The sequence below is a fragment of the Pseudophryne corroboree genome, chromosome 1 (assembly GCF_028390025.1).
Source record: "Pseudophryne corroboree isolate aPseCor3 chromosome 1, aPseCor3.hap2, whole genome shotgun sequence".
In the NCBI taxonomy this organism is placed as follows: domain Eukaryota; kingdom Metazoa; phylum Chordata; class Amphibia; order Anura; family Myobatrachidae; genus Pseudophryne; species Pseudophryne corroboree.
The window spans coordinates 799,490,844-799,562,932 of NC_086444.1; the positions used below are offsets into that span (position 1 = coordinate 799,490,844).

The window sequence follows — 72,089 nt, forward strand, 5'->3', positions numbered from 1 at the left end:
AATGACCTTCAGGCTGTGTTTATAAGGTGTATATGAAACATAAATGAATTGTGTGAATGTACACACACTTTGTTTAATGTACAAAGTTATAAAAAAATATTGGCTAAAATGACCTTCAGGCTGTGTGTATAAGGTGTATATGTAACATAAATGCATTCTGTGCTTAGATTTAGGTCCCATCACCATGACATCTCCTTATGGTATCTAATTATTCCAAAATACGGATAAATCCGATATCCAAAATGCCTCTGGTCCCAAGCATTTTGGATAAGGGAGACTCAACCTGTATATATATATATGTATATATATATATATATATATCTATATACACACACACTCACACACACACACACACACACACACACGTATAGATCACTGCAAGAGAATGGATTTGGACACGAATCCAGTTTATACCACATTCATGCACTTACTGTAAGTTGAGAGCTTGTTGTTATTCAGTTACATTACACTTTATTAAGTAACACATATACTGCAGTCTGACTGGCAGTGTCACAGTACTTATGAAATTAAAATTAAAACAAACATTCTTTTTTTAATAAATATATTTTTAGACTTTTTGTTTGAAGCTTCATTTATTAAAATTTTACACTGGGGTGGAGCACCTGGATGGATGCACAGAGCCAGTGGCGTCACAAGGCGGGTGCGGGGGGTGCGGCCCGCACCCGGGTGTGACGCCTGGAGGAGGGTGATACCAAATGTCAGCTCCTCCGCACTGACAGGAACCAGGTGCTGCAGTGAGAAAGTCTCCTACAGCACCCGGCTCCTGTCACAGAAGAGGAGCCGACAGCGGACGGAGACTGGCTCTGGGGGAAGCCCAGCATCTCCGGAGATGCTGGGCACGCCCCCAGAGTGACGATTCCGGGATCCCTGCGAAGCCATGCCCCCAAGTACAAGGCCACGCCCCTTTTTTGTGCGATCGCGACAGGAGATCAGGGGCGCGCACCGGGTGTCACCACACCCGGTGACGCCTCTGCACAGAGCACACCTTTCAGTTACAGCATACAAAGCACCGCTTTTTCAGATACAGCAGACAGAGCACCTCACCTGGACTGATACAGCAGAGCACCGCTTTCAGATACAGCAGACAGAGCACCTCACCTGGACTGATACAGCAGAGCACCGCTTTCAGATACAGCAGACAGAGCACCTCACCTGGACTGATACAGCAGAGCACCGCTTTCAGATACAGCAGACAGAGCACCTCACCTGGACTGATACAGCAGAGCACCGCTTTCAGATACAGCAGACAGAGCACCTCACCTGGACTGATACAGCAGAGCACCGCTTTCAGATACAGCAGACAGAGCACCTCACCTGGACTGATACAGCAGAGCACCGCTTTCAGATACAGCAGACAGAGCACCTCACCTGGACTGATACAGCAGAGCACCGCTTTCAGATACAGCAGACAGAGCACCCACCCCACACCAGACTATACAGTACTGAGATGGACACGTTGGTCCAGTACACTCTCCACAGCCGGAGTGAAGATGTTGCCAATTACCGGGGACCTTTATAGAATCTAAAACCCGCAAGAATCCGACAGCGGGATGATGACGTTTTGCCTCATTTTGGGATCCGAGCAAGGTGGGAAGTCCTGAGCCGGACTGGGATCTGGACTCGGAATGTAAAGTTCCGGTTGTTCTCCAAGAATGAAACAGGTTATATCTTGTGGCAAAGGGCTTTCTATGGGATCAATTTTGTCATGCCCCTTCCCCACGAAGCATGCGCCTTATGTCCCTATTGGAAAAATGGGGAGCGCCAATTCTCTTTCTGTCACAGGGCACCAAAAAGTCAAGTTACAGCTCTGGGTTTACAAATCTTTCAGATTTGTTCCAAACAGCAAGTGAAATCATGTTTTTAGAAGTTTTCATATTGAGCAATGTATTAAAGCTGTAATGCACAAGATATTATAGATAATTAATCACCTCCTTATCTTTTCAGGGCTAGGCCTGATAACTAATGTTGTCTTTAGATGGTGTTAGCCATTGTAGTCTATATAGCGCAGCACATGTGTGTGTGCGTGTGTGTGTGTGTGTGTGTGTGAATGGGGGGTATGTGAATTAGGGGTGTGTGTATGCTATCCATTTTGTTAGGTATAGATATGGTGTGATGTGAAAATGACTCAGTGGAATATAAAGTAGAGATTATTAAAATGTATTTTAGTAAAATGATCTCTTCATTACATTTCATCTAATTTTCAAATCGTACCATATCTACATTATTTCTAGCAATAGGGATAGCATATGCACACCACTATTTTACATACCCCCCACCTCCACACCTGTGCTGCGCTGTATCAACCACCAAATTACTTACATATAGAGATGAACTTTGCCTGCCGAGTTTGGTTCCGAGCCCGGCTCGGGTTTTCCCGCCTGACTCGGAAACCCAAACGCGCCAAAACGTCATCATCCCGCTGTTGGATTCTCGCAGGATTTGGATTCCATATAAGGAGCCGTGCGTCGCGGCCATTTTCACTTCAGTCTCGGAGAGTGTAGTGAGAGGACGTGTCTCCGTCCTCCAGTGTCTGTGTGGAGGCGGGAAAGTGGGGTGGCAAGTCTAGTGCTGTGTTGTGCTGCTCAGTCCAGTCCAGTGTAGTCAGTGTATTGTGCTGCATCAGTCCAGCCAGTCACAGTGTTGGTGTCCTCTCCTGCCAGTGTAGCGGTATAAAGTGGTGCTGCTCAGTCCAGTGTAGTCAGTGTATTGTGCTGCATCAGTCCAGCCAGTCACAGTGTTGGTGTTCTCTGCTGCTGTATATACAGTGTAGCTGTATAAAGTGTTGTTGTGTTGTGCTGCATCAGACCAGTGTAGTGTCCTGTCTCATCAGTCATTCCAGTGACGATATACGCTGCTGCTATATGTCCACTGCTGCAGTATAATTATAATAACAACAACCACAAGTCCCTTACAGTGTTGCTGTGTTGTGCTGCATCAGACCAGTGTAGTGTCCTGTCTCATCAGTCATTCCAGTGACGATATATGCTGCTGCTATATGACCACTGCTGCCGTATAATGGGGGTAATTCCAAGTTGATCGCAGCATGATTTTTTTTAGCAGTTGGGCAAAACCATGTGCACTGCAGGGGAGGCAGATATAACATGTGCAGAGAGAGTTAGATTTGGGTGGGTTATTTTGTTTCTGTGCAGGGTAAATACTGGCTACTTTATTTTTACATCTGCATTTTTATAATCTGCAATTTAGATTGCAGATTGAACACACCCCACCCAAATCTAACTCTTTCTGCACATGTTATATCTGCCACCCCTGCAGTGCACATGGTTTTGCCCAACTGTTAAAAAAAATCCTGCTGCGATCAACTCAGAATTACCCCATAAATAATAACAACCACAAGTCCCTTACGGTATTGTTGTGTTGTGCTGCATCAGACCAGTTGTAGTGTCCTGTCTCATCAGTCATTCCAGGCATTCCTGTGCCGCATATTGGGGGTAATTCCGAGTTGTTCGCTCGTTGCCGATTTTCTCAACGTAGCGATTAAGGCAAAAATGCGCATACGCATGGTACGCAGTGCGCATGCGCTAAGTATTTTAGCACAAAACTTAGTAGATTTACTCACGTCCGAACGAAGAATTTTAATCGTTGAAGTGATCGGAGTGTGATTGACAGGAAGTGGGTGTTTCTGGGCGGAAACTGACCGTTTTCTGGGAGTGTGCGGAAAAACGCAGGCGTGCCAGGATAAAACGCGGCAGTGTCTGGAGTAACGGGGGAGTGGCTGGCCGAACGCAGGGCGTGTTTGTGACATCAAACCAGGAACGAAACGGGCTGAGCTGATCGCAGTGTAGGAGTAAGTCTCGAGCTACTCAGAAACTGCTAAGAATTTTCTATTCGCAATTCTGCTAATCTTTCGTTCGCTATTCTGCTAACCTAAGATACACTCCCAGAGGGCGGCGGCCTAGTGTGTGCAATGCTGCTAAAATCTGCTAGCGAGCGAACAACTCGGAATGACCCCAATTGTCTCATATAACTCCCAAAAAATTATGGAGAACAAAAATTTTGAGGATAAAATAGGGAAAGATCAAGAAGAACCACTTCCTCCTAGTGCTGAAGCTGCTGCCACTAGCCATGACATAGACGATGAAATGCCATCAACGTAGTCTGCCAAGGCCGATGCCCAATGTGATAGTAGAGGGCATTTACGACACGGAGTGGCAAGGAATGGCTGAGGCCCTGGCCTATGTTCATGGCTAGTGGTTCAGCTTCACATGACAATGGAAGTCCTCATCCTCCCACTAGAAAAATTAAAAGAGTTAAGCTGGAAAGAGTACAGAAAAGAACTGTGCGTTCTGAGATGGTATCACAAATCCCCAAGGAGAGTCCAAGTGTGTTGGCGGTTGCGATGCCTGACCTTCCCAACAATGGACGGGAAGAGGTGGCTCCTTCCACCATTTGCATGCCCCCTGCAAGTGCTGGAAGGAGCACCCACAGTCCAGTTCCTGATATTCAAATTGAAGATGTCACTGTTGAAGTAAACCAGGATGAGAATATGGGTGTTGCTGGCGCTGAGGAGGAAGTTGACGATGAGGATTCTGATGGTGATGTGGTTTGTTAAAGTCAGGCACCGGGGAGACACCTGTTGTCCTTGGGACGAAGAAGCCCATTGTGATACCTGGGCAAACTACCAAAAAAGCCACCTCTTCAGTGTGGAATTATTTCTCCACAAATCTGGACAACAGGTGTCAAGCCATATGTTGCCTCTGTCAATCTGTAATAAGTAGGGGTAAGGATGTTAACCACCTAAGAACATCCTCCCTTATACGTCACCTTCTGCGCATTCATCAGAAGTCAGTGCCAAGTTGTGAAACTTTGGGTAAGAGCGTAAGCAGTCCACTGACACTTAAATCCCTTCTTCCTCCTGTACCCAAGCTCCTGCAAGCCACACCACCAACTACCTCAACGTCAACTTCCTCCTCAGTCAGGAACGTCAGTAGTCCTGGCCATGTCACTGTTAAGACTGAGGAGTCCTCTCCTAGCCAGTATTCCTCCGTAGGATCCTTGAGTTGTACGCCTGCTGTTGCTGCCACTGCTGTTGTTGCTGCTGGGAGTCGATCATCCCAGAGGGGAAGTCGGAAGACCACTTGTACTACTTCCAGTAAGCAATTGACTGTCCAACAGTCCTTTGTGAGGAAGATGTAATATGACAGCAGTCATCCTTTTGCAAAGCGGATAACTGAGGCCTTGACAGCTATGTTGGTGTTAGACGTGCGTCTGGTATCCACCATTAGTTCAGTGGGAATTTTTTGAGGTACTGTGTCCACGGTATCAAATCCCATCTAGGTTCCACTTCTCTAGGCAGGCGATACCGAGAATGTAAGAAAGATATATTTGTATTAATTGCTTAATACAAGTTCTGGCGCTATGACTGTGCTGGTTCTCTAAGCTGCTGTTAAAGTGAGAGACAGTCAATCTCTCATAGACTAGAAATTACAACGTGTAGAAAATAAAAACAGCGCTAATAATAAATCTAAAAAACAGGTGTTTCCTTAAAAATAAATCACATACGTTTAATGTTACTCAACATACATATATAAAAAACAATTCTCACAAATGTGAACCATAATAAATAGAGCCTCTATAGCCAGTCTCTAACCACCGACAATTTGATGTAAATAAGCACACCTATTGGTATTAGTAATGTCCCTGTGACCGGTCACAATATCGACAGGATCCTTAGTTTTAAATATGCAGGTATGTCCAATCTTGTGGTATAATTACCAAATATTTAGTGGATTGGCCGGGTATCCCACCTAACGAGGGTCCAGAGGCTGTCTCAGATCCGACGCAGATGTTTGGTGGTTTTCCCTCTATTAATTTTCCACGTCCATAGATTGAAGAATGTCCAAGATGGTGATGACTGCAATGGTATCCTGAAGGTGGCTTTGAAGTGTCAGGGTCAGGGCTGGTTCCCTTACGCGTTTCGCTGGCGTTTGGCAGCTTTATCAAAGGTGCTCTTACTGGGCTCATATGGCTCTTATATAGGGATATCAATTATCCATACCTAGAAACACCTGTTCACATTTCATTATCACTGGTACCTGGTGACAGAACATATTCTGGATTCCCCCACAATGTAACTTTATATCTGTCACCTATATACATGATGTGGTCATTCACTGGTACCTGGTGACAGAACGTATACTGGATTCCCTCACAATGTAACGTTATATCTGTCACCTATATACATGATGTGGTCATTCACTGGTACCTGGTAACAGAACGTATACTGGATTCCCTCACAATATAACTTTATATCTGTCACCTTTATACATGATGTGGTCATTCACTGGTACCTGGTGACAGAACGTATACTGGATTCCCCCACAATGTAACGTTATATCTGTCACCTATATACATGATGTGGTCATTCACTGGTACCTGGTAACAGAACGTATACTGGATTCCCCCACAATGTAACGTTATATCTGTCACCTATATACATGATGTGGTCATTCACTGGTACCTGGTGACAGAACGTATACTGGATTCCCTCACAATATAACTTTATATCTGTCACCTATATACATGATGTGGTCATTCACTGGTACCTGGTGACAGAACGTATACTGGATTCCCCCACAATGTAACGTTATATCTGTCACCTATATACATGATGTGGTCATTCACTGGTACCTGGTGACAGAACGTATACAGGATTCCCCCACAATGTAACGTTATATCTGTCACCTATATACATGATGTGGTCATTCACTGGTACCTGGTGACAGAATGTATACTGGATTCCCCCACAATGTAACGTTATATCTGTCAGCTATATACATGATGTGGTCATTCACTGGTACCTGGTGACAGAACGTATACTGGATTCCCCCACAATGTAACTTTATATCTGTCACCTATATACATGATGTGGTCATTCACTGGTACCTGGTGACAGACCGTATACTGGATTCCCCCACAATGTAACTTTATATCTGTCACCTATATACATGATGTGGTCATTCACTGGTACCTGGTGACAGAACGTATACTGGATTCCCCCACAATGTGACGTTATATCTGTCACCTATAAACATGATGTCGTCATTCACTGGTACCTGGTGACAGAACGTATACTGGATTCCCACACAATGTAACTTTATATCTGTCACCTATATACATGATGTGGCCATTCACTGGTACCTGGTGACAGAACGTATACTGGATTCCCCCACAATGTAACGTTATATCTGCCATCTATATAATTAATAATTAGTAGTACAGTAGGCCATTGCTGTATCTTGCAGCTCTGTGTCACTGCAAGTATCCATTCCATATCTGTGCGGCATTTTTGTGAGCAATATATATAGTATTACAGTGCAGCATTTTGTTGACTAACAGTATATAGTTGTATAGTAGGCCATTGCTGTATCTTGCAGCTCTGTGTCACTGCAAGTATCCATCCATTCCATTTTCTTCCAGTGATTTGGACCAATAATACCATTGATTAGAACGAATAATTCCAGTGATTTTGTCATTTTCTTCCAGTGATTTGGACCAGTAACACCATTGATTAGAACCAATAATTCCAGTGATTTTGTCATTTTCTTTCAGTGATTGGACCAATAACACCATTGATTAGAACCAATAATTCCAGTGATTTTGTCATTTTCTTCCAGTGATTTGGACCAATAATACCATTGATTAGAACGAATAATTCCAGTGATTTTGTCATTTTCTTCCAGTGATTTGGACCAATAATACAATTGATTAGAACGAATAATTCCAGTGATTTTGTCATTTTCTTCCAGTGATTTGGACCAATAATACCATTGATTAGAACGAATAATCCCAGTGATTTTGTCATTTTCTTCCAGTGATTTGGACCAATAATACCATTGATTAGAACGAATAATTCCAGTGATATTGAGGTGTTTGTGTCGCTTAGCTTAGCCGTCCAGCGACCACAGTGCACCTCTTTTTCTCTTTTATTTGCATCATGTGCTGTTTGGGGCCAATTTTTTTAAGTGCCATCCTGTCTGACACTGCAGTGCCACTCCTAGATGTGCCAGGTGTTTGTTCCGCCCTCTGGGGTTGCTTTGCTTAGTCATCCAGCGACCTCGGTGCAAATTTTAGGACTAATAATAGTATTGTGAGGTGTGAGGTGTTCAGAATAGACTGGAAATGAGTGGAAATTGTGGTTATTGAGGTTAATTATACTATAGGATCAAAATTACCCCCAAATTCTATGATTTAAGATGTTGTTGAGGGGTTTTTGAAAAAAAAACACCCAAATCCAAAACACACCCGAATCCGACAAAAAATGTTCAGGGAGGTTTTGCCAAAACGCGTCCGAATCCAAAACACAGCCGCGGAACCGAATCCAAAACCAAAACACAAAACCCGAAAAATTTCCGGTGCACATCTCTACTGACAACCATTTACGGAAACTGAGGAACATCATCGCAGAATGGCTTACCCCAATTGGACTCCTGGGTATTTGTGATATCGGACAATGCCACCAATGTTGTGTGTGCATTACATCTGGGCAAATTCCAGCATGTCACATGTTTTGCACATACAATTAATTTGGTGGTGCAGAATTTTTTTAAAAATGACAGGGGTGTGCAGGAGATGCTGTCGGTGGTCTGAAAAAATTGCGGTCCACTTTCGGTATTCTGCCACTGCGTGCCAAAGACTGGAGCTCCAGCAAACACTCCTGAACCTGCCCCACCATCAACTGAAGCAAGAGGTGGTAACAAGGTGGAATTCAACACTCTATATGCTTCAGAGGATGGAGGAGCAGCAAAAGGCCATTCAAGCCTATACATACACCTACGATATAGGCAAAGGAGGGGTAATGCACCTGACTCAAGCATAGTGGAGAATGATTTCTGTCTTGTGCAAGGTTCTCCAACCCTTTCGAACTTACCACACGTGAAGTCAGTTCAGACACTGCCAGCTTGAGTCAGGTCATTCCCCTCAACAGGCTTTTGCAGAAGCAGCTGGATAAATTAAAGGAGGAGCTAAGACGGAGCGATTCCGCAAAGTATGTGGGACTTGTGGATAGAGCCCTTCATTCGCTTTGCCAGGATTCAAGGGTGGTCAATCTGTTGAAATCAAAGCACTACATTTTGGCCACCGTGCTCGATCCTAGGTTTAAAGCCTACAATGTATCTCTCCAGCAGACACAAGTGTGCAGAGGTGCAAAGACCTGATGGTTAGTAAATTGTCAACTCAAGCGGAACGTGACCCGTCAACAGCTCCTCCTTCAATTTATCCTGCCATTGGGGCTGCAAGGAAAAGGATAAGATTTCAGAGCCCACCCGCTCGCGGTGATGCAAGGCAGTCAGGAGCGAAAGCTGACATCTGGTCCGGACTGAAGGACCTTCCAACGATTACTGACATGTCTACTGTCACTGCATATGATTCTGTCACCATTGAAAGAATGGTGGAGGATTATATGCGTGACAGCATCCAAGTAGACATGTCAGACAGTCCGTACGTATACTGGCAGGAAAAAGAGGCAATTTGGAGGCCCTTGCACAAACTGGCTTTATTTTACCTAAGTTGCCCCCCCTCCAGTGTGTACTCCGAAAGAGTGTTTAGTGCAGCTGGTAACCTTGTCAGCGATCGGTGTAGGAGGTTACTTCCACTAAATGTGGAGAAGATGATGTTCATCAAAATGAATTATAAATTCCTCCGGGAAGACCTTTACCAGCAATTGCCTCCAGAAAGTACACAGGGACCTGTGATGGTGGATTCCAGTGGGGACGAATTAATACTCTGTGACGAGGAGGATGTACACAGTGAAAGGGGTGAGGAATCAGAGGATAAGGATGAGGTCGACATCTTGCCTCTGTAGAGCCAGTTTGTGCAAGGAGAGATTGATTGCTTCTTTTTTGGTTAGGGCCCAAACAAACCACTCATTTCAGCCACAGTCGTGTGGCAGACCCTGTCGCTGAAATTATTGGTTTGTTAAAGTGTGCATTTCCTGTTTATACAACATAAGGGTGGGTAGGAGGGTCTAAGGACAATTCCATCTTGCACCTCTTTTTCTTCTTTGCATCATGTGCTGTTTGTGGCCTAGTTTTCTTAAGTGCCATCATGTCTGCCATTGCAGTGCCACTCCTAGATGCACCAGGTGTTTGTGCCGCACACTTGTGTCACTTAGCTTAGCCATCCACTACCTCATTGCACCTCTTTTTCTTCTATGCATCATGTGCTGTTTGGGGCCTATTTTTTAAATCTGCCATCCTGTCTGCCTCTGCAGTGCCACTCCTCGATGGGCCAGGTGTTTGTGCAGCACACTTGTGTCGCTTAGCTTAGTCATCGAACCACCTGAGTGGAACCTTTTAGCCTAAATACAATATTGTGAGGTGTGAGGTGTTCAGAATAGACTGAAAATGAGTGGAAATTAATGTTATTGAGGTTAATAATACCGTAGGCTCAAAATTACCCACAAATTATGTGATTTTAGCTGTTTTTAGTTTTTTCCCAAAAATTATCCAGATCCAAAACCAAAACCAAAAACACGAAAGGGTGGTTTTGGCAAAACCAATCCAGATCCAAAAGACGAGCATGGAACCAGAACCAAAACCAAAACACAAAATACGAAAAGTGCCCACCGCACATCTCTAGTTTTGGCCCAGAGAGTCCTCTGCATGTGCAGAGGGATGCGGTGGGTGCTAGGAAGGATGCGGTAAGGACGACCATAGGCTTTTATAGGGTTCAGCAAGCAATGCTGATGTATCCCTCTGGGGTGTGGATTATTAGATCTACACTAAAAAGGTCTACAGTTAATAGGTCTACCACTAATGGTAGACATGCATTAGGTTGACAGGGTCAAAAGGATGACATAGAATAGGTAGAAAGTAGACAAAGTTGACAGGGTCAAAGGGTCAACATGGAAATGATCAACACAAAAATGGTAGACACAATTTTTTTTTTTTGGGGGTGTTTTGTCACTTTTCTGCCACAAACAAGCCCCATTAGTGTACAACGTCCCCTTGCATGGCTTGCTTCGCTTGCCATGGTTCAGGCAAGGTGCATTGCTCTGCTACCACTGTGCTCGGCACAGGTTACTATTCCCAATTGTGGTCCACATGGATGGTATGGTATGAAAAAGTTGAAAAAAGGGGTCAAAAATAGGGGGGGAAAACTTGTCTACAGTATGCATGTCGACCATTCTCTTGTTGACATTTTGACCCTGTTGACCTTATGAACTGTCTACCTTTTACACCTCAACCTTTTGACCCTGTTGTCCTAATGCATGTCTACCATTAGTGGGTGACTTATTGACTGTAGACCTTTTAAGTGAAGATCTATAGACCGGATACCGTCTAACCTTATATGTGGTTGCAGTGTGGGCTGTTTTGAACCATTGTGGCAAACAATCTTTAGACATATTGGATTGAAGAAGTGTCTCACGTTCATTCTGCTTCATCCAAAGGTGTTTTATTTGTAATTATAATAATACACTATGGTTGTTTTATTTTTGTAAGTATTTATGAAGAGCTGAAAGAAGGCTATTGCACACAGGCCCTCATTCCGAGTTGTTCGCTCGCTAGCTGCTTTTAGCAGCTGTGCAAACGCTAGGCCGCCGCCCTCTGGGAGTGTATCTTAGCTTAGCAGAAGTGCGAACGAAAGGTTAGCAGAACTGCTCGAAAAAATTTCATGCAGTTTCTGAGTAGCTGCAGACCTACTCCTACCTTGCGATCACTGCAGACTATTTAGTTCCTGTTTTGACGTCACATACACGCCCTGCATTCAGCCAGCCACTCCCCCGTTGACACGCCTGCGTTTTTTACGCATGTGCAGAACAGCCGATTTTTAGCCTGATCGCTGCGCTGCGAACAATGGCAGCTAGCGATCAACTCGGAATGACCCCCAGAGTGCTAAGTAAACATTATTTGAAATTATTTTATATTTTAGGGCATTTATAAAGTTCCTTGTTATTGGCTGCAGTCTTGAAGTGTGCTGAGTTTTTTTTTATTTATTCACAAAATAGAAGATACCGTAGAGTTACCAGTTTTGTAGGTATGGATTAGAGTTCTAAAAAAAAAAAAGAGATACTGTAGTGTTACTTGCATAGGAAATGGATGAGAATTTTATTGATTTTATTGTGGCTTTAATGGTTGCCCGATGGAGCAATTCAATTGTTTTTGGGTGCCCATTAGTTATTTCGCTTCTTGTACTCAAAAGCACTGGGTTTCCCTGCGCAAAGGGTCTAAACTCATATAAAGTCCTAACTACAGTGCCCAAAACAGGAACTATTTTCCAATTTCTGCTTGCTGCCTCCAAAGGGTGCGAGCAGAAATATGGGCGCCCACAGCATTCATGCCATATGGGACCAACAGCCGTATTGCTGATTTCCCAAATAGGCTTCAAAGCGGTCAAAGTATTAAATGGCATCTTATAAACAGTCACAAATATGAGGCTCTGTGCCTAGAAGATACTCCAAATATTGTATATATTGTATCCTTATATACAATATTCAGCAGTCCAACACCAAGTGCTAGAAACCGCAAATGGGGTAAATAATATGTATGGAAATAATTCTTAGGTCATAAATTTTCTCTTCATTAAAGAATACCAGTGCAACAATCTACTATCTAAAAGCGAAAATTTGTCCTTCTGTCTTTCTACACAAATCCGCAGTTTACAAGCTATGATCGTGAAATTTTACATACGAGTGTATTAAAACATGGCGGAGGCAACTAAACAATTAGAAATCCCTAGCACCCTTCGGGGGGGAGACAGCAGCATAGAGTACATCAGGATACAGCATAACTCCAGAATTGCTGGAGCAATGTACTCAAAAATTGGTACACATATGATTTACAATCTGGGAACAAACACTGTGGGGGGGGGGGGAGACACCCCTAGGGGTGAGACAGCAGCAATGAGTATTTCAGCAGACTGCATAACTCTGGAATGTCTATAGCAATTTACACCAAACATGGTACACATATGACTTACACTTTGGGAAGTGGGAACAAACACTGTGGGGGTAACACACCACTAGCACCCCTAGGGGTGGGCCAGCAGCACACACTATATCAGGACATGCATGATATGTCAGTGATGACAGGGCTGCATGTGACAGGGCCAGTGACATGATGTGAGGAGGGGAATGCAGGTAGCACAAACCCACACACTGAGAGTTATATAGTGGAAGTAGCACGGTCCCCCAGCAGCACAGAGTATATCAGGAGATACATAATGTGCTGCGCTATATAAGAAACTAAAAAAATCGATTATTTCACAGGGGCACTGACATGATGTGAGGAGGGGAATGGAGGCAGCAGGGAGCCACAAGACTGAGAGTTATATAGTGGGAAGAGCAGGGTCCCTTGAAGGACCAAAAAGGGGTCCGGTCACTACACATAGTGCGTCAGGAAAGCAAGATATGCCTGTATACTAGATCTCCAACCAACGGAAATTAACAAACAACTATCATTCTAATTCACCATCCTCATCCCGTAGCGAAGCACGGGTATTCAGCTGGGTGTAGTATGGTATGCCGGCGGCTGGGCTCCCGGAGACCAGTATACCAGCGCCGGGAGCCCGACCGCCGGCATACCGACAGCGTGGCAAGCGCAAATGAGCCACGCTGTGGGCACAGTGGCGCGTTACGTACACCACGCGCGCCACGCTAGTTTATTCTCCCTCCAGGGGGGTCGTGGACCCCCACGAGGGAGAAAAAGTGTCGGTATGCCGGCTGTCGGGATTCCGGCGCCGGTATACTGTGCGCCGGGATCCCGACAGTCGGCATACTGAAGACCACCCATTCAGCTATCTACAATGTTATTTATACTGTGTGTTTAACATTTACATTTATTTTTGTAAACAGACATTCTTAAAATCCCGGGCAACGCCGGGTACTCCAGCTAGTATATATATATATATATATATATATATATATATATATAGGAAAATACCAAAATATCTAGTGCATTATACTTAATAACAGGTGTGAGAATAACCTGTGAGCAGTAGGTATAGTCAGGGTACTGCGCAAATATAATGGTTACTTATGTGTAGTGGTATACAAGTTCATCCGATAAGAGTGGTGTCCACTTCAATGTTCTGTACCTGCAGGGTTCTCCTTGGGAGATGGATTACATATGAATAAAGAAAACAATCCAGTGCAATTTCTTCAAGGCACGTTGATTATATAAATACAAAGGCAAAATGCAGAGATATATTGAAATTTTTATTGGACACATTCTTATTTATTTATTTTTTTATTGCAAAGAAATATTATACATTTACAGTGTTACTTGTACAATATGAGTATCCTTTGCATTTTTTTCTTTACAACAATCAAACATATAAACTGCATACATTACAAGCGTACAATATGTTGTCACTTTAACATCAATTAGATGATTTAGTTTTACTTATACTAGAAATATTGGCCTAGATATGAGATAACTCACAATAATAATATAAACATAGATGCACTGTGGATCAGAACTACAAAATATATACATGTCATTACCTTCTCCATTTTACTTTTAATCACTGTGTATCTATCAAAGAATTCACTTAGAGATTATAAATTGTTTTATTAGGGAACAATAGTGGCCTGTAGATAATATCCTAATCCTGGAAACTTCAATAGTATATCTCCAGAGACTCGGGCCAACAATTCACAACACAATAACTAGTGGGGTAAGGATATAGGTAGAAATAAAGTGGAATAATTGGTCAGACAAAAAGAAAGGAAAGAGGAAGAGAAAGGGGAATAAGAAGGTAGAAAATAAATAAAAGAATAAGAACTAAAGAAAGAAGCCATGCATGTCCGGACAGACCAGCCCATTTCAAGTAAGTTGGATTTTACTTGCAAGAAGACCCTAGTCTCATATCAAAGAGTCATTCAAAAGCATGTATATATTTGTTGTAGAGTTTCAGTGTGCAATGTATCTAGAAAACTTTCCAAAACTTGAAAAAATGTTTATCTGATTGGTTTTCCTTATGAAGGGATGTCTCAATCCATTCAAGTTTAAATATCTGGAACAAGTTTTCTTTAAACATAGCAAATGATGGTGGGTTAGAAGAAATTCACTGTTGTGATGTGCATTTTTTTAGCAACTGAGGTTATAAACAATAGCAGTTTTCTACATCCCACCAAAACTTTAGGGGTGTTCGAAAGGTATATTGGACACATTCCTAACATAGACAGAACAAGAGTGCAGATATTCCTATCTTCCTGGGAGTGTGTGCCGTCCTCTTCCACCTTCTTAAGGTGTGTACACACGGTGAGATATTTTCTTTCGATTTTGACTGTACAGTCAAAATCTCAAGAAAAGTTAGTGCAGATCGCAAGGTGAAAGTCACCTTGTGATCCCGATTCGATCCCGATGCGCTGTCCCGCCAGGTCGGCATCGCAAGAAAAGATAGACTGTGCAGGCAAGTCAATCCTTGCTAGATCGGTGTACTATCTAGTTCATCTCACATGTCAATTACATCTCACATAAGCCAAAATCGTACGCACACATAGTCCATATCTCAAGAAAAGTTAGTCAAAACCGGTGGTGCTGGGCGCGGGGGAGTTCAAGGGAAATAGCATAATCAAAATCGGCCATAGCAAGGATCTCACCGTGTGTACACTCCTTTACTGCATTAGTGGTACGCAATGGGGATGGAACGTGTCCATTCTAGCCATCTCTGGGTGCAGCTGGTTCATGACTGTTAACTTAAGGTACAGTATAATTATATTCTATCTTGTCCCAGGAGATACCTTATCCGGGAGAAACAAAGGCTAACTGTCCCATAACTGGCGAGTCAAAATACTCTAGGGGGGGCCTCTCCGAAGCATAATTTTACTATAAACTAGGATGGTATGACCAGGGACTTACCACTTCCAGATTGGAAGTATACTATCGAGGCAGGGTAAGTGGTTCAAGGGGGCCGTGTCTTCCTATATTCCCACCACACAGCCCATTTCGCGGTATGTTTAGCATTTCCTGACTTAAAAGTTACGCCCGCCATCTCAAACTCGAAATGAGACTGAACAGCGGCTTCAATAGCAGAAACCGTAGGTATCACCGGGAAGCGCCAATTGCGTGCGAATTGCGTGCCAATAGCGACTTTGTGGTGAATAAAATGTGGCCTAGGACATATCTAGTGTGATGAGGGATATATCTGGGAACGAGGTGTAGTAGGGCTAATGTAGGTTGGGGAGATATTGGAAAGCCTACACTCTTAGAGATGAGGTCAAAAACATGATACCAAAGGGCCGAGACCAAAGGGCATAACCAAAACACGTGCATGAGCGTCCCAACGTCACCACATAAGTGCCAGCAATCATTAGAGGTAGTTGGCCATATGGAATGGAGGAGGGCCGGTGTGAAATATTGGCGGTGTCCCAGGAGATCTTTAGATCATTATGTCCTGGTAACAACTCACCTGGAAGATGAGACTTCATTCGGCCTTAAAATTATTGGGGTATCTTGAACATAGCCCCACCAACGACAGTCTACCAAAAAGAAAGAAAAGATATCAGAGGAGCAAAATAATTTGGCTTCTTATATCCTATGAAAATGTATCTAAAATATTCTCAATAAAAACTTAATTCCACTTACAGTGTCATAAGGACTTTTTCAAATTCCTACTTTTCTACATAAGCATACAGTATAACAATTTTCGGATGTTTGCTGTTAAAGGGACTACCTGAGAATACCCTAATATAAAAAATGCATCTTTTCACATTTGCAATTGCAAGTGAAGTATTTTTTCCATATTAATGTGTGCCTGTATTAAAGGCGGATGTGAGCGCCAAACTGTTTTGCATTGTCTAATTCTGGTTCACAGGTAGAACTGGGGTATATTCAGGCTGCAGATACAACGAGTAGTAGTGCCAGTATAACACATATTATTCTGGGACTATCTGTTATTAGTCTCTTTATAACACAGAAAATTATCTTTGTAGCTTTCCTGGGGCCAGAAAATGACAGACAATCCATTGTGCTACCTAGCTCCACCCCCCTTACCTATGTAACTGTACATTGGTACTTTGCAGTTAATGATTGTTCTCCTGTAGATTCTCTTTTGTGATGTGGCTGTTGTTAGAAAAAAAGGGATGATCAAAATTTGGGAATTTCCCTGCATGGAGAGGGAGGCTGTGGGCTGTGCCATTTTTTCAGCAGATGCGCACCTGTGTAATGTCAGGATGTGCCCCAAACCTACTTGCATCAAGTTATACTTTGGGATAAAGATTTTCTTGAAGTGCAGCAGTAAAATATTTTAGGGTAAAGTGTACCTGAAAGTTGGGAATTAGTTTGAGGGCAGCCGCATCCTGGCTGTCAGTGCTCTACGCTTCATCTATTGCAGTTCAGAACAGCTGACATCTATAGATTAGTACCGACAGCAGCTGGATCTGTGCAGCAGTGGACAGGAACAACTACCTCAAGGAGGTTTGCACTGCCTACCTTCAAAGTTTACCTCAACCAAAAATTAGGGGAACCTGAACTGATCTTTGAGATCAACAAAAGCCTCTTCACCATGTGAAAGAACAACACAGGCAAAATCATAAAAAAAAAAAAAAAAAATCAATTAAAGGTAAGCTAAGGTATCAGCTAAGAATCCAAATCCAAATGTCAAATGCTTTAAAACAGACTGCTCTTACCATGCCTAGGGGTTGGTGTATTAAGCAGTGACAAGAGTGGAGAAGTGGACCACTAGATAAGTTACCCATAGCACCAGCTTTGAGGTACTGTAGCATTTATCAAGTATGTTCTATAAAACAACAGAAGCTAATTAGTTGCTATGGCAACGTCTCAACTGGTGCATTCCTCCACTCTTTTTACTGGTTGATACATCAACTCCTTAATATAGTGTTCCGAAACATAACTAAAAAAATAAATTGCAATGAATAAGCCAGGACTCTATGCCACAACATGCTGTCCTGTATTTTAAATTGTAAAGAATACTTTGCAAAGGGAATGTTTTTTTTCCCACCCAATATTATTCCTTATATAAGGCAAAATACCAATACAACAATTTGACTTTTGACAAAATTCCCATAAAGAATCTAAGGTGGATGATTACCAAATCTTGGAGAGAGACAAAGCGCCAACCAATGAGCTCTGACCTGTCTTGTTACAGGCTGTGCTAGAAAAATGTCAGAAGCTGTTGGTTTGTTGGTACTTTGTCTCTTTGCACTTCATCTCTTTCTAATATCTGATTAATCTCCCCATCATGTAGCTCTATAGACTCATCAATGCATCCAAATCTGACTGATGCAATCATCTACACAGGGGATGTAGTCAAAAGGTCAACAATAACAATGTTGATGTCCATTATGTTGACACCACAGTGTCAGCAGTAATTATGTCACCATCATTAAAATGGCTACAGGCAACATGTCATGAAATGTTGACACTGTCAAAATGTTAACATTAGGGTTAGTCTGCGCGGGGAGGGGGGGGGGGGGAGAGGGGGGTCAGGGCCAGGCTGCAAGGAAGGTGGGAAGGGACGTTAAGGGAAGTAACTAGATGTAGGGTTAGGGATAAGGGTTATGAATATCGGTCAAATTCGTGCCGGAATATCGAAGCATTAAAGGTCTGACCAGGAACTTATCACAAGACCACTGGGACACAGAAGATGCAGCTGAGCCCGCTGCAGCTGCCAGAAGCAGGTATGTGGGCCACCAGGAACAAATGTCAACATTTCACTGTCTACATGATGAATGTAGACATTTCATAATCTACCCACTGCATGGAATTACTGATACATTCATTCCTATTCACTAACAACAGGCAAATATATATGTATATATATATATATATATATATATATATATATATATATATATATAAACTCATGACAACCACTCAGCAACAAACTTAGGTTGATTTGGTGCAAGATAAACAATGAAACCAAAAGACAGATTAGATGTTGTGGGTTCCCTCACTGTTTATTGTATAAATAATAATAATAATCATCATCATCATCTTTACTTTTTATTTTTTTATTGAGTAGCTCCATGTCTAGAAGCTTAGGAAACATTGTAGGTGTCACAACTCTCTATATATACTAATCAAATTGTGCAGCAGTACATGAGAAGTGAATACATTTATATCTAAAAACTGGCGATTGATGAAAATGAATTTCCATATCTTAATTGACCTACAATGTCGACAAGCTGCTATTTGATTATAGTTATACAACATGTTGCTAATACTTGGTAAGTAGCAGATTTATACAACTGCCTATTAGTTTATGTCATGAGATGCATTTTTACCATTACAAGCTGTGTGTGAAGTAATGTCCCTCATTTCTAGTGGAAACAGTAACACAACTAAAAAACAGAAAATACAAGTAGTCTAAACAATGGAGGAGTAGTTCAATAAATGCGCTCATTTGTTCTCTCCCCCTACATATTTAAACAACTCACATCTGTTTGCAAATTCTTGCAAAGTGACCATATTCTCCAATATGTATGTAAATATTGGCTGATCCAATTAATACAGAGGAAAACATTGTTATCTTTATGAGAAAATAATACCATACCAAGAAAAATGAAATAAAATGAAATAATGTCACTATGACATAACAACTAATTTGATGTAGTGTACCAAACCCATTCATTAGCTGTATTTAGCTGTGCCCTGTGAAAGCTCTGGGGATTTACATACCTTCTATGTTTAGATATGCAGATAGCAACTAATCACATTGAACCCTCCTCTCCCTCCCCCCTCCAAGCTCCCCCAATGCAATTCACTCACAAGTCGCTCAACAACTTTAAAGACCAGGGTTGTGTAACCACCAGGAACCTGGAAGGACACACAGACAGGCAGAACGCATCACAGAACAGCTTGTGTGCCCCGTGTCCAGGCCTGATGGTCCCTGTTGTCTTTCAGTGCACAAAATAACACCCAATATAGGGTGATCTGTCTACACTAACAGTACATGGTGTGCATTATACTTTTCAGGACACATATCACGTGCATTCAGTGGATTATGCATCATGTTTTACAGTGTATAATAGTGAACAATGGTAATACTAGTAGATAGTTATCATGAGTAGGAGACATCCAAAGGCTGAAAATGATACAGCAAGAAATCTGCTTTATGCTAATTCAACGCATTTGCCTGAAAGTGTCCCCTTACTGCTAAGCATGTAATGCCTATCTATGTATCACCCTCACTGACACTGTGCTCTGGATTATAGTGCCTAGCACTGGGTGACCCCATCTCCCACACGCAGCATCTACTCCTCACATTTGTGTGATTAACCCATAAGTAGCCAGAACCACATTGTCCCACACTCGCATACATAATGATGCTGGCTTCTATAGCAGTTAATGGGTCAACCTGTGCTTCCAAAATGTTTTTTTGGGGGATTGAGCTCACACTTACACTTGTCTTTTTGTGTGCGGATACCTGGCTGCATCGATGAAGCAGGATAATAGGCGAAATTTATAACGCGCACAATTCTCCCATCCTGGTGGTTACATTACTAAGAAGCACACATTGACGGATTCCAACTCCCAGACAAATTCATATTATATTTGTTTACCAATATCTGTGTATGTAACAAAACGCTCCCTTTGTCCGTTGTGATATATGTTGTAATGTGGACTCGGAGAAAAGCAAATTTCTCTCACGCACTGAACTCTTAATATGCTCCTTTCTGACTGGTAAGGATAAGAAAATCCTTATTACACAAGAATACACAGATATGACTATAAATAAAAAATGGTTAGTATCCATATACCCTCTACACTGCAAAACTATAAGTTATATATATATATATATATATATATATATATATATTATTATTATTATTATTATTATTATTATTATTATTATTATTTTAGTTTTAGGACACATTTTTGAATATGGACAAAAAGTTATCAAACGAATGTATCCAATATCGCTAAACACAATTTAAATGAGCGAATAATTCTAAAACGAAGCAGATCAATGATTTGACAAGATAATGATATGAACATCTATGAGGCTGGCTAATAGTATGAGGGGAGATGTGATCAGTGGGTTGTCAATGAGCATATTTGTGTTTCTGCAACTATGGCCAGGCCCACCAGGGTACCTTTGTGATCTGTGCAACCTTTACCCAAGTTGGGGCTCTGTGTGTGTTTCCATCACCCAGTCAGGTAATGTGAAGATTTAAAAAGTAAAATAATAATAATAATAATAATAATAATAATAATAATAATAATAATAATGTCTTACTGTGAAACAGTCGGGTGTGGCGAAGATGTAAGACTCTTAAATCTTCATCAAACCCGACTGTATTTTATTAGAGGTGGGCACATATTCGCCAAGTTTGCATAAAACATACACTTTTAGTAAATCACCCGGTGTAAGCTGTGCTTGCCCTTCATCAAATATGCGAATTCGTTAAGTAGGAAAAAAATAAATCTATTATATTAAAGCCATTTACATGTCGAAGAAATCAACTTAGAAATTGTAACCACATTTTGAATAGATATCTCTAGTCAGTTCTGAACTTTTCCAATCTTTTGAAATGACCCCTGAGTGCCGCCATATGCAAGGAAAAAAAAAAATCTATCTATCTATCTATCTATCTATCTATCTATCTATCTAGATATTTTAAAACATACTTTCACCCTTACATAAACAAACGTATTAAGAAGCTCTTTTTGTCATATAAATGCCGTTTGCGAATGCAATAAAGAGCATGATGAAGGAAATCTAGCATACCATGGAATCGTTTGCATCAATGTTATGGATACTTTGTTCTTTATTGCCATATATAACAAGTAGAGTGTAAACATTGTATTATTCAATATACAGAGAGTAGTCAGAAACCCCAGCAAACCTCCTCTCCGTGTTACCCGTTATTACTTAGCATTACTTAGAACAGGACAGCACCTGATATTTGCAGTTGTATCTGTGGTGATATTCCTATTGATATGAAAGGGATCCTTTTCATGTAGGCTACTCTCATCATATATTAGTTCACGAGATCTCATAAGAAAGTACTCAGAAGGATAACAAGTCAATGATTCACACAGAAATCAAATAGCATCTGTACATCTGTATAAACGTCCTGTTATACTTCTATGCAACATATGATGATGTGCTGGCGTGTTTCCTGAACATGCTGGAGTCTTAGGTCATACAACGCATGTACCCTACATATCAGATCACTGTTGTAGATTGTGCAGAAGCAGTAGTGGATAGCGGTATTATAGCCAGGGAGGTGGTGGTACACAAGGTAACCCAGGCATTACTAGGGCACGCAACATAAATCTTCTTTACACTTCCAAAGCATAATTTTATTTTTCTTCAAAGATGATTTTAAAAAAGCTTCAATTGTCTTTTTGTTCCTTCTATGTACGATCATTGCAGCTGTACCTATTGTTTTTGTTCGCTTGGATTCATTTCGGTCAATAATTTACGAAAATATTTCTGGAAACAAAATTGTTAACATTTATTTATTTTTACACGTCATAAATATAACACAATCTACGTAAGAACAGGAATGCAGCACCAGCAGGCCTGTGACATAAGGCACGGACCTACCATGAACAAAGACCCTTTACGATTGTCCATATATCATATTTTTTATTATGTATCTTAAAAGGCATTTACAAGGAGGAACAAATTGAAGATCATAATTCTGTATTCTGTCAAGAGTTTTGTAATACAGCTAAAATCTGCAAGGAAGAAAGTCTTGTCGGAGAAAAAAATGGACTACATAGAACGACATGTCTATAAAATAGTATTTGCTAAGCATATGCAAATATTTATTCTATATAAAATGTGTAGGAGTGTTCCAATGTGTATCAAAGAAACGTGTTTGAATTGAGTTTTGTGGCACCTATAACAAATACACCATAGTGATGATTACCCCCACCCCCATCCCCGCCTTATTGTTCTATATTCTGTGTTCCCAAATGCTCAGATAGAGATAAATATCATATTTGATTAGTTTCCAAGAATAAACAGGATCATATCAGGAATATATATGACACTGGGGTAAGTAATATTGCCCAGATCACCTCTGATCTCCCCTCCTGGGATACCATTCCTCCACGTGGGAGTAAAGTTTGTTACTGAATAATCTGTGATTGATTCAAACATAAATAAAATACCAGAAAAACAAACGTTATGTTTTGTCTGAGATGTAAGAGAAAGAGATGTGATGAGTGAGTGATCAGGTGTGTCCTGTTTAATGTATAAATATGACCTTTGTAATCGTGTGATTGCTAACTTTCCTGTGTATGAATGTAGCTGGCACATTGCTCTGGGCTTTGTACAAATGTGTCTGATGGGTACTTTCTGCGGATCAGCCCTTGGCTGACTGATGTCCCACTCGCCACCCTCTCCTAGGGATGTGTATTGAGACGTAGACACCTTTGTTTATTCAACTTGTAAAGGACAGTTAATACAGTCTTCTCATTATCTGACCTTCTAATATAGACTTAGGACAAAGGGACAAGCTCTCTTCAGATAATAACGTGAAGGTTTTATATTTTTTAGATGGGAAAACGCTTATAAGTCAGATGTTTGCTTTATCATCCATGTATGCCCTAGATGTGGCACAAAGAAAATACACTGTGTATTTGAAAAAATACTTCTAGTCGGTGAAATGTAAATGTATGAATCCCTGCGGTCTGGAGAATTTGGCTTTCATGGCCAGTTATAGCACACATTTACAGCTATATTAATATACAAATACGCATTTTAGTGAAAATGAAGCATGATATATACTGCAATGTATTACCATCAACATAAGAATAACTGTATGAGGACAATACATCTATTCTTATAGACGAGTTAAAGCATCTGAGGAATGTGAGCTATGGAACACAGCAACTGTAGGACCTCTGGCCTAGTATAGCATGAACCCCGTGTTATAGCTGAATTTAGTGTGCATACAGAGTACGGGATAAATCAGGAAAGAATAATAAGATCAGGGCACTCACCAGTGCTGTTCCTACTGTTGACACGTAGGAATAAATGAATTAGGAGAGTGGAACGAAGCTCAGCACAGAGGACATAGGAAAGGGATTCCCCCATGGAGCACCCACTGCCCCAATACTGGTGTAGAGATACTGTACTTGCACTATAATGTCTGCATGCCACCTTTTTTCTGCATCCATCATTCATGGGGATCAGAACCACGGATCAGACATCTCTTCTCGTCTCTGCTTGTTATTCCATGCATGTAGGGAGAAATGAGAGTAGATTTCCACCACACAGACCGCCTGTTCTACTTGTTATCTCCTCTAAGGATCCTTCCTCAGCTCTGATCACCTTTTATCCACCCCCCTTTTCCTCACCACGAATTGATACCAAATGTACAGTGATTGCTCCCAATACACAAAGCTGTCTGTCCTGCCTCCTCCGCTCCTTACTCCCAAATACGAGGCAAGGGGCCGGGGGTTAGTAGTCTGTGTGCCACCAAAGTCTTCAGAAGTTAATGTGCAAACCTTCATAATAAAGCAGTAAAGAAATGCTCGTATCAGATTTTAGTGGCGGGGTAACCGTGGATCATTGCGGCTGGAACAATGACCCCGTATGGATTACAGAGAGCCGGAGTGACTTCATACTGAGCAACACGGAGCCACATGTCAGGCCGTGCTGGTTTGTACAAGGCGCTACTGATATAGATATATATATATATATATATATATATATGTACACACACACACACACACACACACACACACACACACACACACACACACACACACTGCAGCTGCAATACCCAACACATTCATGTCCGCAGTACACCTTTCTGCTTGATTTGCATTAATTACATACTATATTGGTTTATTTTGCAGTACGTTGAAGTTTTATATCCTCGATCTAAAAAATTAATAAAAGCAAATTTACTTGTTGAAACAATGTTATTTTCTGAATTTTCTTTCTTTAAAAAAAGTGAAATTTTAAGGTTTATTTTTGTGGAAATTAATATGCATAGTAAACATTTTGAATGAGCTTGCACATTGTATTTGTTTTAGGATAGATATGTATAGAGAGAGAGAGAGAGAGAGAGAGAGAGAGAGAGAGAGAGAGAGAGAGATTGATTCCTTGTTTTTTTTGTATATACTTTGCATAAGAAATGCGCTGATTTTATTGGAAACAAGACAGCATGCTTTCCCGAAGAGATACGTTTATTGTTAAAGCGGCATCATTTTCTTTTTAGCCAAATAATCTTAAAACAATACATTAGAATTCATTTTACAACCGGATTGTTCAATGATATATCAACCAGCGTTATAGAAATTCAACAAATAAATAATTACACTTCTAAATGCAAAAGTCCAGCGGGTTTCTTGTGAAGAGATTTACGGGACAGAGGTGGACAACTTGTAATTGGGTCGGGGTGGTGTGGGCTACTTTTTACAATGTTCGGTGCTTTCATTTTCAGGCAGCTAAGCAGACGGGAATAAAAATCTGCATTTTTTTTCTGACCCACAGGAGATAAAACACAGGTTGTGTTTAAACATCTATTCGCAAAAGTAATAACAATAAAAAAAATGAATGCACGTAAAATTGAACTCGCATTTTTTTGTTTGTTTCTGAAACAACAGGGCACCCACCAGAGGTACTATTCTATGTTGATGCACACGACGTTTTAATAGGTCAGAAATACAGTGTCGCTTTTGTTATATACATTCACCTGGAGACCGTTTCTGTTTTGGCTCCTTTTGCATGCCTTATTTTATTAAAGCCTGGTGCATATTAACACTGTAAAGATATGATCGACAACTGCTTTTTATAAAATTAATTTGACATTTCAATATATATATATACATCCTTTCAGTCTTTTTGTTTTTCGTCAACAAAGCTAAACTTAAGAAAAAATTAACAAGCTTATAGTATCATTCAAATATAATATCCAGTCAAACGTGTCCATATATATATATATATATTTATATATATTTATCAGTGTCCTGCTGGTGCCTTTTAATATTTTCAAAGAAATCACTGCAGCCGACCCTTGAAAAGAAGACACATCTGAGTTTTGCAGTTAAACTTTTCTTTTTCCTTAAGGTTCTTTCTAGTGTCCAGATATTATAAGTCTTTGAAGAAAGGATGGTTTCCAGACAGCATATATACATGTACTTATATACATCACACGGGTCTGTCCACCGCATACTGACACGCACTGAGATTGGATCCTGGGTTTTGAACACTGGCATATCCAAAACTAGAGTGCTGCTTGGCTTTGAGTCTAAGGCTTGCCAGGCTGGAGTTACATGTGTCCCTGTAGACATAAGGGGGTGTTGGAGGGGCGTACGGGCAGGCTGGTGTTGGCACGGCTGAATTTAGAGAGGGGTTGCTCAAGTTGTTAAGGTTATTCAAGCTGTTGAGACTGGAGCCTGGCACCCCGGTGACAGCAGATGGCACCATACTTGAGGACATACTCATGGAAGAGATAGAGTTTGGGGGAGAAAACATACTCTGTGAGGATAAAGGGTTGACATTCATTGAGTTGAAGAAAGGGAAACTTTTGGTGGAAAGAGAGGCCGAGGTCAGGCCCTTGGCTGCCCAGTTGTTGTAGGAGTAGCCTGGGTACATGTCGTCATAAGGTTGCATGAGCCCATTGAACTGAGGCCCAAAACCATTTTTGCACAGCTCTGCTTGCTGGTTCCTCTCCCTCTTTCTCCATTTAGCTCTGCGGTTCTTGAACCAAACCTGCAATTAAAATAACACCAGGTCACCTGTGCTCATCAACTTACACGTGTCACACAACAATTCATTGTCTTAGGCAACATATAGCCTGTCGGCACATTTATCTGCCATTTCATGGGTGTCACATTTAACACTCACAATACAAATTACTAACCCACTAGAGATTAATTCTATCTATCTATCTATCTATCTATCTATCTATCTATCTATCTATCTAGTCATACCGCTCATTATACAAGCCTTGTTCATTAAACTGCAAGTACTCGTTTTTCCTTTTTAACTCCATTAAATAAAATGAACCTGTAGATGCAGCCAAGACAAAAACCTCGATTTGTTATTCAGAAGAAACGAATTTGAGATAAGAGGTCATGGAAAAAGTTGGACATACATATTTCATTTTAACAAGTAATCTAACATTATGAAAGCAACTCCTGGTAACAAGCTTTATAGAAGATAAATTGCTCCCTGCAAAATAAAAGAAAATGCCGCAATTCTTTTTGAGACATCATAAGATTCGTCAAGTGAGCAGCAAGCCTTTTCTTAGGCATGATAGAGAACAAATGTTTGCTACGAGACCTCTAGAGATCCTCCCTGTGCTAATCTGCAGTGACTGAAAGAAACTTCTGACCCAACTTGTCCTCTCTGGCTTGTTGGCAAGACTTGTCTTTTAACTACGTGCTACAATGAGATCCATGAGTCCTCCCTGTAGACAATGGAGATATCTGCAATACACATCCTGGGTGTCTGAATTGTCAGTCACCCTCCCGCAGAGAGAGTTTGTGTATTGGAGCAGTCCCTTAGCCTCCCCTGTTTACACAAATCATGTTGTACATTACAGATCGCTGTTAACTGTACCATTAATCCCTCGCACTCAATTGACAAGAACCACATTAGGCAGTCTTTAGATTCCCCAAATGTTGCTAATTTGAGCTGAAAAGATATAATGAATCCGCCCTGATAACACATCCTGCGTTCCACTCCATTCCCCACGAAAGACTTTGCTGCAATTACAATGCACATTTCAACTTTAGAAATACATTGTGTCGTCGCTTATTTTAATATTGTTTGTACATTTTTATGAATGCTATTCTTCCATAGGCAATACTGCAATCATTTTCAAGAATTTAAATTTGATCACAGCACCATAACATGTAGACTCAGGTGTAACCTTTAGGGTTTTTTTTTTTATTGTCACAGGCCTTGGGCAACACTAAGATATTGTTTACATACTTCACGACGATTGCTTTGTTAATATTTGAAACTACTTTGTCCCTGACACAAATGACTTCACCAACAAAGTTTAGAAAAGACACACAAATTGTATTCAAGGCTGTTTTCATCCACAAGCCTATGTTTCAGGTGCTATAAATCTTATCTTTTGCAATCCATAGATTATATGCACCCTTGTTGGGTTTGCACAGCAAGGATAACTCCTGAAATCAGTCTAACGCTATAATTTACCAGACACACACTGATATTTCTTTCTCTTTGAACATGTGTAAGATTACAAATATCAGTTTTAAGCAGTAAAATCCACATATAGTGGAAACAATCCTGTTGTATTTCTCCCAAGAGGCACTTTAAAGGCATTTTACATGTTAAAATGCCACATAATTATGAATTTATATTCTACTTGTCGCACAGATGTTTTAAAGCGCATAAATTGCAACACAGCTATAGTGTAGTATAAAACGGGATTATTTGACTGAAGCAATCTTTGGCTTTAAAAGCTGGGTTTATTTTTATGCCTTAAGCGTGTGATATTACATATTGTCATTACATATTGTTACATATTTTATTGGTTTTCGGCAGGAATTTTAAATTTCAAAAATAGAAGGAATATTGTACATAACTATAATTCCCAGAGCGAGTATAAATAACTTTGTATAATTTGAAACGCGTTTCATACTGCGCTTATGTCTCCCTTCCCACCATGCATTGCATTGATCAATTAAACAATGCATTATTTTTATTTAGTACACTTTCTCTGAAGCTCTAGGCTAATTGCAATGTATGATATATATATATTTATATATATATATATATATATATACATATATATATATATATATACATATATATATATACTGTATGTATACTGTATATATGCAAAGAATATATAGACATAGATATATGTGACACTGTAAAGTGTTGTGTGCCATGGTTATATTGATGTTTATGTTGTCTAGGCCTCCGATGACTGATATGTGAGTAGTTGTACTTACCCTGACTCTGGCCTCGGTGAGGTTAGTCCACACCGCGATCTCTTCCCTTGTAGACATGTCAGGATAGCGGTTCCTCTGGAAAGTGGCCTCTAATTCCTGCAATTGTTGGCTGGTGAAATGAGTCCTCTGTCTGCGCTGTCTCTTCTTCTTAGAGGGGTCATCAGCGCTAGTATCGTCATTTTTACTTTGGTGATTTTTGTCCTTATCTGCAGAAAGAGGCATCAGATATACACATTATTTACTTCCCCCTCTAACTCGAAGACGAGCTGCATAAATACGAATAAAAAAACAGCAGACAGTGGCTAATGAGTTTTGCCCTTCTGGCCTGGTGTGGCACCCAGAGGGTTTTTGTACAAATCCTGTAAATCCTCAATACCTTAGGGCTGTGGATTGTTCTCTGCTGGCTAGGACTAAAGCAGAAATGCAACAGACATTTATTAAAACAGAATAACCCAACTCCTTACAAGGATCTACTTAAATAAATAAACACCCCTGTGTCCTAATTATGCAGGTGCAGTTAGAAATCACTCTTATGAGAAATAGCTCGCGCAGCAAACTCATTCTGATATATTCATTTAGCTGCAGTCATTTTGATGTGTTTATTGTGCTCAAGTAATCCTTACTAATTTATTTCCCTAATTATCTGCATTTTTTTTATTTCTAGCAAGTTGCACAGCAGCATATTATGAGTCAGATGTCCAATGAACTGCAGTACACACAGAATTAGTTGACTCACTATTTATGACAAGTTGTAGCAATTAGCTATTTATTAAAAATGATAGTACGGTAGTAAAGTAGGCTGCACAACAATTTTAAGCCACAGAACACAATCTTTCTATGCACCAAGAAGAGATGTGAATATATAGAGCAATTCTGAAGTCTACTGAGCCTTTGTTATTAGCAACATGTTATCAACATTTCATTATATAACCCCAGCATACTCAACATCGCTGTTTATTTATTGTAATTCATTTACTTGCAACTATAGTTAGGAATCGCATCAGATTGCATAAATTAGCTAGAAATGTCATCCTACACAATAATGCGCTGGATTCTGCAGGAGAAAAAGGTAAAATAATTCACAAATTACTTGTTCTGCAACAAGCATAACATATAATGATAACTGACAGGTATTCATGTTAATGTATAAAATAAAATATAATGTATAAAATAAAATGTTATAATGTATAAAATAAAAAATCGTCACAGTTCTCTCTGTTGAACATAACGCAGAAGTCCTATTTTAAAGAGCTATTGTCGGAGGGTGTATTGAAAGTCTATGGTACGTATGTGAGTCTGTGATCTGGGCCGATCCTTACCTGCAGCCTCTGGGCTGGAGGTGTCTGAGATTGTATGGACCTCCAGCCTCTGCTTGCACTCCCCAGACCGTTGCCCCAGTGAGGAAGCCATGGAGACAGGAGTCACTGCCTGATGATGGGAAGAGGCTGAAGCCAGTTTACTCCCGGCTAAATGATCCAAATGTAATGGGTCTTTCATAGAGTTCATCGATCAGATGTGTGTATAAGAGAGCAGGCTTCCAAAAAATATCCAAATCATACAGATTTAAAAAAAAAAAAAAAAAAAAAGGTGCTCGGATTACAAGGGAAAATCCTCTATAGATTGCAATGAGATTCAATTCCACCGTGTGTCCAACTGGTGGCACCAAAATATAGATAAAAGTAATAAACAGCAGCACAGGCTGGGTGGAATAGTTTCAGCAAGTCACTTGTTAAGTGCAGGCTTAAGGAGCCTTATTTTTAAGTCCTGCTGAGTCCACTACAGTCATTAGGCAGATATTACTTTCTGTTCCTCCTTCTCTCTGGTATAGGAGACACTGGACGTTAGTAGGACTGGTGCAAGAAGCTTCTTCTACTGAGCTACCAAGCATTGCATGGTGTAGCTAAATAGGTAGACATTAGGGTAAGTATATGAAGTGTCAATGGGAAGCAATACCACTGAATCTAACAGCAAGATGCTGATCCCATGCACTGTCTCCAGCACAGGGCTGCACTTTCACAAGTGACAATGGAGATTCAGCAGTGGCTCAGTTGCTTCCCTGTTTGACTAACATCTTAAAACCAGAGATTTGTCCTTCCCAGCTCCCTGACGTCACTCACACTCACCCCCTATCCCCCCCCTCTTCTGCACTCCCAGCTCTGCGCTAGCCAATCACAGTCTCCCTTCCCTACACAGCTGCCTGACGTCTCCCACACTCTCCCCCTCCATACTGCCTGCACTCCCAGTCCTGTGCGACACAGCCAATCACAGGCTCGCCGCTCACAGACGGGGTTACCGTAATTATAGACACCAATCCGCACTCTACCAGGGCGGGCCTAAAGCCTGACTTCTACCCTAATTGTCAGGAAAGTACTCTGCAGAGTAGATACTGTACCATAGGAAGCTCTCTGAATTACCCATAGAAACATTGACCCAAGAGAATCGTGTACGATATAAATTTTCCATTAAACATATGATAGCACTAATGATTTGATATTCAATACTGCATTAGCATGATTATATTTAACACATATATTGTATTCATGATGCATGTCATCATTTTCCATACAGTTTATACAAAACAGCCAGTCCACACAGTTGCGGGTAATGGTCGTAAACATGCAAGACGGCAAAGTAAATCATAAGATTTTAAACAAATCTAATCGACATATATAGGACAGATACGCGTTGCATCTCTATATTCACATTGCAAGTCCAATACCTATTTACCTCTCTATACATGTTTATGGTACGATGACAGCTGAACTTCCCATAACTACTGACACTGAACAGCTAAAAAGGCAGCAGAAATCAAGAAGGCGGATTGGGTCCTGATAGCTCGGTATCTGACCTATTTCACACGAGCTTTGTGTATTTATACAGACATGTAACGACAGCGCAAGATTCCAGCATATTATCCTCTGACAACTTTATGCGCTTAGCTCTGGGGGAAATATTTCCTTTTTTATGTAGCTCAATTTAGTATTTTATATTCCATTTATGTACATTGCGCTTCATAGACATGTCCCAAGCATCGCAAAAGAAAAAAAGAAAAATACCAAGACTTCATATCTATGTCTGCAGCCTATCCCACCCACCTCCCTCGTCTTACACTGTCAGATTTACCAAGGAACATTCTTATCGGGATACATGTCAAAATTATACTACAACCAACGTTTAGTGTGTTCATGGATCAACATCCATCAACCTTAACTGTATGTAATCTATTTCATATCTATCTATCTATCTATCTATCTATCTATCTATCTATCTATCTATCTATCTATCTATCTATCTATCTATCTATCTAATATCTATCTATCTATCTATGTAATATCTATGTAATATCTATGTAATATCTATCTATCTATCTATCTATCTATCTATCTATCTATCTATCTATCTATCTATCTATCTATCTATCTATCTATCTATCTATCTCTATGTAATATCTATCTATCTATCTATCTATCTATCTCTATGTAATATCTATCTATCTATCTATCTATCTATCTATCTATCTATCTATCTATCTATCTATCTATCTATCTATCTATCTATCTATCAAGTCAGATATACAGAATTGAAATCATCTTAAATTAATTTGGATTCTGTTCGTTGTCTTCCGCTTAAATGACGCGTTTTATCCCTGAGATTTGACACAGAATCTCTCAGACCCCACAGCGTTGGATACAGACAATGCTCTTACGTGTGTAGTGCCTTTTAATCTGATAAGACTCTAATTTGCTTAAGTCTTTTAAATAGGGGTTTAGATTGGTCCTAGCCGTATTCTTATTGAATTCCCTCTAATTCCCACCAGATCATAAAGTATATGTGTAAAGTAAATATTTCCAGTTTCTGCACTACAGTTGATGACCTATAACTAAGTCAATATGAATTTGGATCAATCTTTGACTATTTGTTTATTAAATATATCTGTCCTCTGCCAGGAGTGGGTGGTGTGATCACTGGGGGTGGGCCCTTGCAGTGGAAAAGAAGTGAGAGGAGTGAAATAATTTACGTCATATTTGTCTATGCAAGATCATTATATTAGTATTTACATAGGTGCAACATAAATTAAGACGAACACTACATAAATATATTAATTAACATTGTCTTTCTTTAAATTAGACAATCTGTCAGGGTATGACGTATCTACTACTATGCTTAAATGAAAGCTCATGTGTCCAGGGCCCATTTTTACAATAAGAGTCATTTTTGTTTATATGTATATATGTATATGTGTATACATATACATGCAGAAAGTCCTTCTATCTGTCTGTCTGTCTATCTATCTATCTATCTATCTATCTATCTATCTATCTATCTATCTATCTATCTATCTATCTATCTAGATATACTTTCTGTTTACTATATAAGATTATTGTATCAAGTAAAATATAATTTTAAAATACTTTTTTTTAATTCACAGTATACTGGAGTCTACAATGCAGGATAATGAGAAATCGGGAAAGGGAATAAAAGGTGTGATAGGCATTGTACACTTCAACAAGGTTAATACAATAATCTTTGTAACTCGCAGCATAATTCATACCAGGAAAAACTGTGTCAAATACAATAAACAAACTTCTACAAATGTGATATGTATACCAAAGCGTCATTACTCTGCCCTCCTACGTATACACAGAGCTGTCAGAGCCAACGGGGCACAACATTAATAGTGACCATTTATTGATAATACCTTCATACATACCTATAACACATACATTCATGTTGATCATAGAAAGTGTTTAACAAATATAACCTCAGTGCTGGCATATGAAATGTATAGCGACTGCATTAAATAATTCCTAGACTAGATCTGGTGCCTAATTAAGGATCTTTACATTAGGATAATAAACATTTATAGTCAAAGATGGAATCCAAATACCAATCAAACATTGTCAAGTATATAATTGACTTTGTGTCATCGCGGAAAGGTAGGGTGGAGCTGAAATGAATACATACTTACTTATAAGCCAATTATGTTTTATTGTGTAATAGCAGTAATAAAGTAATGTTACCCTGTATTTGTAAATTAAAATACTCTTTATTTCCAATATACCATATTTACTCTATATTTCTAGAGCCTGTTGTGGCTGGCCATACATTTTGTATCTATATAATATACTATACAATATACATACATGGATAAAATTATTCGTATTTAATCTTATGAGCAAATTCAGTTGAGCATTTCAAGAAAACGAAGATGGTTTGTAATTATAAATCATGAAAGGCGCTGCACAAAAGTTGTGCATAATTATATTTCATATATAGTGAGCTCTTGTGATTTGGAACTTTCTAGTTTTTACAAAAACGTAATGTGATATATTTATAATGTAAACATTCTATACATTCATATGTTTATAATGCAGAAATATATTTATAATGCATACATTCGGGATATAATAATAATAATAATAATAATAATAATAATAAATATGAAAATGTCTCTGAAGTGCATTTTTTAAAGAAATTGAACACAAAACATACCGTATGAAGGGCACATTCTTGCCAAACACCTCTATAATAAACCATGAGTTTAGGAAACATACCTAATTAACAATCTTTTCATTTTGTGATAAATACAGCTAACAATGGAAATATTTTACAAAACTACAGGCGTGTTCTCATAATCACACCACAGTAAGCAGATCTAATTTCATATAAAGTTATTGGTTTGTTTCCCATATGAGAATGTGAAGAAATCTTTAAAACAGCCGGCAACATAAACTTTGCTCATATCTTATATCACTGGCAGAATTCATATTTTTAGACCATATTTCAACAAGCAATTCTGTTATCTCCATACTCTACCGTTCATAACCAATATTTATGGTGCCAAAATTTACAAAAACTGTACATTGGAATTATTTTTCCTTCCAAAAACTTCTATTTACAAAATGTACTAGGTCAGACATTAACTACAGAAACAGTAATGCAGGTGCATTTCTTCTCCTTTTCTAGATTTAAGACGTTTGCTCAAACAATGAAGAATATTAAATAATATAATTTATTACACAGTAATAGGACATGAGGACGTGTGATTTAAGATGATATAACGTGACACTATTAAAGGCTGTAGGAAGGCAGATCTGTTAGCTGATGCTCCAGGTTAATGTAGTGCCTGTTGCCCTTTGTACAGCCCAAATGTCATTCATACAGTTTATTGGCATAATATTCCCTTAATAGATAAATTGATGCTGGTGGGGCCTTTTCTGCCTGATAACATTGTCTTTCACTCTTCTACATATCGTGGATTACTGCTTATTCTCCTAGATGGAGAGCCATTAATTACCATTCAGTCAATATTAGGTAAAAGACAATGCTTTTTACATAGGATTAAGCAGACATCACATTGCTCCATTAGTATATTCCTGCGCACGGAAAAAGCTTTGCTTATACATTTCTTGTTCCCCCGAGTCATCCCAGCTACTCTGCATATATTATTGGTAGGCAGCAGAGAAGAGGAAAACAGCTAACACCAAATAAGTTTTACTGAGACACTTACAGACAAGGCTGGCAAAGCAGACACACTATGTTTCTAATTAGATCGGCATTAATTAATGTTAGTTAAATAACCGCTCAGCGGAAAGATCAGTAGTCTACATTTCCAGAGCACAGAAATCTAAGACAATGTGATTAAATATGTAAATAAGGAAAACATTCTGAGCATCAGGCAATATCATTTATTTCTTCATTCTCACCTGTGAGCTGAATTAAATGCATTGTGATACATCTATAGTTACTCATTTCTAAATGGAAAAAATATTACATTAGGTTCACTTATTTTATTAGGTTTCAAAAGCTAAAAACTATAAAACCACACAAACTGGTCAAAAAACAGCCCAAATATTGTGCAGGAAAACAAAATGAAAGTTTTTTTTTCAGTAATGTTAAAAAAACAAAACACTATAGCAACTTTAATTTCACCGCAACAAATGCAGTTTATGAAATATTCCGTCTGGTATACAATCTCACAACTCTTGTTGCATAATATATATAATAGAATTGTCTCTGGATGTCTGAATATAAGACATAAGTACAGATAAGCTGGGGTGGTGTAGAGGGATGCGTGGGTACCGTTTTACCCAATAACATGCGTGACTAATAACTCTATGATCACAGCCACCTACAATCCCAAATGCATATGCAAAACTAGTATTATAAATCAAATCCTCACATACAGAATCGATACTGCCATTTCTTACTGAACCACATCTCTTATTAAAGTTTGTGCGGAGAACAAACATTTATTTTTATGTGGCTTCTTTTCCCCAATCCAAGTACTGTATTGGCACAAAAATAAATAAATATATAAATATAAAAAAAATGTGTTCTTATTAAGTTTTTAATACACAGGAAATTTTACATGTTCTACAACAGTCAAATCTCATAATAAATGGTTCTAAAAACCATCATTTGTTTTCGGTGTGGAAAGTAAAAGTCAGTATGTCATGTAACATATGGAATATCACATTTAGACGTAGCTGGTAGGATCAGTCTTTCCTGCAATGAACCCATAAATTTATAGCAAAGCCCAATCGTTTGAGTCGTGTCCTATGATTAAGACCACCTGTCCATTTGAAGGGGGGCATTGTTATTCCCCACCGCACAAATGAATAGGACTGCAACACAGGATGGGCTCATCATCTGATTTCTACACCAACAGCGACTGTATAACACAAATAAGTTACAAGCTGTCTCTAAAACGGCTGCTTTTATTTATTTACAACAATATAGGAATACAATTGTGCCCTGAGAAAAAAGGAATTAAAATTTATATTCTCCTCAGCACAATCAAACAATATTTTACATCTATTAGTTTCTATGAGGGTTAGAATTTAAAATACAAAATAAATAAGTACATGCAAAAACAAGAGCACGATAAATTGATTGTGACATTAATATATTAGCTAGAAACGATTCCAGGTACAGAAAGTGCATGCCACTCCATGGGGCAGATTTATTAAGCCTGGTGAAGTGATAAAGTGGAAGGTGATAAAGAACCAGCCAATGAGCTCTTAAGTGTCATTTTTCAAACCCAGCCTGTAACATGGAAGTTAGGATCTGATTGGCTGGTACTTTATCACCTTCCACTTTATCACTTCACCAGGCTTAATAAATCTGCCCCCATATACTGAAGTTATTGGATTGAGGAACACCAATAGTTATCAGTTTTTGACGATTTGTATAACATAGACATGTCGCTTTTTTAATTGATTGTCTAATTATTTATTATATTATCCAATTAATGTCACCAAATTCATTCCACGAGAAACACTATATGTGTAAATAATTTGCTTTGGATTTTTCTTAAAATTATTCATAGAAGAACAACGTTTGATTGTGCTATAAAAAAAAGTGGAACCCCCCAAAAATAAATAAACAAATAAATAAAAGCATCAATAACACCCAAACCCTGCAACTTGACCACTTGTCTAGAACCTATATGGTATGTACCCACGTATCATCACTACACCTGTCTGACGGCAGAGGGCGCCTTAGGATCATAGCTGAGAGACCTGCTACTCCGCCTGGAGAGCAGGCCCAGGATTCTAGCTGGTAAGATATATTCAGTAAACTATATCATTGCTTTCTCCTTTCACTTAGCTTAATAAATCATATGTTAATATTCTCTCACCCCATACTAATTTTCTTAGCTCATGTCTAATATGCTCCAGGAATTATATATTTGTAATTTATAATGGCCACATAAATGTGGAATTTCTGAGAAGTCCGTTGGAGTGGTGGGTGAAGCAATGCTATATTATCCTGTTATTTAGAATATTAGAATATTTGAGAGAAACACTCAATTATTATTAAAAGATGGAGAAACTAATTTTACCAGTACTTAAAAAATTACCCCCGGGACAGCCTGTGTGCTGTTTATCTTTCAGACGGATAGACACTACATTATATGCCCAGTGTAAGGCTAATAAAACATCTTACCACTGGCATTTTGATGTTGTCTGCCAAACAGCTTCCCTGTTTCTTTCCTGCTGCTTATGGCCCCTTCTGTAGCAGAGAAATCACCTTTCTTCAAATCAGGTTCCTTAGAGAAGAGACACTCCACTGCAGAGGACTGGACTCCTGATTTCAGACAGAAAGGAGATTTAGACATGGGGCTTACTACAGGAGATAGGGGACTATCCGAACTAGCCTCTGTCACAGTCCAGGGGTGCTCTTCTCTCCTTTTCTCAAGTAACTAGTCTGAGGATCAGGCAATCGTTTCATGCGGTTTTTACTTTTTAGACTTTCGAGGTTCCCAGTCTAGTCTTGAACGCTACTTTCGTATTTTAAAAACAACAGTTCAATTCCAATTTTTACAAATACAAAAAGTTTTTACCTAATTGAACACAGGTCGTCACCAGCTTGCGACAGTTAGACTCCATGATTTCGTGTATTGATTGTCTGTTCGTCTGAAAAATACTGCAAATGGAAGAAACGCTCATTATTAAATATACTTTATATCTGTTATAAGTAAGGTCATTTAGTCACACACAACACTTGCTCTACATATTTATGTCAAAATCTATCTATCTATCTATCTATCTATCTATCTATCTATCTATCTATCTATCTATCTATCTATCTATCTATCTATACCTGTATTAAAAAAAATGTAAAACAGCACATCCCTTTGTCTGCTGCGACTTTAATCTGAGCAAGTACAGTCAAAACTGCAATTTTTCTATTTTACTAATAATTGTATAAAATTGCAGCATAGAAATACTCATATATATCCACGCAAACAGGAACGTAAATAGTACATGTTGTAACACGTAAGATTTTAATATGAAGAGCAAACCAAGAACAAAATGGAAATTTATTAGAATTCAAAACAATAGTTACCAGATAACATAATGTGTGCGTGTGTGTATGATGTATGGTTATCTATCTATCTATCTATCTATTTATCTATCTATCTATCTATCTATCTATCTATCATACATACATACATACATTATACACACACGCACACAATATATATATATATATATATATATATATATATATATATATATTCGATACAGAGACTCGGTTATTGCTGGCGTGACTTCCTGCCTGAATTTTCCATACTTCAGAGATGTACTTCTTATCATTCATTAATGTCATCTACCAGGAAAACATTACCTAATTATAGAGAGGGAGCGATCACATCCATTACTCAGTGATAGCGCATTTGTTAAATTACATTTCAATTAATGAGGGTCACCTAGGTGAGATGCCGGCCTACAGATGCAGTGTGATGGCGTTATTCGGCGATGTGTGCTGGAACAATTGGAGATATGATATGCTGTAGCTGTACTACATAAATATATATATATATATTAATATTATCTCGCGTACAGTGCTATAGGCATACTCAGGCTAGCTTGGCACTGCTGTTCTTGACTCTACACTGTAATAAGCCTTATGTGTTTCTTGATGTTCTGTGTTGATGATTTAAGTTAATTATGGTGAGGTTAATAATTGTGCAATTGCTTTTTTGTGGTCTGACAACAATTAAATGGAGTGGATATCTGTGCCTCCCACCTCACCAGGCAGCAGTCATTATATATTTACTATTCAGTTTTCCTTCTTTCTACACTGTGATGCTTCTGGATTTTCCCATATTTGTGCCAAGGAGGAGCAGAAGTTTGGCTGCCCCACATGTGAATGATTCTGCAGTAAAATCGCAGGATTAGTGCCTGATTGAGATGTCTGTTCGTGAGATATTACAAAATTCATTATCACATCTCTCTGCTAACTCGATATGAAGTAACACAGATGGGATTTTATTAGCCCAGGATTGGAATGTTTACTTATGATAATTTCAGAGGAAATTTGCATGTCATCATCTCTAATCTTTTTTTCCCTTTAATGTCTGCACTGGGTGAATAATTACTTGATGTCTGGATTGATGCATATTTTTAACCTGGATCTGCGGCCTAATTATTACAATTATCATTTTTATTTTGTCCACATTCTGGCCAGCACTGCACACCTTATCTGTAACACAGTTGTATAATTTGTCAGAGAATATTGAATTTTGCACGTGTGTTTGTAGGAAAGTAACATTATTTTACTTTCTTAGAAGATTAACATACACACGTATGTTTTGTATAGACTCAATTTCTCTGCTTCATGATTAGAGACGTATTAAACATATCTTTCATGTGATGACGCTTTGCAGGTTTGGCAGTCATAAATGGGTAAAGAACATCATACAGCTTTTTGTGTATATATATATATATATATATCTATCTATCGCTATCTATTAACATGTGTATATAGATAGATAGATAGATAGATAGATATTACAAACAAATATTGTGTGAGATACAAAGGCCTATGATGCAAAAGTGAGTTCGACACACACACACACACACACACACACACACACACACACACACACACACACACACACACACACACACACACACACACACACACACACACACACACACACGTGTCTGTATAGAGTACACAGTGTAGACATTATCGGAGTGCTGTTACAGGTAGCTGCTTGCAATCTGTGTAGAGTGTGAGAACACAGATAACAGGAGGCCTACAGTATCTAGAACTATTTTGTAAACTCCTGGAATTAGACCACCAATCTGCTGGCCACACTACCGCCAACCTTTACAGTATTTCCTTTTACAATTTAAATCATATTCTGTCATGCTTCATTAACAAACGCACAATCCATATTCTTTATCCCAGCTGTTCTGTAGCTTCCACACCATACATACATTAATATATGCATGTATGTAAATATACACGCACACACACGCACACACACATACCTATACACATTTTTACACACACACACACACACACACACACACACACACACACACACACACACACACACACACACACACACACACACACGGACTTATTACTGCTGTTACAGTTATGGAAACCGTTCACTTCTGTGTAGCCGTTGGAAGAGACAAATTAAAGATGGGACTGCCATATGTAACTTCATGTCTGGTGTACATTTAGTAGTATTTCACACATATCAGTATCGTGTTAACAGTCCTCAGATCTCAAACCATCTGGACTTACTTTGTCTTCTGTTAAAAACTTGCCTGACATTGTAACACAGCGTAAGGGTTAGTACTGTCTGGAGCTCACTTTAAGTATAGACCACTGTACCCAACATGTAGCTGGGAAGTCGGCATGTATATATATGTAGCACCCGAGTAGACCTAATTTTACCTAATTCAAATTTTGACATTTTCAAAACGAAATATAAGCCGTGTGTGTGTGTGTGTGTGTGTGTGTGTGTGTGTGTATGTGTGTGTGTGCGTGGGTGGGGGCCGGTGGTGGTATTATAACTTACAGTTGGCAGAGTTCTCTAAATTATTGTAAACTTTCTTAATTTATTATTAAAGGAAAGGAAAGTAAAAGATTAATGCGGCCTAAATGGTTGTTGCAAGGCATACCTGCTAGCAGCCCTCTCAGTAAATGGTGATATCTGCTACTGATATCTCACATGGTTAGTAGGGGACAATGATCATATGAAGTAAAGACTGTGATATTACATACAGTGCACACGATTGCACTCTGAATTATCCCCACATGCATGGTAAATGCAGTATAAGGGATTATTATGTCAGGAACCTCACTCAGTACAGGCCCAGAGTGGAAGAAATGTATGAACTTTCATGATCTCACATATTTAGATTACAGTAGGATTGTCTGTGTACTACTACTTACCAGATGGGCTTACAGGAAACCTCTGCTTCTTGCTATGCAGAAATCCTCACTGCAGGCACTGCATATGGGATCACACAATAAGGCGCAAACTGAAGAATCCAATGCAAAAGAAACCAAAAGCAATGTCCCAAGTTCCTTTGGGGTTCCTGATAAGGCTGTTAGATGAGAGGTTTCTGTTCCCGGGTCTCTCTCTGTGTCTCTCTCTCCCTCTCTGCAGTGGGAATGGCGTGACGTCACAGAGATTCCTCCAAACTCACTCAGCAGAGCAGGAGGGGGAGAGGGTCACACAGAGGGAGGGATAGATACATAGGGATCAGACAGAGGGAGGGATGGAGAGGTATCACACAACAATCTCATCACCAGCTCAGGAGCAAGCAAAAATATATAGAACATTGCATTAAACATGAAGGCGTTTAGGACAATAAAAAGTAAAATCTCAGAGAAACTTATTAATAAGATAAATGATGGAATGGAATTAGCCAAACACTGGGAATGATGAATGTGTCCAGTTATCAAAATCACACTGACATTAACATCTAATAAAAACGATGGGGAGAGTGGTTACATTAACAAAGGATATTAATTAATATGAAGACTATTGAATGACACTTCTTGCACAAATAGCAATTAAATATTTTCATATGGATAAATGTATATTATGAAATAAGTAGAGAACTGGCTGCATGTGGCTTCCAAAATACTGAATAAATATGATGATGGCAGGTGTTTATTACTCCATACATTTGTTTAAATTGTAATTTATCCTGATTTATGCAAAATGATACATAAGTGTCTGTTTTAAGAATACACACACACACACACACACACACACACACACACACACACACACACACACACACACACACACACACACACACACACACACACATCAAGCTATCACTATTTGTTAATTGTGTATAAATGCACCTTTATGGTGTAATGACTTCCAGGATTCAGTTTGTTGCTTATGTTCCAGTCACAAACAGACAGGATGCAGTCAGTATATATATAATATATAGTTTAGGATAATTTAGTTTTGAGGTTCAGGTTGTGGGTGTTCTGTCTGTGCCCAGGCTGATCCATGAAGGCCATCATAGTGTATAATGAATGACATTAGAGAGCTCTGTAGATGAATTGCTAAAGACAAATTATGATCAACAAGAGTCAAAGCTCGTTTAAGTGCAGAATTGTTAATACTGTAAGTACAACCAGCAACTTGACCTTGGGTCATTGATAACTAATTTTTTTAACCAAGGGCATAAAATGTGTGTACAAGAGTATTGTGCAGCACGTACACAGTGATTTTTTGTGTGAGAAATGTGCGATTATCATTACACACAGACCCACCTAACTTGTTTCGGGTACATAATAATAATAATAATAATAATAATAATAATAATAATAATAATAATAATAATAATAATTGAGTGTACTTTAAAATGAATCAATGTGAATTGTGTTTTGACTCTGCAAATGTAATCAATATATTTTTGTAGCGTAATACTGTCAAATTCTTTGTAAAAAAAGGAAAAATATAATAAGTATTTTTAAATAGAATGTGTTCGAGGCAAGTATAGATATATTCATTCGATCTTCTATCATTAAGAGCGAGCACGTCTGATCGATTTTATTTCATGTTTTAATTAAGCCATTCAATATTTCTAAATGCTGTATTTGGAAAGATTATTGTTTTCCAGCAACGGTTTATATTTGATTCGAGTTTATTATTTTTAATGTTCTAAAGAGCTAACACTTCCATTAAAACAATATTTAATGTATACCAGCATTCTTCAATGGGAACCTGTAAAAAAATAATAATAATAAAAATAATGTTTTAGAGAATTATTATTTTTTAAAACACGCTGCAAAAATAAAAATAAAATAAAATAATAATGATAATAATAATAATAATAATAATAATAATAATAATAATAATAATAATCCACTCACTAATGTTATAACGGCAACGAATAAACACAAACCTTTATGAGGCCAGCTAACTTTCAAAGTGCTTTGTAGTGTAGATAGTGTTATTGGTTCCCTCAGCAGACAGTGGCCGTGTGATTGATCCGGCGATAAACTATCTGAAGAATGCTACTGTAGCAGCAGACACAGCTATCTCCTACTGTAAAGATGGACAGGCTCTGCAGAGCAGGCAAAGCTCTGCTGCTGCCTTATAGCAAGGTAATAGCCTTTACCATGCCAGCAATAATCGTATATACAATTAGATTACTAGCGTTCACAGACTAGATGGCTGTTGTGCGTGTATAGTTGATTTTTCCTATTCTTGCTAATAAATCATGAGCTTTTTTGGTTCAGAAATGTTTGCCACCCTTACACTGCCTACATACTCTGTGAATATATTTTTCGTGTGCTCTTCACTTTTAGGAGCACACATTGCTGTATATACTCCTGGTAATGATGGAGAGGATATGTATCATTTGCACTTACTGTCTTATGTCCCGGGTATTTAGGACAGATGAATATATATGCTGTGATTGTTATGCGCAGTGATTGATTCCCATAATTACAGGGTAAAGGTCAGTAATTGTCAGCGGTTACTTATTTCGGCCTCAGATACAGGTTCTATGTGTGCATCGATGAATACAACGCAGAAGAGACCATAGCATCAGAATAGTAATTACTGATGTCTGTATGGGGAACAGTAAACAGGGAGGGTCATATTTGTGTTGTGTGATAGTAAAGTCAAAGGTACAGTACAGGTTAAGTTGTGTCACGTTGTCCTTATAGTGCATTCCAAACAGTGAGGTGCTGATCCTGTAGCCATAGTCTGTCCATAGTTTGTCAACTGCAGGTTGGGGTGTGTCAGTACTGTATGTATATAGTATGTAGGTGGCAGGTATGGTACTGTCATTCTTTTCACAGTGTGTAGATGGCAGCTATGGTTGTGTCACTCTGTACGCAGTGTGTATTGTTTAGGTGACAGGTAAGATTCTGTCAGCCTGTAGCTGGTAACAGGCAGGCCAGGATGGGTCAGTCCGACCATAGTGTGTGATGCTGTACAGTAGGGTCAGTCTATCTAGTGTGTCATTTATAGGCCAGGGTCCTTCAGCCTGTTCATATGTGTCTAGTGCAGGTCAGGAAATGTCGTTGTGAATGATGTGAAGGGTAGGTCAGTAATCCATAGTGTAACGTGCAGGCCAGTAGCGGTGTCAGTAAATTAAGGATGTAAGGTACAGATCAGTAGGTGTCAGTAACTACATAGTGTAAGGTGCAGGTCAGTATGTATCAGTATGTCCACAGTGTAAGGTGCAGGTAAGTGTCAGTAAGTCCATAATGTAATGTGCAGGAGTCAGTAATTCCATAGTGTAAGATGCAGGTCAGTTAATGTCAGTAAGTCCATTGTGTACGGTGAAGGTCGGTACAGTAGGTGTCAGTATGTACATAGCAAAAGGTGCAGGTCAGTCAGTGTCAGTAAGCACACATAGTGTAAGGTGCAAAGATGAAGGTCATTGGATGTCAGTAAGTCCATAGTGTAAGGTGCAGGAGAGGCAGTGTCAGTAAGTCCATAGTTTAAGTTGCAGGGCAGACAATGTCAGTAATTCCTTAGTGTAGGGTACAGGTCAGGCAGTGTCAAATAGTTCATAGTGTTTGGTGCAGGTCAGTAATTGTCAGTAAATACATAGGTGTAGGCCAGGCAGTGAAAGTAAGTCCTTAGTGTAGGGCGCAGGTCAGGCAATGTCAGAAAAGTGTCAGTAAGTCCATAGTTTTAAGTTGCCGGGCAGGCAATGTCAGTAAGTCCTTAGTGTAGGCGCCGCGCAGGCATGCCCAAACTGCGGCCCTCCAGCTGTTGTGAAACTACATATCCCAGCATGCCCTAACACAGTTTTGCTGTCAGTGAATGCTAAAGCTGTGTCAGGGCATGCTGGGATGTGTAGTTTTTCAACAGCTGGAGGGCCGCAGTTTGGACATGCCTAGTAGGGTGTAGGTCAGGCAGTGTCAGAAAGTTCATAGTGTTAGGTGCAGGTCAGTAACTGTCAGTAAATGCATAGTGTAAGGTGCTGTTCAGGCAGTAAGTCCACAGTGTGAGCTGCAGGTCAGGCTGGGTCAGCAACTACATAGTGTAAGGTGCAAGTCAGGCAGTGTCAGTAAACACTAGTGTTATGTGTAAATCAGGCAGTGTCAGTAAATCCATAGTGTGTGAGTCAGACAGCATTGACTGTGACTGTCCCATAACACAGTGTGCAGCTGAAGAGAGCAGCTGGTGGAAATGGAAATGGCCCGTAAAGAAACAGACGATCCTGCATGATTTTCATCTCCTCCTCGAGTGTAAGGAACAGGCTGGACATACGTTTCACGCTCCTAATCCTTCTTCTACATTTTTAGTCATACTCCCATTAAACAACTAATTAATGTCCCCGAGCCTCCAAGGAATACAGCATTAGATATGCTGCCAGGAAAGATAGGGTCATGTGGTCTGTGCAAACTATAGAAAGAGACTTCAGACATTGGCTCCTGACTCCTGGCTTCTCTATGCCAGTATAAAGCACTAACCATATAATGCCCGTGCAGACAGGCCATGCATTCTCACATTATAGGGTACTCTTCTCATGCACAGCCACAGGCTAGAAGCAAGGAAATCTATGGAATTACAGCAGCCAGGCAGTTGGGCTCAGCATGAAGATGACATAATCTAATCTTAAATTTCAAGGTCACAGTTTGCAGCAACAGCTTTGTCTGGAATAAATGCATACTGTATATGCCATGCACATTCAAACACACACACACACACACACACACACACACACACACACACACACACACACACACACACACACACACACACACACACACACACGTACATGTAATGTATTACTGTACACACACACACACACACACACACACACACACACACACACACACACACACACACAGAGAGAGAGAGAGAGAGAGAGAGAGAGAGTCAATATGCCAATCAATGGCATATGTAATATACGGTATTTATCACCAGTCAACAGCTTCATTAATACAGAGTAATAATCACTGTCAGCAGCATTATTCATATAGCGTAATAATCACCAGTGAAATGTACAATTAATAAAGAATAATCATTATCAACAACATTATTACTATAGATCAGGGCTGGCCAAACCGGTCATGTTTTCCAGGCCTCCTGGAGATCTGTAGAATTGTCAGTTAGGAATGAATGCAGCACATCTTAATTAGTAATGACTACACCTGTGCTCTTGCAAGGTGGGCTGGAAAATGTGAACCGTTGATAGATCTCGAGGACTCGTTTGGCCAGCCCTGCTATAGAGTAATAATTACTACAATAGCATAATTAATACAGAGGCATACTCGCCAGTCTACAGCATAATATAATGTAATAATCACCATCAACAGCATAATTAGAAAATATGTTGGAAGCCAAATAATCCCCTACAATGGTGTATCAATTACACTTGTCTACATGGCAAGGTCTAAAAGTTATTTTATGGGCTGTGATTTCCTATTAGTGAGAGCTATGGGGAAACCACTTATACTTTACTTTCATTAATGATGGATTATGATCTATACCCAAGCAGGCATTTTCTTAACTAGATACTTGACAACAAGCAGGTATATGTAAATAGTAAATCGCTATCTGTTTAACAACTCCAAACAGTATCGATTGGGTGGCTGTTCGAAATTGTCATCCCTGTAGTGATAATGTGCTCATTCAGGGTTACCCATCCATGCAGTCCCTATAACAAAATCACAGATAGACAAAAAAGAAAACATTTTAGGAGCTTAATGGATCTGCATATAAATTAAAATTATCTGCCCTTTGTGCTTTTCTCTGCAAAATACAACCCAAATGCTCTCGTGTTTTAGTAATGTTTAATTGTTTTTAATTTATTATTGCATCCTGGTCTACGGGCCATTTGCTGCCGAAGAAGATATATAGATGAATGCCTCTTTATTATAGATGTGCAATATAAACGGAGCTGGGGATTAGAACAAGAAGGGAATGGTGATCCCTATCTCCAGAGCAAGAACTCTGATATAAACACATTTATGTTATTCGGAAGGCTGTCTGTTTAATGAGCCATATGGCATGCTCCAAGCTGCAAGGGTTAAGTAGCAGGTGAATTTCTCCCAACTGGTGATATCGCCAATTCATCACAGCGATATCAATTTAGCATTATAATATATGCAATAAGTACTCTGACTTTCAATTATATATTTTAAATAGAGATGGATAGATAGATAGAGAGATAGATAGATAGATAGATAGATGAGAGATAGATAGATAATAGATAGATAGATAAATAGATAATAGAGAGATAGACAGAGATAGATGTGTTAAGATAGATTGATAGATATGTTGTGGCCTGCTACTTGCAAAACTATTTTGTTGATGGCAGTAAGTGATCAAATGTGACCAGTTTACTTAGATGACCTGTTGCCCCAGTCTTGCAGCCCAGGTATATAAAAGACTGGCCCTGCTATGGGTTTCCCGAGGCCCACATGCTACAGTCACAACCACTGTACACACAAACCACGTACCTGTGTCTGGAGACCACAAGCTATTTCTTCTTCAGAAGTGCTCTGTAGAAGAATCTGAGAAGTTCAGAGAAACAAGTAAGACGCCTGGCTATGTGAGCTGTGTAGCCTCGGGGGTTAGCCAGCATCCCTTTTCATTTCAAACACTTATTGATTTGCTGTTGTCATCTTTGGCGACGCAGAAGGACACTTGAAAGAATTTCTGATAGGTCTCTGATCTGAGAAAAGAGGTGACCTGACCGAGTTCTTCCCAGTGTCTTAATTACCACTTCAACTGCGCCCCTCAGCCAGCTCACACTTTTCTTCTTAACTTTTTAAATTAATATGCAAACTACTCTCTCTCTCTCTCACACACACACACACACACACACACACACACACACACACACACACACACACACACACACACACACACACTCTCTCTCTCTCTCTCTCTCTCTCGCTCAGATAACGCGTACCTCTCACTTGGCCATGAGTCTGTCAATCGATTGACTTCATCTACAGTGCATTATATCAAAAAGCGCTTTAACCTTCAACTCTTGACTTGGTGTTTTTACTCAGTGAAATAAATCAGTGCTAGATGAAAAGAATAGGTTTCGATCAGATATCATAACCAGTGTAATACTAACACCATCATGTGTTCACTGCCTGTCCTCCCCTGAGATCTCCTACTTAATACAAGGAGACCTCAATTTGCCAGCAAACCATCTGCAAGACAGGACTTTGTGCAGGGCACAGCGCTGTCGCCCAGCGTCTCCCGAATACAGCTGGAAATGTAACCTCAAACAGCAGCATCATTAATGTGAAAGTTCTATTCCTATAAGAGGTGCTGCAGCAGCTGAAGCCTGCTACTGCCATATATTATCGTGTCTGTACAAGAGAGCTAACTTGTGTGTTCCAGTCATATAGGACAGTATGTAAATCATACGATTGGTGGAGAAGTTATAGTAAGCCTGAAATATTTTTTGTTGATTAAATTAAAAAGAAAGGGGTAATGTACTCACAGTAGCTGGCAGAAGTGTACCAGTTATGCCGTTACATTGTGCTGAGGGACCCTTCTGGTGATTAAGGCAGAGGGAGAATAGCACTTTCAGGACACACTTGTGCCTGTGCATATGATGGGGATAATTAGACGCATAGACAATAAACAACCTGTATTTACTTGAGCAGAGTCCTCAGAGGAGAGTCTTTATAAATAGGCCATATTGATGGCTTCCTCCAGAGATGTTTTTATATAGTTATGATACAGGAAATGTGTGTATAACATAATACCATCTTCCCAGATTCATCCTATATCACACATGCTCTGCCTTTTTTATTCTTTGGGGGATATTCAATTGTTTGAAAAGTCAGTTGTGTGTCTGTTCTTTCCTATCCAGGAGAAAACAGACACCCAACCAACTTTTCAAACATTTCAATTCCCCCCTTTGTATCTTCTCATCATTAAATCTCCATTAATGACTCAACTAATTATTTAATTTCTTGCAGTATATTTATCTTATATCATTACTTTAATGACAGAATTGTAGAATCAAATAATTTCACTACACCAGATCCATGTATTGCCCACTTGTGCTCCTTTATATAAGTATTGAAAGTTGCAAAAGCTAAATTTGTGCTTATACTCTTTGTCAAAGTGAAACACATATCATTGGCTTTACACAACACTGTAACCATATTTTTCTTTGGCTACCATTATATGATATAATAGTTTCTTAAAGGTACAGAAGATTTTTATGAAGCCATCAAATTTAGCACCTTACCTGCAGCATTAATGGTATACATTTTCAAAGAGAGTAACATAATTCTTTTTGCAAAATTAAAACCTCAGCATAATTATTTCGGGGCACTAGGCCAATGTGTCACACAGTTTATTATATATAGGGCTGTATTTAGCAATAATCACAATTTTGTCTAGAATAATTTCAGGCAGTATAGTTGGGATTATTACCACTTTTATACTTACTTTATGCTGTTATACTACAAAAATCTTTACAGGGATATTGGTCATATTATTATTTATTACCAATTATTTATAGAGCACACACATATTCTGAGAATACGTGGTCTTTCGCATCAGTCCCTGCCCCAGTGGAGTTTACAGTCTATGGGGGTAATTCAGAGTTAATTGCAGCAGCAAATTTGTTAGCAGTTGGGCAAAACCATGTGCACTGCAGCGGGGCAGATATAGTATTTGCAGAGAGAGTTAGATTTAGGTGGGTTATATTGTTTCTGTGCAGGATAAATACTGGCTGCTTTATTTTTACATTGCAATTTAAATTTCAGTTTGAACACACCCCACCCAAATCTAACTCTCTCTGCACATGTTATTTTTGCCCCACCTGCAGTTCACATAGGGGGTAATTCAGACCTGATCATAGGGCTAATTCAATATGGATCGCAAGTCGTGATTCGTACAGAATTATTGCAGTGGTGCAGCGGGCGCATGCGCAGCAGGCCCTGCTGCGCATGTGTCTGCATTTTCTGTGGGGGGCCACCGAAAATGCGATCGCCTCTGCCTGTCAATCAGGCAGAGGTGGTTGCGGGGCGGGAGGGGGTTGGCAATGCTCCATTTTTAGGGAGACAATGGAGCGTTGCGGGGGCGGAGCAACTGGAACGGTGGGTTGTGCGTTGCAAATGGGGCCATGTCGGGGACGTGGTCAAGGCGGCTACATAATGTAACATGCAGCTGTCGCGACAGGTAAAATGGCGCTGGGACTCCTGCGGCCGCAGCTAAGCTGCGCCGGCAGGAGTCAACCTTAATTTCTGCTAACAAGCAGAAATTGAGAGGCAAACACAATTTCTGCTTGTAGCATGGGGGGAGGCGATGATCAGCACGTGCAAACGGATAGCAAATTCTGCTGATTAGCAGAATTTGCTATCCTTACTGAATTGGCACCCGTATCAGCTAATTTGTTAGCAGTTGGGCAAAACCATGTGAAGAGAGAGATAGATTTGGGTGTGGTGTGTTCAAACTGAAATCTAAATTGTAGTGTAAAAATAAAGCACCAGTATTTACCCTGCACAGAAACAATATAACCCACCCAAATCTAACTCTCTCTGCACATGTTATATCTGTCCCCTCTGCAGAGCACATGGTTTTGCCCAACTGCTAACAAATTTGCTGCTGCGATCAACTCTGAATTAGGCCCTATGTTCCCTACTACATCTACATGCACACACATTCACGCTAGGGTTAATTTTGTTAGGAACCAATTACCCTATCATTATATTTTTGGATTGTGGGAGGAAACAGGAGTACCTGTAGGAAACCCACGCAAGCACAGGGAGAATATACAAACTCCACACAGTTATGGCCATGGTAGGAAACGAGCCCATGACTGCAGTGCTGTCAGGCAGTAATGCTAACCATTACACTGTCCACGCAGCCCATTTTAACATTCTGACCCTGCAAAGTCCCCAGCCACTTTGTTTTCAGATGTCCAAAAAGAATGACTCCTGTTTCTTGTACAGCACATTCTCCAACTTCAGGCCATCCGGATGGCGCAGCTATTCAGTTGCAGTGCATCATGTAATGCGTCGCTGCGGAGAGCACACAAGCCAGTACTCTGACAGAAACAGCCCATTAAAAGTCTCTCTATGGATTTGAAAAGTAAAGTATACACATATGAAATATGAATATCAGGATATAGGTGCATTCATGGTAAAGGTATCTTTTCCCATGAATGGACACAAGAAACTGGATGGAAGAATACCCTTACAGGAATAAGTCCCACTAAGCTCACACATAGACATTGTGGAGGAAGGATTGAAGATGTAAAAAGAGGACATCTACAATGGAAAATGTATATATTCGTAATGTTTCGGGATTAACTTCCCCTTCTTCAGACCAGAAGGGGAAGTTATCCCCGAAACGTTACGAATAAAGCACGCCCCTCGGGGCTTTTATGCACCTTTACTGATCGTTTAAGAAGTCTCTGAGTGCCGCCTAGTACCTGGTATTTAAATATATATATATATATATATATATATATATATATATATATATAAAGGTCATATTTCATATGTATAGACATTTGTTATAGCCATAGATTGACTTTTAGGACAAATTATCACGATGATCTCTGGGTAGTGGCCGCACTGTATGGCGGCCCGAGCTTGCTGCCCCATAGGGCTCTGAGCAATTTTGTGTGAACGCAGACAGACACCAGCCCATGAAGGGTGCTAGATCGAATGCCATTGCCAGCTTTGAAATGCGGCAGCAATAGCACATCACACTTTTTGTGGCTAATTGTATTGAGCCATTAGTGCGAGCAGTACACAGAAAGCTTGTATGAAGGGAGGAGAGTAGGAGGAGTTACAGCCTCCTGCAGGGATTGATAGTAGGGGTTCATCTGTCCCTGCAGTTTTTGGCTGAGATAAGTATTCTCCTCAGATATCCATTATATAAGGGACATTTTTTAAGGTTTTGCTTAACATTTTTCTGCTTGCAGAATATGTTAAGCACTGCAGAGAGCAATGACATGCGCTCTATAGTACAATGTTGGAGGGGTTGGGCATTAGCTGAGATTATGTTATCTTCTTCATGAGATCTTTCCTACATAGCTGTGACACTTTAGTCATGCATAAATGTTCATGTCCACATGATTTAAGTGAAATTTAGCTTGCTAAATAGAACCTATAGTCTTATAAGAGGTCATTAATCCATATGCAAAATACTGTTGTATGTGCACTAAAGATGATAGTTTTAGATTTCAAAGCAAACTAATGCAAACAAAGCTAGCTAAAGCAGTTGTCATTGTAGCCAATGGGGAATAAAATGATTTGGCTGTGCAAATCCTCGCATCCTTTAGTGGCCATGCATCACTAATTTTATTGTGCGCCTCGATTGACCTCCCCCTCTCCCCACAAGGTCAGTCTGACCCTGCAATTATGGGGAACATGTGCCCAGTTGAACCTGGTTCCAGATGGGGTTGCCACAGCTCTACATCCATGCATTTAATGAGAGGACTTGGTAGCTGCTCTGTGCTGTTTGCAGTGTGTGCACGCAGAACACTGAGTGTAGTCTGTGCATGCAGTACACAGAACCAGAAACATGTCATGGAAGGTGAGTACTTGGGAGCACTGCTAGCATAAGTGGGGAGGGGGGGGGGCACTGTAGCTATATTGGGGGGAGGAGGGGTAACCAGGCAAGGGGCCAGTTTATTGGGTTCCCACAACTTAGTTTCCATGGAGTGCTCACAAGCCTGGGGCGGACTGGCCATAAGGCTCACCAGGAAGATTCCTGGTAGGCTGATGTGTCTATGGGGCTTGTTATATGTGTTATCATGTGGCCTCACCCCCCCCCCCCACATGACAGGTCAGCCCAGTGCACTGAGTACACTGCTTTGTCCCCACTCTTTCTGTTATTCCATCTCTGTAATACAGCAAATCTGCCATCCAGTGATTCTGCCATCGCTACATGGTAAGTTATACCTCTTGTGCTGCCCATGTTGGGCCACTTCTACAAAATTATACAGGGACACTTTTAGTTCACAACTGGAGCAAAGATGCAAGGAAGGCTGCAATTGTGTACAATCAGGCCCTATGAGGAGGGATCCCACCCCCCTCAAAAGACCCCCCCCCCTCATTAGACCACACCCCCATTTGGCTGCTTCCATAAATTTCCCGGGCTGGTTTCCCATCCCGTTCTGCCCCTGTGTGACCATAATCTGGTGACTGTGGAGTGCCTTCCTCAACTGTTCCTCAAGCAATTTACATCCATTGCATTGAATGGAATTTGTCCCAAGGAATCCAAATACAACTGCATTTTATAAGTGATTTGAATGCACTGGGTCTAACTCAAGGTTGATTGCATAACAACATTTTCCTCTAATGGGCAAAACCATGTTGCACTGCAGGTGGGGGAGATGTAACATGTGCAGAGGCAGTTAGATTTGGGTGGGGTGTGTTCAAACTGAAATCTAAATTGCAGTGTATAAATAAAGCAGCCAGTATTTACCCTGCACAGAAACAATATAACCAACCCAAACTTAACTCTCTCTGCACATGTTATATCTGACACTCCTGCAATCCAACATGGTTTTGCCCATTAGAGGAAGTGTTTTGCAATCAACCTTGAATTAGGCCCTCTATTCTCTATGGGTATGAACATTAAACGGAATGTCTAGGAAAGAGTTGGAAAGGGTGCGTGTAAAAGCTCAGACGTTTACCATTTCCCACTCTCTAGATACATGACGACTGACAAAAAGCTGAAATAAGTAACGATAATTTGGAAATCGTCTTATTATTAATTAGGGAATTTGAGTGGAATCCATTTTAAGTCCTTGAATTGATGAGCTTGCAATTGGAAACAAGTAAACTGAGTATGAGATTAGTTGGATCATTATTCATTTTACAATGAACCAAAGGAGTGACCTAGTAAACAAAGTGATCCATGGAAAACACTCAGTTTAGTGCAAAATGTTCAGACCTACTGGTGTCATTTCCCTTTGCAATCATTTTCCTTCTGACCATGTGATTTCATAGTATTCTGAATCTTATGTGTTTAAAATGACTGTACACATCAGTGGGGTTAAATGCTGCCCACACGATTTGACAGCTCTCTGAAGGGCTAAAATCAGTATATGAAACAGCAAGAAAAGAAACATCTGTTGCACAGGCATAAACAGTAACCAGATGTACGAGGAGCACAAAGTAACACATACTGTACTACACAGTATAAAACAGTGTTCCTAGCACTCCATATCCATATGTATCTCTTCTGTGACTAACCTAACTACTGTAGACAGTCTTGTGCTGTTTATGTTCAGATAAGAAAAGTGGAGCTGTCACCAAATGCACTTCTGCTAGCAACTACTATGTTTACTTCTACTGTATGCTTTATTCTGTCTTATACTTTATCTATCTTCTTCTATGCCTTTTCTGTCTGCTTCTTTTCTCTAATATGAAAACCACTTTAAGATAATGAGAGGGAGATTATAATAATATAATGTTAAAAGACAATCTTAAGCACAGGTCAGACCTCCTGTAGCACATCAGTCCCACAAATCACATTGTTAGTGAATTAGTAAATCTTGCACCTATTGATGAGTGGAATGAAGCCGGGGCAACCGTATGTGCATATACTGTAGATGGAAGTGACACACCTTGGCATTTCTGAGGTAGGGGCAAAGATGGATCAAACTCACTATGGAACTGGCCTAACAAACAAGGGATGAGATATTTAATTGATATTTAATAGATTTTCATTGAACCAAATCTATGTGACTATATTATTCTATGCTTAAATAGATATTATTGTGACTGCTAAGTAGATATCATTGTGAACTGCTAATTAGAAATGAGTGAGAACCTTGAAGTAGGCATTTGATGTGATTTAGGGGTCTATTGATGTAGAAAATGAAAACAAAATGGTTACTTATCACTACACATAGCATCAGCTCGATGCAATATATAGCTTTGGTAAGTAGCAATTCATGTATACTCACCTTTCTGGTGATGCAATCCAGTATCCATGGCTCATGGGGATGCGGTCAACTTCCCGCCGGACGGAATCCTGGCGGTCGGAATACCGACACAGGAATCCCGACCGGCACAATCCCGACATATTCTCCCTCCGTGGGTGTCCACGACACCCATAGAGGGAGAATAAATTAGTGTGCCGAGCATAGCGAGGCACCGTGCCCACAGCAGGGCAAGCGTAGCGAGCCCGCAAGGGGCTTCGTTGTGCTCGCCCCCCTGTCAGGATTGTGCTGGTCGGGATTCCGGTGTCGGTATTACGACTGCCGGGATCCTGTCCAGTGGGATTTTGTACTGATCCCGGCTCCTGATGTGATATCTTCAGCTGTGGTCCCCTCTGCGCAGAGTAAAGTCAGCCGGCGGGTCCTTTATGCGCTGGCAGCTGAGCTCCCAGGAGGCTGCAGGGGCTGCTGGGAGGTCAGGGGGCAGAGTCAGTGCTGGGTGCTGGGCAGAGAGTAGGGAAACATTAAACTTCCATGCTGTTTTTGCGCTGAAGTTCATATTGGCGAATCTGAACACCATGGAGAAGTGGAAAACAGAGCTTTCTGTTCCTTTATGAATCGCGTTCACCATACTGAAGTACGGTGATGTGATTCCGGCATGGAGCAGAGGTGCTTCTGGAGTAGTCAGAAACTTCTCCATGGTAACCCGCTGTGTGAATAACCCAGAGCAGAGGAAAGCCCTGTTTTCCACAAAACAAGGCTTTTTTCTGCTTTATAAATATACCACCTAACCACTTGCCTGGCGTGGTTTCATGAGATGGTGTAATGGTAAGCATTACTACCTCACAGCACTTAGGTCATGGGTTTGATTCCCCCCATGATCCAAATTGTGTGGAGTTTGTGTATTCTCTCTGTGCTTACATGGGTTTCCTCCAGGTACTCCGGTTTTCTCCATTAATCCAAAAATATACTGGGAGGTTAATTGGCCCCTGACAAAAAAATAACCCTAGTGTGTAAGTGAGTGCGTGTACATGTGCTTAGGGCAGACTAGATGGGCCATGGTTCTTATCTGCCGTCAAATTCTATGTTTCTTTGTATCTGATGTGACCAGTCAGAAAGCTCACTTTGCCGATATCAGAGGGACCTCCTGGTTGCCTCTCCCCAGAGCCTGCCGTGCTGATGATTACTGCTGATGAGTCAGCCTGGCAGCATCCCCCACCACGCGGTTGCAGATTTTAGAAATCACTGGGGAAATGTTAAAAAGCAGCCCAATCAATCATAAAAAACACAATTTCTGAGTGTTTTTTGGAAAAAAATATTAGCCAGTTAAGTGGTTAATAAATGCTATCTGTTCTATTTATTGAAGTGACCCATTTATTTGGGGTCTGAAGAAATAAAATAAAAAAAATCCTACATTTTTTCTGTGACTGGAAAAGGGTATGTTTTCCTTGCCAGTCCAGAGGTACCAGTCTAGTATATGAAGAAAATATACAGTATGGCCTAATTGATGAGATCTTCTATTCTTCTGCCTGAAATTTCCTTTAAAAATACAGGACTTTCCGACAGGAACCCCGGAGACTGACATTCACATTATCTAGCAGCGCTTGTGGACTACTCGATTTTTGGTTTCGTACCTACCATAGGGGTGGTGCAAGTGCCGGTAGTGTGACCAATGGTGCCGCCTAAAGATGCAGTGACGGTATTACAGCGTGTGTAGATACTGAAAGTTGCGTCTCAGTCCTGGCACAATCAGATGCAGGCTTGTACACTAGGGGAAGGGATGATACTAGCATTAGCATAAAGTCTCAAGGCGAGTATGGCAACAGATTTAAAAGCGGTCGCAGCAGCGTCCACCTCTAAATCAGGCCCTCTATTATTTATTTATTAATGGAAAATCATAACTAAAAATACACATGAAAAGTATATTCCTTAAAATAAGTAAATATTCATATTTATTCAATGCTCAGTGAGCAAAGGTTTTTTTTTTATTTTAAACTAAGGTTTAATGATGTGATTCAAACCCAGATAAACACCTATATTGTTTAGTAGGTATTCTTATGCAGTTTGCATCATCGTGCTGTAGTGGACAGGATGTCATCTCCCATCTCTGCTTTTCACCTCACATGCAATCCATCTTGCTGTTTTGTCATTCAATATGTCTCTTTCACCTATTTTCTCCATGCCAGTCCTTTCACCAATATATGCCTGCTGAAGCCGCCCTAAATTCTGTGGTGAGGCTACTTATCTTCTTGAACTGCATCACTCTCTGCACCAATGCCTCCAAATACTGATTCAAATTATGGATGTGTGGGTTCGGATTTACTCAGTTCTTAACCCCAAAATTAACGAGAGTTTGGATTTATATGGATTTTTCTTATTGGCTATCCAAAACACGTGACATCTGAGATGCCATTTTGAGATCTGGGTAAAGCCAGGTAAATACTAACCCGCACATCTCTAATTCAAATCTCTCACTCTCACGAGAATCCAACCAATACATATCAAACCTCATCTGATATACTTTTACTTGCACCCTTTTATGTTTGACCTGTCCCTTGCCATTTATTTGACTACCAACTCTCATTGCCGCTTTCAAAATTTCTCCTGTGCTGCTTCCAAGTTATGGATTTTCCTCTCTCACATGACCATACTAAGTCTATCCCACTTGATACTACTCTAATAAAATAAATCATCACCTCTTTGGTGCTATCTTGCCCAAATGTGAAATCGGGATGAGGCTCCGGCCTGGTGTTTCTGAATGTGTGGGTTCCATGCTAAGATGCAGAGTACAAAAGCCTGAGTGCATCAAGCTCTTATCTTTGTTTTGGTTGGTAGTGCCTCTCATTGTGACTGTGGAAGCGGCTTCTGTCTATTAAGCTTTGAGAGCAGAGGGAATCTTACATGAGCTGGCAGATTCCCTACCTAGATCTCAACTCTGCCCACACAGTCCTACAATGGGGATGCAGTTGACATGCCGGCGTTCGGGATCCCCTGGTCAGAATACAGGCACCTGAATCCCAACAGCTGTCAAAATGCAAACGCCGGAATCACGATAGCTGGAGTCCTAAATGTAAGTATGACGGGGAGGGTTAGGGTTAGGCTGTGGGGAAGGATGGTTAGAATTATGCTGCAGGAGGGGAGGGTTAGGCTTAGACTTTGGGAGGGGTGGGTTAGGGCTAGGCTGCGGGGAGGGATGGTTAGGGGGAGGTTTAGGATTAGGGTTAGTTTACTACTGTGCCGCTGTTGGGATTTCAAGCAGTGGGGATGCCGGTGTCTGTATTCTGACCGCTGGCATCCTAACTGCCGGTATCCCATACCCAACCATTACAATGTGCTTGACTTCTGACTTATTTTATGTGTGGAGGGTCTGAAGGTCTGTAGATTGCTCCAGGACACTCTCATCATTACTACATGTGAATAGTTCCCCACTGCTTACTCTCCCCTTCTCACATTGTGGTCTCCGTTGTGTACACTGCTCTTATTATAATCTGAGCCCCATGATCTCTGATTGGCTACCTGCCGGACTTTGCCCTCATCAGACTACACAGCACTGCTACGGTTCTGTGCCTATCAGCAGCATATACTGTATTGCTTCATGGACAATTGTTTTTATCTGACATTATAGCTCTGACAAACAATTGGTGCATATTTTACTCTCTGCTCCCCCTCACTCCAAAATTTGGCTATACCGCCTTTCCATTATAAGTTCCAGCCACTCATATTGCCTCAGCATTGCCCTCTTCATCTAGATTGTAATGCTTTCTGTAGCAGTACCTACCCTATTCTTTAGTCTCACATCCACACTTGTTTTTATCCTTTTTGTCCCTGCTGTTCTTTAAATATACTTTTGTTTCCAACACTGAGGGTTATTCAGGTTTGTTGGCAAACCCAAAAAGTTAGCATTTGGGCAAAACCATGTTGCAATGCAGGTGGGGCAGATGCAACATGTGCAGAGAGAGTTAGATTTGGGTGGGTTATATTGTTTCTGTGCAGGGCAAATACTGTCTGCTTTATTTTTACCCTGCAATTTAGATTTCAGTCTGAACACACACCACCCAAATCTAAATCTCTCTGCACCTGTTACATCTGCCCCACCTGCAGTGCAACTTGGTTTTGCCCAATTGCTAACTTTTTTGTTTGGTTTGCTAACAAACCTGAATACGGCACATTGTCTGGTAAATTACAAATAAATGATGATGATAATGACAAGTTATTTACAAAGTTGTTCTGTACTATAATAATACAGGAAAAAGATACATAGTGGGAATAGTCCTGTTGCGCTGGTATTCCGGCTGTAGGCATTGCCAGCTGTCAGGATTCCGGCATCAGTATCCTGAATGCCAGGATCCCGAGAGCCGGCAAATTAAACGTATACCTTATATTATAACCAGGGATGTAACTAGGGGTGTGTGGGCTGTGCTGTCATGCAGAGCGCAGAACCCTGGGAGTGGCACCATCGCTGCTCCTCATTGCCTACATCTGACTAGCAGAGTGCCAGGAACTGCACCCTGCAACCAGTATTGCTGCAGTAATGCCACCTGGAGCATCATTTGGATGCACCAGATATGCACATTGAAGCCTCTACAGCATCCCTTGAGCATTATGAGGATGCTCCAAGCAGTGCTGTTTTTCTCAGCGGCTGGCAGCCCCGCCCCCCTCGTCATACCATCATGATGACATTTGCTCAGGGCACTGTAAAGCCCTGTTATGGCAATGATTAGAATTCAATTAGCCGTGATAACCCATTTCCCGCATGAAAAATGGGCTTTTATCATGACTCACAAAAATGGACCTATCTAATTATTTGTGAAACTTTAACCACGATAATTCTCCATAGGTTTTAATGGGGACATCACCTACTGAGTAGGTGAATAGTAATGGAAAATCCCTATTTTAAGGTAAAAATGCCAAGACTTGGTTCAGAACCCCTGGGACACCCCCTTAACGACTAATTGGGCACTTAGAAGTTTTTAATAGAGATGAGCGCCTGAAATTTTTCGGGTTTTGTGTTTTGGTTTTGGGTTCGGTTCCGCGGCCGTGTTTTGGGTTCGAACGCGTTTTGGCAAAACCTCACCGAATTTTTTTTGTCGGATTCGGGTGTGTTTTGGATTCGGGTGTTTTTTTCAAAAAACACTAAAAAACAGCTTAAATCATAGAATTTGGGGGTCATTTTGATCCCAAAGTATTATTAACCTCAAAAACCATAATTTACACTCATTTTCAGTCTATTCTGAATACCTCACACCTCACAATATTATTTTTAGTCCTAAAATTTGCACCGAGGTCGCTGTGTGAGTAAGATAAGCGACCCTAGTGGCCGACACAAACACCGGGCCCATCTAGGAGTGGCACTGCAGTGTCACGCAGGATGTCCCTTCCAAAAAACCCTCCCCAAACAGCACATGACGCAAAGAAAAAAAGAGGCGCAATGAGGTAGCTGTGTGAGAAAGATTAGCGACCCTAGTGGCCGACACAAACACCGGGCCCATCTAGGAGTGGCACTGCAGTGTCACGCAGGATGGCCCTTCCAAAAAACCCTCCCCAAACAGCACATGACGCAAAGAAAAAAAGAGGCGCAATGAGGTAGCTGTGTGAGTAAGATTAGCGACCCTAGTGGCCGACACAAACACCGGGCCCATCTAGGAGTGGCACTGCAGTGTCACGCAGGATGTCCCTTCCAAAAAACCCTCCCCAAACAGCACATGACGCAAAGAAAAAAAGAGGCGCAATGAGGTAGCTGTGTGAGTAAGATTAGCGACCCTAGTGGCCGACACAAACACCGGGCCCATCTAGGAGTGGCACTGCAGTGTCACGCAGGATGTCCCTTCCAAAAAACCCTCCCCAAACAGCACATGACGCAAAGAAAAAAAGAGGCGCAATGAGGTAGCTGACTGTGTGAGTAAGATTAGCGACCCTAGTGGCCGACACAAACACCGGGCCCATCTAGGAGTGGCACTGCAGTGTCACGCAGGATGTCCCTTCCAAAAAACCCTCCCCAATCAGCACATGATGCAAAGAAAAAGAAAAGAAAAAAGAGGTGCAAGATGGAATTGTCCTTGGGCCCTCCCACCCACCCTTATGTTGTATAAACAAAACAGGACATGCACACTTTAACCAACCCATCATTTCAGTGACAGGGTCTGCCACACGACTGTGACTGATATGACGGGTTGGTTTGGACCCCCCCCAAAAAAGAAGCAATTAATCTCTCCTTGCACAAACTGGCTCTACAGAGGCAAGATGTCCACCTCATCTTCACCCTCCGATATATCACCGTGTACATCCCCCTCCTCACAGATTATCAATTCGTCCCCACTGGAATCCACCATCTCCGCTCCCTGTGTACTTTGTGGAGGCAATTGCTGCTGGTCAATGTCTCCGCGGAGGAATTGATTATAATTCATTTTAATGAACATCATCTTCTCCACATTTTCTGGATGTAACCTCGTACGCCGATTGCTGACAAGGTGAGCGGCGGCACTAAACACTCTTTCGGAGTACACACTTGTGGGAGGGCAACTTAGGTAGAATAAAGCCAGTTTGTGCAAGGGCCTCCAAATTGCCTCTTTTTCCTGCCAGTATAAGTACGGACTGTGTGACGTGCCTACTTGGATGCGGTCACTCATATAATCCTCCACCATTCTATCAATGTTGAGAGAATCATATGCAGTGACAGTAGACGACATGTCCGTAATCGTTGTCAGGTCCTTCAGTCCGGACCAGATGTCAGCATCAGCAGTCGCTCCAGACTGCCCTGCATCACCGCCAGCGGGTGGGCTCGGAATTCTGAGCCTTTTCCTCGCACCCCCAGTTGTGGGAGAATGTGAAGGAGGAGATGTTGACAGGTCGCGTTCCGCTTGACTTGACAATTTTGTCACCAGCAGGTCTTTCAACCCCAGCAGACTTGTGTCTGCCGGAAAGAGAGATCCAAGGTAGGCTTTAAATCTAGGATCGAGCACGGTGGCCAAAATGTAGTGCTCTGATTTCAACAGATTGACCACCCGTGAATCCTTGTTAAGCGAATTAAGGGCTGCATCCACAAGTCCCACATGCCTAGCGGAATCGCTCCCTTTTAGCTCCTTCTTCAATGCCTCCAGCTTCTTCTGCAAAAGCCTGATGAGGGGAATGACCTGACTCAGGCTGGCAGTGTCTGAACTGACTTCACGTGTGGCAAGTTCAAAGGGCATCAGAACCTTGCACAACGTTGAAATCATTCTCCACTGCACTTGAGACAGGTGCATTCCACCTCCTATATCGTGCTCAATTGTATAGGCTTGAATGGCCTTTTGCTGCTCCTCCAACCTCTGAAGCATATAGAGGGTTGAATTCCACCTCGTTACCACTTCTTGCTTCAGATGATGGCAGGGCAGGTTCAGTAGTTTTTGGTGGTGCTCCAGTCTTCTGTACGTGGTGCCTGTACGCCGAAAGTGTCCCGCAATTTTTCTGGCCACCGACAGCATCTCTTGCACGCCCCTGTCGTTTTTTAAAAAATTCTGCACCACCAAATTCATGGTATGTGCAAAACATGGGACGTGCTGGAATTTGCCCATATTTAATGCACACACAATTTTGCTGGCGTTGTCCGATGCCACAAATCCACAGGAGAGTCCAATTGGGGTAAGCCATTCCGCGATGATCTTCCTCAGTTGCCGTAAGAGGTTTTCAGCTGTGTGCGTATTCTGGAAAGCGGTGATACAAAGCGTAGCCTGCCTAGGAAAGAGTTGGCGTTTGCGAGATGCTGCTACTGGTGCCGCCGCTGCTGTTCTTGCGGCGGGAGTCCATACATCTACCCAGTGGGCTGTCACAGTCATATAGTCCTGACCCTGCCCTGCTCCACTTGTCCACATGTCCGTGGTTAAGTGGACATTGGGTACAACTGCATTTTTTAGGACACTGGTGAGTCTTTTTCTGACGTCCGTGTACATTCTCGGTATCGCCTGCCTAGAGAAGTGGAACCTAGATGGTATTTGGTAACGGGGGCACACTGCCTCAATAAATTGTCTAGTTCCCTGTGAACTAACGGCGGATACCGGACGCACGTCTAACACCAACATAGTTGTCAAGGCCTCAGTTATCCGCTTTGCAGTAGGATGACTGCTGTGATATTTCATCTTCCTCGCAAAGGACTGTTGAACAGTCAATTGCTTACTGGAAGTAGTACAAGTGGGCTTACGACTTCCCCTCTGGGATGACCATCGACTCCCAGCGGCAACAACAGCAGCGCCAGCAGCAGTAGGCGTTACACGCAAGGATGCATCGGAGGAATCCCAGGCAGGAGAGGACTCGTCAGAATTGCCAGTGACATGGCCTGCAGGACTATTGGCATTCCTGGGGAAGGAGGAAATTGACACTGAGGGAGTTGGTGGGGTGGTTTGCGTGAGCTTGGTTACAAGAGGAAGGGATTTACTGGTCAGTGGACTGCTTCCGCTGTCACCCAAAGTTTTTGAACTTGTCACTGACTTATTATGAATGCGCTGCAGGTGACGTATAAGGGAGGATGTTCCGAGGTGGTTAACGTCCTTACCCCTACTTATTACAGCTTGACAAAGGGAACACACAGCTTGACACCTGTTGTCCGCATTTCTGGTGAAATACCTCCACACCGAAAAGCTGATTTTTTTGGTATTTTCACCTGGCATGTCAACGGCCATATTCCTCCCACGGACAACAGGTGTCTCCCCGGGTGCCTGACTTAAACAAACCACCTCACCATCAGAATCCTCCTGGTCAATTTCCTCCCCAGCGCCAGCAACACCCATATCCTCCTCATCCTGGTGTACTTCAACACTGACATCTTCAATCTGACTATCAGGAACTGGACTGCGGGTGCTCCTTCCAGCACTTGCAGGGGGCGTGCAAATGGTGGAAGGCGCATGCTCTTCACGTCCAGTGTTGGGAAGGTCAGGCATCGCAACCGACACAATTGGACTCTCCTTGTGGATTTGGGATTTCGAAGAATGCACAGTTCTTTGCTGTGCTGCTTTTGCCAGCTTGAGTCTTTTCATTTTTCTAGCGAGAGGCTGAGTGCTTCCATCCTCATGTGAAGCTGAACCACTAGCCATGAACATAGGCCAGGGCCTCAGCCGTTCCTTGCCACTCCGTGTGGTAAATGGCATATTGGCAAGTTTACGCTTCTCCTCCGACAATTTTATTTTAGGTTTTGGAGTCCTTTTTTTTCTGATATTTGGTGTTTTGGATTTGACATGCTCTGTACTATGACATTGGGCATCGGCCTTGGCAGACGACGTTGCTGGCATTTCATCGTCTCGGCCATGACTAGTGGCAGCAGCTTCAGCACGAGGTGGAAGTGGATCTTGATCTTTCCCTAATTTTGGAACCTCAACATTTTTGTTCTCCATATTTTAATAGGCACAACTAAAAGGCACCTCAGGTAAACAATGGAGATGGATACTAGTATACAATTATGGACTGCCTGCCGACTGCAGACACAGAGGTAGCCACAGCCGTGAACTACCGTACTGTACTGTGTCTGCAGCTAATATAGACTGGTTGATAAAGAGAAGATGTCTATGTAACTATGTATGTATAAAGAAGACTGAAAAAAATCCACGGTTAGGTGGTATACAATTATGGACGGACTGCCTGCCGAGTGCAGACACAGAGGTAGCCACAGCCGTGAACTACCGTACTGTACTGTGTCTGCAGCTAATATAGACTGGTTGATAAAGAGAAGATGTCTATGTAACTATGTATGTATAAAGAAGAATGAAAAAAAATCCACGGTTAGGTGGTATACAATTATGGACGGACTGCCTGCCGAGTGCAGACACAGAGGTAGCCACAGCCGTGAACTACCGTACTGTACTGTGTCTGCAGCTAATATAGACTGGTTGATAAAGAGAAGATGTCTATGTAACTATGTATGTATAAAGAAGAATGAAAAAAAACCACGGTTAGGTGGTATACAATTATGGACGGACTGCCTGCCGAGTGCAGACACAGAGGTAGCCACAGCCGTGAACTACCGTACTGTACTGTGTCTGCAGCTAATATAGACTGGTTGATAAAGAGAAGATGTCTATGTAACTATGTATGTATAAAGAAGAATGAAAAAAATCCACGGTTAGGTGGTATTACAATTATGGACGGACTGCCTGCCGAGTGCAGAGACACAGAGGTAGCCACAGCCGTGAACTACCGTGCTGTGTCTGCTGCGACTGGATGATAAATGATATAAAAAATATATATATATCACTACTGCAGCCGGACAGGTATATATTATATATTATATAATGACGGACCTGCTGGACACTGTCTGTCAGCAGAATGAGTTTTATTTTTATAGAATAAAAAAAAAAAAACACACAAGTGAAGTCACACGACGAGTGTTTAACTTTTTCAGGCAATCACAATATAAGTATACTACTAACTATACTGGTGGTCAGTGTGGTCAGGTCACTGGTCAGTCACACTGGCAGTGGCACTCCTGCAGCAAAAGTGTGCACTGTTTAATTTTAATATAATATGTACTCCTGGCTCCTGCTATAACCTATAACTGGCACTGCAGTAGTGCTCCCCAGTCTCCCCCACAATTATAAGCTGTGTGAGCTGAGCAGTCAGACAGATATATAATATATATAGATGATGCAGCACACTGGCCTGAGCCTGAGCAGTGCACACAGATATGGTATGTGACTGACTGAGTCACTGTGTGTATCGCTTTTTTCAGGCAGAGAACGGATATATTAAATAAACTGCACTGTGTGTCTGGTGGTCACTCACTATATAATATATTATGTACTCCTGGCTCCTGCTATAACCTATAACTGGCACTGCAGTAGTGCTCCCCAGTCTCCCCCACAATTATAAGCTGTGTGAGCTGAGCAGTCAGACAGATATATATAATATTATATATAGATAATAGATGATGCAGCACACTGGCCTGAGCCTGAGCAGTGCACACAGATATGGTATGTGACTGACTGAGTCACTGTGTGTATCGCTTTTTTCAGGCAGAGAACGGATATATTAAATAAACTGCACTGTGTGTCTGGTGGTCACTCACTATATAATATATTATGTACTCCTGGCTCCTGCTATAACCTATAACTGGCACTGCAGTAGTGCTCCCCAGTCTCCCCCACAATTATAAGCTGTGTGAGCTGAGCAGTCAGACAGATATATATAATATTATATATAGATAATAGATGATGCAGCACACTGGCCTGAGCCTGAGCAGTGCACACAGATATGGTATGTGACTGACTGAGTCACTGTGTGTATCGCTTTTTTCAGGCAGAGAACGGATATATTAAATAAACTGCACTGTGTGTCTGGTGGTCACTCACTATATAATATATTATGTACTCCTGGCTCCTGCTATAACCTATAACTGGCACTGCAGTAGTGCTCCCCAGTCTCCCCCACAATTATAAGCTGTGTGAGCTGAGCAGTCAGACAGATATATATAATATTATATATAGATAATAGATGATGCAGCACACTGGCCTGAGCCTGAGCAGTGCACACAGATATGGTATGTGACTGACTGAGTCACTGTGTGTATCGCTTTTTTCAGGCAGAGAACGGATATATTAAATAAACTGCACTGTGTGTCTGGTGGTCACTCACTATATAATATATTATGTACTCCTGGCTCCTGCTATAACCTATAACTGGCACTGCAGTAGTGCTCCCCAGTCTCCCCCACAATTATAAGCTGTGTGAGCTGAGCAGTCAGACAGATATATATAATATTATATATAGATAATAGATGATGCAGCACACTGGCCTGAGCCTGAGCAGTGCACACAGATATGGTATGTGACTGAGTCACTGTGTGCTGTGTATCGCTTTTTTCAGGCAGAGAACGGATTATAAAGTAAACTGCACTGTCCTCACTAGTAAACTCTCTCCACTCAGTCTCTACACTTCTACAGTAACAGTACTCCTCCTAGTCAGCTCCAGTAAATCTCTCTCAGTCTCTTATAATCTAAATGGAGAGGACGCCAGCCACGTCCTCTCCCTATCAATCTCAATGCACGTGTGAAAATGGCTGCGACGCGCGGCTCCTTATATAGAATCCGAGTCTCGCGATAGAATCCGAGCCTCGCGAGAATCCGACAGCGTCATGATGACGTTCGGGCGCGCTCGGGTTAACCGAGCAAGGCGGGAAGATCCGAGTCGCTCGGACCCGTGAAAAAAAACATGAAGTTCTGGCGGGTTCGGATTCAGAGAAACCGAACCCGCTCATCTCTAGTTTTTAATTCTTTTTTATTTGGCCGATAATGACATGTAATCTTTTGGGTGAAAAAATTCAACCTGCTGGAAATTGGGGTACAAGTTATGGGATGGTTTATAAGTAAGACATTTGTTTTTAGGCTTGTAGGTGGGAGTCAGTGGCATCACAAGGTGGGTGCAGGCTGCACTCGGGTGTCACCCACAGGTGACACCAAAATGCCAGTTCCTGAGAGAAGCTGGGTGCTACACTGTAACATTACATGAAGCACCCTGCTCTTGTCACTATGTAGGAGCAGGTACAGCCACAGCACTCTCTGAAGTTTGTAAATTGTAGATATTTTGGTAATATTGCTGCTAAATGTAAATAATATATATATATATATATATATATATATATATTTTATAATATTTTTATTGAAACATACCTTACAAGCATCGGCAATAAGTCAAAGACACAGGTACAGACATGGCATGGTGACACAGTAGTAAAAGACATCCAGGGTCTCAAAATGAGCAGGAGAAGACAATCAAATTACAGCAATAAGTGAAATATTAGGCATGGAATATGAGAGAAAGCATCTGCGAGTTCCGCCATTTGATCGCAGTGATAAAAAAACAAAACGAAAAAAAACAACAAAAAAAACCAGGTCCCTAGTTAGGCAGTTTAAAAGGGACGTCTACCACTCTCTAAAACAGCCATATTATAGCAGGTGGAAAGACGAACTAGTTGGCGGATACAGTCTTTTTCAGCAGCAGTAAATAAAATATATGTAAGGCAACCAGGTATCAAAGAATTTTGTAGCATGAGATTCAATATCTAATGAGCATTCAACCCAGTCCATTTGATAGACATACTGAAGCCTGGGGAGCATAAATTGTAACGATATACTATCAGTATGGATTCATTTTTAAAGTATGGTTTTCTTAGCCACTGCAGCTATTTTAGCCAATAAACAACGAGTGACAGTGGGTGGTGTTAGGGGGCATGAATGGGGGTGGATATTCCATAAAGCCCATGAAGCGTTCATTGTGAATGGTATGCATAAGGTATTAGTGACATAAAACTGTACGTCGTTCCAAAATGATTGGACTATATCACAGGACCATAAACAGTGAAAGATATCAGCCTCTGGGAGTGAACATGTAAAACAGTTTGAGTTCTCCGACACACCAATAATATGACAAAGTTTAGGTGTATAATAAGCCCTGTGTAATATTTTATATTGCATTTCTATGAATGAAGCAGAAATTAGTTGTTTGTTCAGTAGTACCAAAGATTTGATAAGGGAGTGTATTGAGAGGTCACCGAAGACATCACACCACTTGGTCAAGCCAGAGGTAACTCGTGAAAGGTCAAGCGTTATCCGAATTTGGTCATAGAGCAGAGAGGTGGGTACGGGACCCCCCTTATGACCTAAAACTAAAGTATCAAGCAAATTATTATGCTCATGTGCTGGGAGCCTAAACAATAGTTTCAAAATATAACTACGAGATTGGAAATATGCAAACAAAGGTATGGGAACCTGGGGGTGCAACTTCCAAAGGTCAGACAAGTCGAGGATCATAAAGCGATCCTCAGCTAAAAATTGAGAAACCAAATGTAGTCCCTGGAGGTGCTAATTAGCGAAAACAGCATCCGCCATTCCACTCTGGAAATCCAGATTGTGAATCAAAGGTAAAAAGATAGACCTAGTACAGGATAAGTGCAATCGTTTGCGAGAAGTATGCCAAGCCAAGTAAGGGATATAGATCAGAGGATTATTCCGCAATCGCTCCGGAAAAGAAGCCATTGGTTTATGTAACAACGCATCTAAAGTAAAATAAAAAAGAAACGCCTGATCTAAGGACTTGTAAGTATAATTATCGACGTCCCCTATCCAGTCCAATGCACACCGTAAATGTGAGGCTAGGGCATAATCTTGGATACTTGGTAGGTTAATACCTCCCAGTAATAGTGACTGTTGTAATTTCAGCAATGAGATCCTGGGATGTTTGCTGGCCCGTATAAATTTGGTAAGTGCCCTGTTAATAATAGTAACATCACGTTTAGTCAAAAGAAAAGGCAGCATCTGGACCGGATAGAGGAGTCTTGGAAAGGAGACCATCTTAAATAAATGACAGCGGCCAATATAAGAGAGTGGTAAATGTTTCCATTTATCAAAGTTGGACAACATTTTAAAAATGAAATGGGAAAAGTTGACTGAGTAAAGGTCTGAAACATTTCTAGAGAATTGGAGACCTAAGTACACCCAAAAATCTGAGGCCCAACGAAAGGGGAACGAAGATCCGCAATCTAACTGTGCATCAGGATGGAGTACTAACGCCTCTATCTTATGAAAATTAACTAGAAAACCAGAAACGTCATGAAAAGTGTTCAATATAATTTATAAACCGGGTAAGGCAAGTTTCGGATTACTAAAGTATAACAGCAAGTCATCGACAAAAGCCGACACCTTCACTTCCACGTCACCCAAAACTACTCCCTGCCAAGAAACCTCACGGAAAAAGTATAAATAAGGGGGTCAAGGGCTAGATTGAATAACAATGGGGACAAGGGGCAGCTTTGACGGGTTCCTCTAAATAGAGTAAAAGAGGCCGAATTTAAACCATTAATCGTGATGCAAGCCTCTGGGGAAGAATATAACATTTTAAAAATCCCTACAGAGTCTGGGCCAAACTGTTGAATTTGTAGTATTCTTATAAGATGTGACCAGGATACACGATCAAAAGATTTGTCCGCATCACAGCTAACCATATTAGCTTCCTTATTACCAATATGCTGGATACGGTGCATAGCATAGCATATGTATATTATGCACAGAGGTGCGACCCTTCACAAATCCATTTTGAGCTAGATGCAAAATTCTAGGTAAAATTGACTGTAGACATTGGGCTAGCAATTTAGTAAAAATTCTAAAATCTTGATTTAAAAAAGAAATAGGTATAAAAGATTGTGCCTAAGTAGGATCTTTTCCCGGCTTCAGAAACAACACAATTCGGGCTGCAGTAAAACTATGGGGAGACAATGTTCCAGAAAGTAAGGAATTGTATAGCGACATAAGATAAGGGAGTAAATGGTTTTTGTAGCATTTGGTAGTATTCGGCCCCGAAGCCATCTGGGCCGGGGGATTTACCTTTTACTAATGACTTGATAAGAAATAGTAGTTCTTGTTCAGTCACGGGAGCAGTTAAAGAGTCCCTCTCTTCATCAGTAAGTATCGGCAAATCAGCCTTCTGAAAGAACTGCAAACCCTTAAGGGGCCTATCAGGAGGAGCATCATACAGGTGTTTATAATAAGACTGAAAAGCTGCTGAAATTTCCAGAGTGTCCGAAGCCAAGGACCCAGAGGGGGAAAAAATTTGCAAAATATGTGAAGACACAACTTGAGAACGCACCTAATTAGCCAATAACCTCCCTGACTTATTACAGCCACGAAAATATTTATTACGCTGGATATGCATAAATTGGGCCCTCTCCGTGCATAAAGTATCATAAGCATGTTTAGCTGCGATATAGGATTGTCGGGCTGCATCCGAACTAGTCAAAAGTAAATCGTCATATGATGAGGCTAATTGTTTACTATGGTCGGCTATAACAGTATTCAGTTTTTTGCACTTCCTGGCCACATATTCCATAATCTGACCCCTAACAACCGGTTTGGCCGCAGCCCAAAATATATGAATATCATCCACATGCTGTTTGTTTTCAGTGGCATAAGTAAGAAAAGCAGTTTCTAAATGGCTATGAAAGACAGTTGAATTAACCAAATAGGAGGGGAATCTCCAGTTATATGAAGTAGTAATAGGATGCTGAAGTGACAGTGTAAACCATACCGGAGCAACGATCAGACAAAGCAATAATACCTACCCCTGAATCTAGAATCTGGTGGTAAAGAGAGACGGAAACCAGCCAAAAATCAATACGTGAAGAAGTGAAATGGGGATGGGAGTAAAAGGTATAATCTCAGGATAAAGGGTTTTGGCACCTCCAGGGATCACACAGTTGTAATGAGTCAATCAATAATGTCAAAGGGGAGAGGCAACGCCCACTTCCAGCAACATTCTGGCCACTCGACCTGTCCAAATCCTCAGAAAGAACACCGTTAAAGTTCCCCCCTCATAGGTAAAAAACAGTTTATTTGGGCTTGTAGGGGCCTAAATAGCTGCCAAGGTATAGAGGCAACCACAGAGCACAAGTTTAATGAATAAAAAATGGCCTTCTGGATCCAACCACGTGTCTCTCACAGTATATGGTAAATGTTTATGGAACAGTATCAAAACACCTCTGCATTTGGCCGTAAAAAAGGCAGCTCTAAATTCACCTATCCAGGAGTTCCTAAGCACATTGGGATCTTTTACATCCCAGTGTGTCTCCTGGAGGAATGCCACATCAGGT

At 40.7% G+C, this 72,089-nt stretch overlaps 1 protein-coding gene across 5 annotated transcripts; it reads right to left on the reverse strand.

Annotated features, from left to right (window-relative positions):
- Positions 1–25,082: 25,082 nt before the first annotated feature.
- Positions 25,083–57,249, reverse strand: PITX2 (paired like homeodomain 2). Of its 5 annotated transcripts, XM_063918921.1 has the most exons (7): positions 57,131–57,249; positions 48,072–48,125; positions 41,562–41,619; positions 38,200–38,282; positions 37,803–37,943; positions 28,851–29,056; positions 25,083–26,628 (listed from the first exon to the last, which is right to left on the reverse strand). In XM_063918921.1, the coding sequence occupies exons 4-7, from the start codon at positions 38,243–38,245 to the stop codon at positions 26,065–26,067; spliced, it is 957 nt and encodes a 318-aa protein (XP_063774991.1). In that variant the 5' UTR covers positions 38,246–38,282; positions 41,562–41,619; positions 48,072–48,125; positions 57,131–57,249; the 3' UTR covers positions 25,083–26,064. The 5 variants fall into 5 exon arrangements, with proteins under 5 accessions (XP_063774991.1, XP_063775001.1, XP_063775010.1 ...); XM_063918931.1 differs by lacking the exon at positions 48,072–48,125; XM_063918940.1 differs by lacking the exons at positions 41,562–41,619; positions 48,072–48,125.
- Positions 57,250–72,089: the final 14,840 nt, after the last annotated feature.

Excerpts from the sequence above, each read along its gene's own strand:
- PITX2 (XM_063918940.1), bottom strand. The coding sequence starts at position 38,245 with ATGGAGTCTAACTGTCGCAAGCTGGTGACGACCTGTGTTCAATTAG. Across the intron at positions 37,944-38,199 it reads GACGACCTGTGTTCAATTAG|GAGTCCAGTCCTCTGCAGTG; the intron begins GTAAAAACTTTT and ends GTCTGAAATCAG. Across the intron at positions 26,629-28,850 it reads TCACCGAGGCCAGAGTCAGG|GTTTGGTTCAAGAACCGCAG; the intron begins GTAAGTACAACT and ends TTTTAATTGCAG.